Source organism: Solanum dulcamara, chromosome 11 (assembly GCF_947179165.1).
Source record: "Solanum dulcamara chromosome 11, daSolDulc1.2, whole genome shotgun sequence".
Taxonomy (NCBI): domain Eukaryota; kingdom Viridiplantae; phylum Streptophyta; class Magnoliopsida; order Solanales; family Solanaceae; genus Solanum; species Solanum dulcamara.
In genome coordinates this window covers 61,448,356-61,503,528 of record NC_077247.1, presented here as the reverse complement: position 1 = coordinate 61,503,528, position 55,173 = coordinate 61,448,356, and the positions used below count along the sequence as shown (strand labels likewise).

Genomic DNA, 55,173 nt, shown 5'->3' with positions numbered 1-55,173 from the left:
TCTAAGATCATGGACATAGGTCGGTTAGTCTTGCAATCTGCTGGGCTTTCATCTCGGTAGATGTATTATTATATATTTTTCTAAAGAATATTCATTTACTTCTTTTTTTTCTGTCAATCACAGCGATGCAAAAAATTCAGACTCATAAAGGAGAAGAGTCGGTGGAGGTCATCTGGAAAGTTTGGGCCACAGGGAGGATATAGTTTCTTTTTCATTTTCAGGGTACTCGGTAAGAGCTATATATAACCACTTACAATTCAATTGATTTGAAAACATACGCCAGAGCGGTTGGGAGAGGAGTCAGATCAAGTCAATGGCCATGCTCCCCTTTATACTAAGAGAGTGTGGTTGGATCTGACTCTATCATATGATTAATAAGTGGTTTATTTCTATTTGTGTATACGTCTTGGTGGACAAAGTTACATTGTACCTGTATCGATGGAAGATAACGGTATCTTGTGTGTAATAGTTGAAATGCACCCAAAATTAGACCGGGCGCTACTATTATTAAGATAAGTTTTAAATCATCTAAAAGGAGCAGGAGCTTGCGGCAATGTGCAAGCCAATGTGCAATGAGGACTGTCAACATTATCATAATGCAAAGGTGAGAAATATCATATCTTTACTGTAAATAAACTGATTCACTATTTTATAAACTGAACAGAAGCTAGCACCGGTTTATAAGTTTATTTCCATAAATGATGGAAAATGTATACTCACCATTAATCAAGCAACCACATTTTTATGGTTCTTTTTGTATTGTACACTAGATATGAACTGATAAACTTAAAAATAAAATAAAATTGAGCAACTCATTGGATACGTCGAATATGTAAATAATTTTATAATGCCGACAAATGAATTTATTTATTTCAAAACTCGTCTATATTCCCCACATAAGGAGAATTAGGCCATACTGTTGCAGAAATACATATGGTCCAGAGTGATAATAACAAGAAAATTTCCATCAAATTCAAAATTGAAGGAGATAAAAATTGAAAGAATGTGAACCAACTGTTGAAGTACAACCACAAGTAGCATTAGATTAAAGATAGGACCTTATCTTTTCTCATCCACAACCTTTTCCCTTTATCTTTCATTTACCATCCTCCATTCATCTTTTTCTTTCTTCGGTACATAGATTTTTTTGTTTGAATTTGAGGTAGTCATACATTTTTGTATTTAATAATATTGACACATGTCACTCTACCACTTTTAATCGTGACATGTGGCGGGCATTGATTGGATATGCTGGGATATATGGCAATTTGTTGAAAGAAATTAATGGTAATCTCAATTGATTTAGATTGTTAGTTGAAGCTAATTGAAGGATTTCAAAAAACAATCTTTGGATATATATATCACAAGCAACTAAAATTCACAAACAGATACATAATTCCATCTTCCACTAATTCTGTTACGTTTATTACAATTAATCCTTGGATATATTGGAAGGGATACGATTACAAGGGAAAAACTAGAGTCTAAATTTCTCTCTAGAAAGAAAAGGATCAACAACTTTTGAATAAGTGCAGGAGGACGGGGAAGGATGCAAGTCTGGTGTATCAATTATCATACCCACGGTAAATGTTAGGCATGTAGCACAGTGTGAAGCAATAACTGTTGTGCTTTCAACAGTAATTTCGTTCTGATTCCCAAATTAGTAGTACCGCAAATGTGCAATTATAACAGAATATTCCGACACTAGATCTGAATTTGGCACTAAATTGAGATTATGGCCATTGCATATGCATGTCCAAATTATGAAAATGACCATACGACATCCAAATAAAAGAAAGAATGCAAATGTAGGTGGGAATATAATTTGTACTGCCCTACATAAAGAATACGTTGCCTCATTCATTCAGTGGCGGAACCAAAAATTTTACTAAATAGATTCAAATTATAAGAAGTAAACACGTGAAGAAGAAGCTAAAGGAAATTCAACAACATTTACTATATATACATAAAAAGAGATTTTTATTTTCATATATACAGTTTAATTTTCCAACAAAAGACGGATCCCTCTTGAGGGCCCTTAGCTCTGCCCCGGCCCCATTATCCCATTTCTTTCCTCCACATCCCTTGATTTGTTTTTCTGAAGAAAAAAAAAGAAAAGAAATTTTAGTTTCTTGAAATCTAAGGTTCTTGGCTTCTTAGCCATATGGTTTTAAGGCAAAAGTAAGTGCAGCATTGAATCTCCAACGTACAAACCTCATCTACAATGGATTGAAGCTCTCATTTGCTTAGCTATCACTTTCAACACAGTATTGGATTGGTTATATGTAAGACTCCCAAGCAGCAATAATCAAGGACCCATCCACTAGCTATATTAATACTAGTGAGTAAGTGATCTAGTATAAAGGCAAGCAAAAGCTAAAGGAAGCTAGCTCATTGAGATATGTCAACTGCTTCCATTAACAATTGCCTAACTATCTCCCCTGCTCAAGCTTCCCTTAAGAAACCTACTCGCCCCGTTGCATTCGCAAGGCTTGGCAACTCTTCTTCTCCTTCTCCTTCTCTTCCAAGTCTCATCAGAAACGAGCCCGTCTTCGCCGCCCCTACTCCCATCATCAACCCCATTGTGGTACGAATTTAACTTACACCAGTGTATTTTAACTTGTTATAATAAGTTATTTACATTTGACATTATGTTTTTTAAGCAAGACATTTTTTTTGTTTATCGTATTGGTAACGACTGTGTCCATGCATGCTAGTTCACGTGAACATTCAATATTAACACAGTTCTAAAATTAAGTTTCTAGCCACTCTAATTAATGTTGTCATTTTTTGGCCATGAATCTCCTGAAGTTAGGTGGGTTGATGTCGCGCTCTGAAGTGTATGCGTCTATTGCGTGTACTCCATGACATATACAGTATTTTTTTCATTCTAAAATAAGTGTCACTTTAGTTCATTTCACGCTCATTAAAAAAAAATATATATTTTATTGAGTTAATCCTATTTATTAGACGTTGAACATTAGTTCTTTCATACAAGTGTATAGTTGAAGAAACATACGCTACTAAATTTTGTTTCAAAATTTTAAGTGACACTAATTTTGAGAAAATGATTATTATTTTTTGCGATATTTATTTTTTGACTTTGGGAGTAACAAATGAAACTTGAAAATGAACCAAAATAGAGGTGGCAATTATGTAGAGGTTCTCGCAAAATGAAAATTGAATAGGTAAGGTCGTATTGTGAATTCTGTGAATAATGTTTTTGCTCTCTATTTTAATTTTTTTTAAAATAATTCTATAACTTATTTCACAAATTCAGTAATCCAATGGCTATCCTGGTAAGTTGGTCCATCTTACAAGTGATAACTACCTTAGAGTTTGTAGGACGGTATCTATTTATTAGGTTGTTTTTGTCTTAATTTCTAGTTTTGGTATCGACCTAAATCGAAGATAACCGACCTTCTTAGTTCTAGTTACTCCAATATATTAATTATCCTATTTCATATATACTCCATCACTTTTAATTTGGTTACTATTTCTGTGGGTGAAATTAATCTCTCAGTTATCAGTTTAAAATTTAAATTTTTTTTGGAAGAAAAATATATGGTCAAATAAACGTTAACATATATATATATACCACTTCCAAAATGCTAATGAGAATGAGAACATGCAGAGAGAAGAAATGGCAAAAGAATCCTACGAGCAGGCCATTGCTGCACTCGAGAAACTTCTCAGGTTTGTACTCTCTATCCTCTACAATCATGAGTAATTTTTTTCTTGATAAAGTGGGGCCCAAAGAATATAGATACATATATATGTAGTTACGTACACAAAAAAATGTTAAAATTTATGAAAATGCAGAGAAAACATAATCATGCAATGTTGCTTTGTAAAATTCAATCTCCCAAAAAAAGGACACGTTACTTGGTTTTAATTTCTCCAGATCTGTATTAATTTATCATTCATCATTTATTTTTTCCCATGATGTTGGAGAAGATAAAAGAGCTAGCGCGATGTGCTCAAATTACAAATCCATATTTTTCTACTTGAAATATTGGTTCAATAAAAATAAAGGTAAAAAATATTTTATGCAATTACAGCGAGAAAGCAGAACTTGGACCAGTTGCTGCAGCAAGAGTTGACCAGATTACTGCTGAATTGAAATCATCAGATGGCAGCAAGCCCTTCGACCCTGTTGAGCACATGAAAGCTGGTTTTATTCATTTCAAGACTGAGAAATATGAGTGAGCAAATTCATCACTTTCTTCAAATTAAAATTTCTGCATATTTAATTTTGTAACATTAGTGCCTGATAATATTTTCTTTCTTTCTATTTATGTACTAACAGTACGAACCCAGCCTTATATGGTGAACTAGCAAAGGGACAGAGCCCTAAGGTACAAATTCCTGCTACTACTTGTAAATTTGTTATCTTATTTTACTCTACTGTTTCTGATGAGGCTATTTTGCCCTACATGTGTAACAGTTCATGGTTTTCGCATGCTCTGACTCGCGAGTGTGCCCATCCCATGTCCTCAACTTCCAACCCGGTGAGGCATTCATGGTTCGTAACATCGCCAACATGGTCCCTGCTTATGACAAGGTCAGTTACAAATCAATCAATTACGATTCAATCCAAAGTACATACTAGCTAGTCTATTATTTGGTTCTGGAATTGATGAATTTCTAAAATAAATATGGGGTTGAATTTGGACAGGTCAGATACTCTGGAGTGGGAGCAGCCATCGAGTACGCTGTTCTCCATCTTAAGGTGGAGAACATCGTGGTCATTGGCCACAGTGCCTGCGGAGGTATCAAAGGTCTCATGTCTCTACCTGAAGATGGTAGTGAATCAACGTACGTCTCTCTATAACCTTTTCTACAATTATACATTCGAAACACTTTTTATTATTATCGTTAACAGATCGTTGATTAAAAATCTAATAACGCAGTGCCTTTATTGAGGATTGGGTCAAAATTTGTTTACCTGCCAAGGCCAAAGTTCTGGCCGATCACGAGGGTAAAGAATTTGGAGATCAATGCACAGCTTGTGAGAAGGTAAAATTTAAATTAAACATTTTGAATATCAGTTAAGTAACAATATTTTATAATTGATCACGATGAAAAATGGGGGGGAAAATATTGCAGGAATCTGTGAACGTTTCACTTGGAAATCTGCTTACGTATCCATTCGTGAGAGAAGGATTGGTGAAGAAAACATTGGCATTGAAGGGAGGTTACTACGATTTCGTGAAGGGAGGATTTGAGCTGTGGGGACTTGAGTTCGGTCTTTCTCCTCCTCTTTCCGTATGAACTTAATTCAATTACCATTTGCCCCTCACAATTTCCTTCCTCTTTTTTTTTCCCCTGACAGTACTTTTGCTTTGCTTATGTAATTGCCTTGCAAAATCAACTGTGTATGTTGTTGTATGTATTATGTATGTATCAACCAAATATGAAAGAGAACTCGTTTTTATATTTCTGAATAAATAAAATGGAGAGTACTTTTGGTTTGAAAAGTCGTAGCATGGTATATATAAATATGTTTGTGGTGGGCTTTGGTAGGTAAAAGATGTGGCAAGTATACTGCACTGGAAGCTCATGTAGAGACAGAGATCGTCCAGCAACGAGAGGATTCCCGGATTTAATCTGTTATCTGAACTAATATTTCTTGCTCATGTAGACCAAAAATTGGCCATAATAATAATCTACAAACACTCCTTTCGGCTACATATATACTACTTTTTCACTCCAGTTTAACTTCCATAATGCTACCACCATTTGTTAGTTTCAGATAACAATCCATCACAAGGCGGAAAACTTGTCTTTGTTTGCAAACAAAAGTGAATCCTTTCACTCTTATTTTGGGTTCGACTCTGAAATAGAAGAGTTCGAATTAATTGAAGCTAGGGAGTTCCTGAGTACCAAATGATAATATAAAAAAGTAAATTAACAAAACTAACGCATAATTTTAAAAAATGACAAGAAAAGAAAAGAAAAGAGGATTTGAAGCAAACTTTCAAAAAAATATCTAGTCTAGTAAATAAAAAGAGCTGGCATAGGTCGACACTACTAAAACAAGCCATAGCAGCAAAAATAAGCAAGGAGTTTAATTTCTATCTCTTTGGTACTGCGTCAGCATGGAAGATCAATTACAGTTCTGATATGAAGTGTTAGAGCCTGTTTGGATGCGATTATAAACATTTTGGCTTTGAAATCAGCGCTTAAAAGCTATTTTGGCTTAAAAGAGACGCAAGGTAGTTGTTGCTCAAGCAACTGTGGACCGTTGAAAAAGTTGTGTGCATCAAAGAAATGGAAGGGCTCTCCCTCTCTATCTTGAACCTAGCTCGCCCAGCTTGGATGAATAACGTGTGCAATGTGTGGAGTGAGATTATTACCATACCAGGCACCTAAAACAATCCAAACAGACCTTTACATTAGCTAAGGTATTCAAAAATGAATCATAAAAAATAATTTAATTAAGATCTCTGGATACACTTGAGCTGTTTAATTAATACATAATTTTCTTTTCCATGTTCTCGTTTTTGGTGATAGACTGATAGTAATATAAATAAGTTGCAAAATCTCAACACATTATGTAAGAATGGATCAATTTAGACTTTAACTCAGCTTAGTTGATTTGATTTTAAGTATGTTTGGCCGTGTTATTTAGTTGAACTTTCCACCAGAAAATAATAAAGTAGATAGTAATTGATAATTTATGTAGGGTACTCAATAACTGCAAATCTAGAATTTTACCTTTTCTCACATTAAGTTAACTAAATCACTCACTATATAACAATAAAATTATACAACTATTATTTGTCACATTGTATTAGCAAGTTAATAACTGAACTTATGTATGAATTGCCTGAAGAAGTACAAATGATCAAAATATCAAATTCTTGACGTCGGGCTATGACACTTGCACTAGTGTTTTGTCATTCTGTATATTTTACGTCAGATAATAAAAGAAATTTCACATAAAATTATTGTTATCCATATTTTAAATAAAATTGAATAATGCAATCTAAAAAGGAGTTGGATTTGGATATTTCTGGGAAAAGAACACAAATAGCCAATCCGGCTATCTTTTAACTGCCGACTGGCGGTACCTTTTTTGCTAAGTGCCGTTCGATATCCTCGAATCAAAATCAATCACGACTATCATTTGCGGTCTATTTTCGTTCTCTTCCCTATCTGAGAAGAGGGATCAAAGAAAGGTAGCTTGCTTCTCTCCTGAACGCATGGCGACTTATGTAGTGGTCGCTCCAAATAGTTTTTGGGAAAAATTTAAAAATTACTCCAAATTTTTATATTTTATAAAAACATCAATTATTTATTAATTTCTACTAATATTTATCTATCAACTTACTCCATTAATGTAGCCAACCAACAATATTAAATAACATCTCTATCTACTTCCTTCGAAAAATAATAATTTGAGTGACAAGATTGAAAAAAACGAATAACTTATTTTTAATGCGATTAATGTATTGTTCTTACACATATTGTTCTTTTATTGGTGTTGATTGTTATCAATTATGTTATAATTTTTTTTAATAAAACATATTTATTATAAAATAATAATATAAATTTATGAATATTTTTAATAATTTTTAAAACTTATGAGTATAAAATAATATTTTTAAAATAATCAAATATTCATAAAAAACATTTATGTCAAACACATCACCAAAACTTCCTTCAAAAATAAATTGTTATGACTTGCTAACCAAAGAAAAACGTTTACACCCACTCGTTGCTTGGCTCCACATAAGGGTAAATATATAGTAGATTAGAAATGCATTTTGGGGCTTCTAAAATTTATAAAATCGGTCCAATTGGCTATTATTTTGATAATGTATGACTCGGGTTATTTTGAATTTATCACTGATATATATTTAAATATTTAATTTAATATTATTTATAAAATCTTTTATTCGTCTAATATAAATTTTAAATTTTAGATAATTAATTTTTATTTTTAAAATTTAATATAATTTTATAATTAAATTATGCGATCAAATAATATATTTATAATTATACTATAACAAACAAACATATCAATACAATTAATAAATTGTGTAATAATTCTAATTATTAAGGGGCTTTCCAAAGACTTTTAGTGAAAATTATATCTCATAATGTATTTTAAAAGGCAAAATGTCAAAAATTAGAATGTGCTCATGCTGTCTAGATTGTGCCATTGTGGTCAGACCAGTCCATGGGCCTGACTGACTTTGTTGCAACGAATTGAATGAAATCATAGTGATTCGTTGATCAAAGGAGTAGGGCCATTAAGGTGCAGCGTTACTCCAGTGGTGATAGCATACACATGAGCAATAGTCACGTTGAGAATGTAGATCACACAATATTAGAAAGAGCACCCGAACCGGAATAACCAATTAAATCGGGTCTTCCTCTCTGCTCTAAGCAGCTGTCTTCTTAACAATGGCTGCTTCTTCACACTCCCTAGCTTCTTCTGCTTTCTTCTCCACAACTCCGGCATGCAAATTTTCTGGCTCAGATCGATTTCCACTTGCTAAGTCTCTACTCTGCCGGAAAATACCTGGTTTCGCCGGCAGTGTGGTCTCTGCTCCGCGTATTTGCTCTAGCTATGCCCCTTCCGATGACCAGTCCAACTACGGAAGGAAGTTTCTGGATAGTATTTTTGTGGCATGCACTTCCGTTGCCTTGTCTTTCTCTCTATATATTGCCGACGTTGACCCTGCCTCAGCTTTTGTAGTCACTTCACCCAGGAAATTGCAGACGGATGAACTTGCTACTGTTCGCCTCTTCCAGGAGAATACACCTTCCGTTGTCTATATTACTAATCTTGCTTCCAGGTGATCTATCAATGAGGATCATCTTTTTCTTATATGTTAATTAATGAGCATTTAAGTTTGTAGATATAGTGCTTGATGAAAGTCTGCTAGATGTATTTCCTGTTATTGTAATTGACGTCCACCGTTGTTTTTCCAGTTTGGCTAATTTAGATTCCGTTTGTGATATTATAGGCAGGATATGTTCACACTGGATATATTTGAGGTGCCTCAAGGGTCTGGGTCAGGCTTCGTCTGGGATAAAAATGGAAATATTGTTACTAATTATCATGTGATTCGAGCTGCCTCTGATCTCAGGTGAGTTAATTGGCAACTGCAACGCATTTTCTGTTTTAAACAAGTTTCTATTTCATTTTGTATCTGCCTAAATGCTTTCAGTGTCAAGTTCGTCGCCAAAGTTGTTATGTTATTTCAATATATAATCTATCTGATTGCTCTTATGCTAGCATAATTTTACAACTTTGATTGTCTTAGCTAATCATGGAGAATTAGGAAACCTGCAATTTTTTCCATGATATGTATTTGGTTGGATTGGCACGTCTCTTAGTTGCATAATTTCTGTTTTACACTCTAATTTCTAGAACTAATATAATCTTTGTCTTGCTCAGAGTGACTCTTGCTGATCAGACTACTTATGATGCAAAAGTTGTTGGATTTGACCAAGATAAAGATGTTGCTGTGTTGCATATCGATGCACCAAAAGACAAGTTGCGACCTATACCAATTGGCGTATCCGCAGACTTGCTCGTTGGTCAAAAAGTATTTGCTATTGGAAATCCAGTATGTACCGAAATACAAACCTGCTTGAGAATTCTATTCATGTAATGATAGCACTTTTATCTGGTCTGTTGCCCCTTCTCTAAACCTACTTTGAGCCATTTTATGTTCAGTCTTTGCTTTAAGGAAAACAATTGTCTTGCAGTCGTTCATGAGCATTACAACAATTAGAAAGTGTAACTTTTCATACAGAATGCTCATGCATTTTTGTTATTACTAAAATTTGTGCAAGGAAAGGAAAAAACCAGCTGATCGAGAGTACAACTTATTTCAGTCTTCTGTTTCAAATGTTTGCTCATTAGCCCACCTTCTTCTTCACCTAAAGAATCAGTATCTGAAAGTTGGCTATTACTTCCAAACATTTACCAGCCTGCTAATATTTTTAACTGCTTCTTTTCCCCCAAGTTTAGAGCATAACCATTTTTCCCCCATAGTCTAGTTCTCCAACTTCTACCAAAATTTGGTGCTGACCTACATTTAAAATCAAAGTACTCGTTAAGGGCCCTATAATAAATCTTGACTTAATCAAGTACTCGTTAGGGGCCCTAGAATAAATCTTGACTTACACTTTGGAACTCTCTTGTTTCAAAAATCAATGGGTGCATGTTTCTTGTATTTAGGTAGCCCTCCCCCTTCACACCTCTTTTTCCACTTTATTCGTATAATTTACCATAGAAACATGAATATTTTACTTCTCTTTTAAGTTTCATCTGGAAACACATGATGACTGGTCTTTAATGTAAATATTGTTGCAGTTTGGACTTGATCATACACTCACCACTGGTGTTATCAGGTATTTAGACATTTCATTTTATGGTGCACAAGCTCGTAATTTTCAGATATTCCAGTGAAATGGTGTTAAACTGCTAATTATATTGAGTGAAGATAGGAGATAATATAAACGAATCTGGCCCACTCAAAGGCTTGGTGAAAGGCTTGTGCCATCAATGACTAACGAAGAGAAGGAAGTTTACAGGAGGAAATCAAATAAAATGACATTATCTTCTTTCCTTTGTTTAAAACGGAGATGAAGTAGAGAATTTTGTTTAATCGTCTCCATTGTATTTCAACTGAAAGACTAGCTTTGTGATGTTGTTTTTCTTGATCTCTTATTCTTTTCTTTGCTTTGTGAACCACAGTAGAAAATAATATCTTTGGAGTGTGTTCAATGCTCATCTTTCTGTAAGGTGATCCGCCTATTGTCTTCTTTTTCTAAAATATGGGAGAAAGTAGATTGTTATAGGACAGATCGGCTGGGTGTCACTGTTTAGTGCGTTGCATCCATAAAATCCAAGAAGCAAACATATATATTAACTACATCTCACGGTAAATGGATACATATGCAAAAGTAAGATGCGTTTGGAGATAGATTAACTTTATGCTATGTATCATACATTTTCTTTGATATTACTGATTAATTTATATGTTTCTAGTGGCCTTAGGAGAGAAATCAATTCTGCAGCTACTGGCCGCCCAATCCAAGATGTTATTCAGACAGACGCAGCAATCAATCCTGGTAACAGTGGAGGGCCACTTCTAGATAGTTCTGGAAACCTTATTGGAATAAATACTGCTATATATTCTCCTTCCGGTGCATCATCGGGTGTTGGATTTTCAATTCCAGTTGATACTGTAAGTTACTGTTTGTCTTTCAGAATTTTATTCTATGCAACACTAAATGAAACTTTGAGGTCGAGTATTACTCTTCTACATACTTCCCCAAACAATATGAGTAATTACATCCAGTGGTTCAGAAAGTAACCCTTGCTTGCTTCTACTAAGAGGTGGTAGTCTCTCTCCTGAAGATTTTGATTTTTGCCTATTCAGGTCAGTGGCATTGTTGATCAGTTGGTGCAGTTTGGGAAAGTCACAAGGCCAATTTTGGGCATAAAGTTTGCACCTGATCAGTCTGTTGAGCAACTGGGAGTCACTGGAGTACTTGTCCTGGATGCTCCTCCAAATGGTCCTGCAGGCAAAGCAGTATGTTATTACGTGTATCTTTTCCCTTGACATTCCTTAGCAGTTTCTCCTTCCTTTTATATACTACAACCATCAGCAGTTTCCTCCAGTTATTTCACTCAAGCAATTTTCTTTCATGTGATTGTTTATACAAGCCAGTTTCAATTTGTGACTAACATGATGATCAACTGATATGAGATGGTTAAATCGTGAATGTGCAGGGTCTTCTACCTACTAAACGTGATTCCTACGGAAGACTTATTTTAGGTGATATAATCACATCTATAAATGGAAAGAAGGTCTCTAACGGCACAGACTTGTACAGAATTCTTGACCAATGCAAAGTGGGAGAAAAGGTAATTCATGCATCTATTACGAAATTGTGCATCTTTATTGTTGGCTTGGATTTCATATTGAGTATAGAGCATTTCTCAAGCATATACCAACTCATAACACTTTGAGATAAAAATTATATTCGGAATTGCACCTTTGCTTGCGTAGAATTTTATTAGTTGATCTTCCTTTTTATTTCTACAACTTCATCAAGTGATTTTTAAGAATATCAATAGTTAGTATTTGACCTTGATATTGAGAGTAGTAAGGTTTCTCTATAAATCCATACGACTCCTGCTACATATTTTATTTTTTTCCTTGGTTTGTATATGGACACCTATATTTTCATTAACATGTCCATTAGCTCTTCTCAATTCCAGTTTTTGAGAGAGAATCTGAAAGTATTCAGCATAGGAAGGTAGTGAAAAGAATTACATTTTTGGGAATAGTATTAAGCTTTTAGCTTACGGTTGTTGTTATGCACGCACAGGTGATTGTGGAAGTGCTGCGAGGGGATCAGAAAGAGAAGATCCCTGTAATTCTGGAACCAAAGCCTGAAGAAACATAGTGCCTCGAGTAGATAAGAGTATATGTTGATAAGCATTTCTTGGCGAACATGCCCATATTATTAGTGTATCAATTGTTGAATGGTTGTGTATATACAAAAACTACACTTAAACTAGGATGCAAGCAATATAGTTGAAAGTTCAACACTGCTGCCTAAATATTTCTACTATTAGATGGGCGCTTTCAGGCGTGCCCAATTCTCAAAGGGAAAGTCTTATTCTCAAATTCTATAATGTTAGGTAAGATGGGTGTCCACATAAGTCAGGATGATAGAACTACATCAAACTGGTGAAATTCTCCATCCTAAATCAGATGAAAATGACGAACTAGAAAATTATTTGGTTAAACTGTAAGCATGAACTGATTTGCCTTGTAAGTTGAAATGATAGCGAAGATCCAGCATTATTTTATTTACATTCAAGATACAAAAGATCAAATTGATAAGGAAACCTTATCTACTCAGACAATGAAATTTTGAAAATTTTAGTCTAACACTAATATATTAACATTCAAGACATGGCAAGAACAAATTGATAAAGAAACTTTATCCATTTTGATAACGAAAATTGAAAACTTTAGTCTACCATTATTCATTAGCATTCAAGTTACACCAAGAACCACCGAGGGCTCATTCTTAGTTAGAGGTCTCAGGTACACAGACTATTCGGGGTCACTAACACACGATGAAAAACAAAATAAAAAAGATACAGAAATAACAAATTGATAAAGAAACGACTCAAACATAGAGATTGAGAACTATAGTGTACCATTATATACTATTAACATTCAAGATACACTTGAGAACAAATTGATAGAGAAACTTTATCCACTCTGACAATGAAAAATGAAAATGAAAGCTTTACATAATTTCTACAACAAATCGTATACCTAAAGCAGGAGGATCTCAATTCCTCGTTTGCCCAACCAAGGCAATTTTATTTTCCTAGTTTGTCTTATCCAAATATACAAAAAAGAACAACAAAGACCTTATATTATTTTATCTTTCTAGTACATTAATCTCTTGATCCTTGAGGAAAATTTGAGACATGTTACCAAGAAGTGTTTCCAGGGATCTTGATTTCCTGCTCCTCACTCTCCCTGATTCTCTTAATAACTCAGTTAATCTCCTCTTCTCATCATCCACATCAGGATTTGCTGTCCCCAGTTTCTCCTCCCTCATTCCAACGACGAATTCTAAGATTTCAATTGCATCATCCGTCCTGCAAACAGTTAATGACGATTATATTGTTATAATGAAGAAAAAGAAAACAGAAAACAAACGTAATAACAGTAATATGACAATCAAAGACAGCAATTACCTGCCCATTGCATCATAAGTTCCAGCAAGATTGCTATAGATTCCTAATGTATCTGCGTGATACGGTCCACATTCAGTCTCTAAAATTATCCTTGCTTCTTCAAACAAGTCCGCGGCCTCGTTGATTGCATAAAGTTGTACACAGGCGAGTCCCATTTGGTTTAAAGTAATACCAAAAATTGCAGACTTCTTCTCTCCAATTTCCCTGAATTTCGATACTGCATTTTTCAGAGAATTGTACGAGTCCATATACTCCCCTAGAATATAGTACAAGACCCCAATCTGGGCTTCAATTCCTGCAATAGTACTCTGTTGTCCTGGTGCATTTCCATATACTTTTATGGCTTTCTGAAGCAACTTGAGCGCCTGATCAGGCTCGTTCATTGACTCATAGATCACAGATACATCGACCAGACCACTTGCAACCTCTTCTGGATGGCTTCCTGGGACGGCCTTAGTATAAATCCGAAGTGCATTTTCACAGTAAGATTTGGATTCCCTAAATTTTCCTATTTTATTGTACAAATCAGCCAAACGTACATAGACTGATGCAACTGAGGGATGGTTCTCTCCTTTGGTAGACTTGAACATAGTAAGAGCTTTTTGGTAAGCACATATAGCCTCATCATATCGTGCCATAGATAAATATGCATCGCCGATGTTGCAGTCAATGGAAGCTACTTCTGCTTCCTGGCCACTAGCTGCCATGGCCATGCCTGCTAAAACATAATGCTCAAGAGCAGCCTCGTAGTCTCCCTTCGAATCGAAGATAAGCCCCAAGAGCCTCCTGTCAGCCGCTTCTTCAGGAGAGGCCGATGAATTGTTCTCCTTATGAATGTCAAGTGCCATCTGACAAAGCTTCTCAGCCTCATCAAATTGCATAGCTTGAACATGTGCTTCAGCCACATACCTACAAGTCTCGCCAAATCTCGTGTCTTTCTCTCCAAGAACTTGCCTTTGAATTTCCAGGCCAGCATTATAGCACAGTATCGAATTCTCTAACTGACCGAGCATTGCATATGTATCACCTAATTGCATGCACCCTGCAAATTTCGCGAGTGCATGATTTTGTCCCACATCCAAGTCAGGAATTTCAATTGATCGCTCCAATGGTGGAATTGCCTCGTTGTACTTCCCTAATCGACAATTTAACGCTGCTACAACGTGCAAACACATAACAAACTCTAAACTGTTCTTTTCCTTTGAAGAATTCTCAAACGATTTCATGGCTCGAAGGGCTAGTTCAAGAGCCTTTTGAACATTTTCCCCAGTTGTTGAAATCATGCCCCTTGCTTGTTTAAGTAAATATGGTCCTAAGTACCCTGCCTTTAATGAATCTTCAGTTCCATTCTGCAAAGAAGAATTCTTCTCATTCTTCATGGACATAGCTGCATTTAGCCTTTTCGAATTCCCAAACTTTTTCGGAGAAGGCTTTTCGTTAAAAGACTTGCTCCTTGATCTTGGTGGCTTGTTAGATATTGGAGAATCAGTTTGCAAAGGAGAAAATTTCTTTCCCTTTGCAGACCAAACAGATTTGGGACTTGCAGGATATGTTTTAATTTTTCCCAACTTCTCATCATTGTGTACTTTTTCATGCTCAGAAACCTCTTTCTTAATATCCAATTCACCGAAATCTACCCCTGCAAGGTACCTCAACTCAGAGTCAATTCTCGATACCTCACCATACGATAGAAAGCTCCTCCTCGAGGGCGAGTAATCTGAGCTCTGCATTTCATACACATTATTGTATAGTTGCTCAATAGAAGTATCAATACCTCCATTTATATCCAGATCAATCGACTCAGTTTCGCGACTATGCGTACTCAAGGGACTTCTCGGAGACCCCTGATCGAAAATTTCTCTATGAGGTAGAAAATGACCATTAGGTTCCTTGTGATTCCCATCAAAAATTGACCCATCCATGGCAAATTCCGGCATTGAATCTGTGTTTCTTCTACAGTCAAAAAAAAAGGAAGGGAAAATTAATTACTATAATTTTTTCCTTCAAAGTAACAGAACATCATGCATTAACTTTATAGGCAATGAATCACGAAGCATTAAATAATACTTCAAAGTGCAATATTTAAATAGGAACTTATTCAAATTATAATGCAATTAAATAACTCTACCTTTACTTGTTATTTACTCCTTTCCCCTGTTTCAAACGTAAGAATGTTCAAAGGCATTTCGAGATCATATCCACAATCCTTAATATACTCTCCATAAATTAATTAATTATACAAAAGGAAAATGCATCATTAAAGATAACACTTAATTCGAACACGAAACGAAATTACAATTATATTTTCAAATAAGAAGGGCGAGGCATACTGTGGGCATTAATGAAACAGGAAGAAGAAGCACAAAAAAACATCGTACCTTATGAGAAAAATGCAGATAGAAACTTGAGAGACGAAGAAAAAGAACGTTACTGTTATATATATGGAATTAACGAGTTTATGTGTATATATAAAATTTATTGGTCGATGATGGTGGTGGTTAGAGAACAAGGAAAGGAAGTAGGTACAGAAGAATTTGACAAATTTTGATGATGGGAATTAGGATGGAATGTTGAGATTGAAAATATGGAAAAAAAAAAAAAAAGTGGGGTTGCACAGAGGTTGGAACGTAGAGGCATGAAGATGACTTATCATCTGCCAAATTTTTCCCCTTCAACCGCCCAGTTTCCTTCCTTATTTTCGCCCCCTTCTTCTTCTTCTCTCTCTTATGTATTTTTTTTTTGTAAAAAAATAAATAAATGGGATTTTTTAAAAATATTTTACAACTTATGCTTCGCTGTGACTCTGCCTTACATGGCGCCATTAACGGTTTTTCAACGCCATCGATTTCACGAACGCGCAATAGACAGATTGTGGAAAAGATATTTATACAATCACTTATATAGGTTAATATTTAATAAATTTTACCTAAATCATATAGTGATTTTTTCTAATTATATTTTATTTTTACTTTTTTAAAAAAATTATTCGAAATCCTTCTTTTTGATGGAATTCAAATACATCACGTACGTTCTGATGATATATCCGACGTCCTGATAATATTTGACGTTCTGATACATCACGTAATGTGATGTATCTGACTGATACGTCGCGTACAGTGATGTATCAGAGAATATGAAAGAGTAAAAAATTTTGTAATATTTTTAAATAGTAGGAAATTTTAGAGAATATAATAAAATAAATTGTGTATTTAGATAATTTTTCCTATATTTATGGTTTACATTATATGGTAAGCTGATAAAAACGATAACTAAATACTATAAGTTTTTAAGTTATATACGTCATTATGTTAACTATTGAAATTGGTAACCTATTTTGCTTTTAAAATTACAAATTTTATATTTTAGAAAGAATTACGACAACAACTACAGCATCAACAAAGGTGGATTCAGAATTTTTGAGATTTTGGATGTCACATTCTACAAATAATAGCATGATTTCAATATTTACATAGGGGAACTCAAATAGCCCGTTTGGCCCCAAAAGTGCTTTCTAACAGAAAAATAATGAAGTAATATTAAACCAAGTTTTTAGGACAAAATAAATATTTTTGACGAGTAGTAAAAACAGTTCTTCAGAATCTTTACAAAATAGACTTTTCTTAAGAAAGTACTTTTGATTTAAAAAAATACATTTTTTTATTATCAACAATTTGAACGAAAAGTGGATATGATTGATAAATATTAAGAATCATTTTCAACATAAATTAAGAAACATTTTTAAAAATTTGGCCAAATACTAATTGTGGTTCAAAAGTGTTTTTTAATTTTTTTTTGGTCAAACACAAATTGGCTTGTTGGTTTAAATAATTTCATTTTAAAAGCCTGTTTCAACAACTATAAAAAGGTTTATCATCAGTTTTGGCAATGGACATATTTGGCTTGTTGGTTTGTTCTTTTTACATTAAAGAACGTCTTGGGTTCAAACCTGTTCAACCACAATTTTTTGTAAAATAATAAAAAGGCATTTTATTTGTAAGAAAAATGTACATGAAAAGGTTCGAACATGTAACTCTGGGGAGTAAAACATGAAGCTATACCACTGCCACTATGCCATTTGGTATTAAGACCTATGAATATAGAGTTTCAATCGAGATGATCGGGTGCCGTGGCACCTCCACACTACTACGTAGATCTGTTTCTGATAACATATTCAGTAAAATTTCACAAAATGGGGTCTGAAAATGATAGAGTCTACGCAAATTTTATCGTGGAGGTAAATATGTTGTTTTCGAAAGACAATTAGTTTAAGTGTATAAACCCCTAGTAAAAAAAAAGGAAAGAATAAAAAAACATAGTGATTAAGAAGAAAAATAGTGTAAAGTCACAAAAAAAAATAAATAATAACAACAAATATTTTAGAAAGAATTACTTATAAATATCCCTTGGAGTGATCGATAGTGTAAGCGTTTCTCATTATGTATAGTATTAAGTTATATTGATAGTGCCAAATAGACATAAATACAGAGTGAAATATTTTACTATGATAACAAGTTAATTGTTTTATTTATCATAATTAAACAAATGACTTGATTATATTACTATATTTTTTATTTACACAAGATTTAAACTATTGTGCATAATGGGAGAAGAATTGAGAATTCCCCAGAAGTTAATCACATGGAGCAAACATTGAAGGGGAAATTCATTAATCGTTTCACAGCCTGTCACGTGTCACGTTCAATGGTAAAGTATTACGTGGCATCAGATAAGTGGTCCCATTAAGTCTACGATGGAAAAAGGGACCACTTAGGCGATAAACAATTTTTCTCATATGGCGGCCTGTTTATTGTAAAGCCCATTTGATCTGTTTCCCATTGTGTTTTTAATTTTGGAAGAATTTATTTTTTTTTGGTTGATTATTTTTAGAGAATTATGAATTTGTTTCAAACAAAACAAACTTTTGAATAGAGAAAAGTGTTTTTTGAGAAGAAAGAAGAATAAACAACTACTTTAAGGGAATTTATAGAAGAAAAAATTGTCTATTTATTCATGAACTTTATAATATGAAGCTAATATATCTTTTATTTAAAAATTAGCTCGTATATATTCTTATCGTTATAGAAATAACACATATATGTTTTTTTTAATTAACAGACTACTTTTTATTGAATTAGAAATTCATTTTTTTGGCTTTAATTTGAGAAAATGCCATGTGGCTTTAAAATAATTCCACCCAATAACTCTTCACCATACCCATCCAACCAAATTGAAAACAAAAAAACCCACCCGATCAAATAAATCGAATCCATTTCATTCTATCTCCATGCTCAAGTAAGATAAATTGAAAACTCTGCTAGGGTTCCGGTGAACTCTAAACTAGCGTCAATCAGTCTCAAAATTGTTGAAAATCTCAGGTAAGTTTCAATTACTTTCTTCCATTTTCCTTTTTAAGGATCATTGGTGTTATGGGTTATACGATAAAATGTGATAAAAGTGTTACTGATTTTGTTCTTGATATTCTTTGGTGAAAGTGATATTCCTTTGATGTTATGTGTTTTATTTTGTCCATGGAATATCTCTTATCTTACTTTAATACATGATTTTGTTTCTTTGTATGTAAAGATGAAATCTTTGTTGGTCCCGAAATGGTTGTTGTCTTTTTGTGTGGAATCACAAAAGTTGGAACCAATCAAGATATTAACAAATCTTGTAACAGTTTACTAAAACTAAAAATGGCTTTAGGAAATTTCACTCAATCAAAAATGACTTTGCAGAATATTGTAGCCGCCAACAGTGATGATGCCTTCTACAGATATTGCCAAAGCTCTAGCAAGGCCAGCATCTTACACTACAAAACATTTTGGTTGTGAGCTTGGAGCTCAGTCTAAATTTCATGAAAAAACTGGAACTTTCCTTGTCAATGAAGCTCATGATACTGCCAAGCTTGCTGATCTTCTTGAGATTTTCATCAAGAAATATATTCAGTGCTATTGGGTGTGGAAACACTGAAACTGAGATCCTTATCACTAAAATTCAGGTGATCCAACTGAAGTGTGTTGCTTCCTATTTATTTCTGATGTAGATATGAGAGACAAGTTGACAACCTTTATGCTTAAAAACCCACCTGAGTCTAAGAAGGGTGCCAAGGACAAGAAAGCAATGAGAAGAGCTGAAAAGGAGCGTCTAAAGGAGGGTTAAGTTGTTGATGAAGAGCTGAAGAAGTTGAAGAAAGAAACAAAGAAAAAGTTTTCTTCCAAGGCAGCCAGTGTAAATCTTTTTTGAAAAATTTAAGTGCTAGTTTCCAAGTTCATATTATGCAGCTAAACTTTCTCATCTGAGTTGCAGTTTTGTGACTTATGCGTGATTAACTTTTGGTTCATTGTAATGGTTTATGACAATTTTTGATTCATCTTATTAGGTCTTAGGTAATGATTTTGTCAACTTTTGTATCATTTAGTTATGAAATGAACATGTTTGAAACATTCAAAAAATGATATAGTATCGTCCACATCACTATAATCACAATCAGTAGCAGCTTCAACATCCCCAGAATATGATTCAGTATGATATATGATATTTTGAGCAGAAACTCTCAATTCATGGGCATCTACGGCATAAAAATTTATTACCTTGAAATCTTTAGAAAATAAGCATTGAAGAGGTTCTAATTCCATCATTATCTTCAATTATATAGTACGTACCAGATGGACCAGTGACCAACAATTGTTGAACTTCCCTAAATCCAAATTTGGAAGTAAAAACTTCACACAAATCATCATAACGAACTAAACAAGTATTATCATACCAGGTGTGTTGAAATTTTATATTGTACACCAGCTCTGGGGAAATTACCCAATTGCCCCCATAGTTGAAAACAATATCCACTTCTTCAATAATCCTTCAAAACGACACCAGCAGAACAAACAAATAACTTAGACATAAGGACCACTTTAGCATTTAACACCAACCACTAACTGAGAAATGAAGAAGACACAGCAATCATTTTGGGACCAACAAAGATTCCATCTTTACATACAAAGAGATAAAATCATGTATTAAAGTAAGATAATAGACCTTCCATGGACAGAATATCAAGGGAAAAAAGCACGTAACACCAAAGAATATAAGGAGAAAAATTTTACTTGGACACATTTGCATTGCCTTTGTTCTTTATTTATTATTTACTAATTCCTTTTTTTTTAATTTGTTGGGCCAATTCCTCTAAGATAATAGACCTTCCTTGAACAGAATATCAAGGGAAAAAAGCACGTAACACCGAAGAATATAAGGAAAAAAATTTTACTTGGACACATTTGCATTGCCTTTGTTCTTTATTTATTATTTTCTAATTCCTTTTTTTTTTTTTAATTTGTTGGGCAGATTCTTGTAAGGATTGGATATACCATTGTGTGTACAATGATATAACCAACGTTACAGTGTTTAATTTTTCTTTTCTTTTTATATTAAATTCTTTCTCAGTTTTAATATATCAATATTTCCAAAAGACAACAATAAAGTTTTTTTTTAATTATTTTGTATATTATTTTAATCAGAAATCACATGCCATTTCTTGTATTTACAACTTAAACACGTAGGAATCGGCGTGGTATCGTATATACTGAATTACTATATTATATCAAAAATTTTTAATACCATAATTTTAGTATTATAGTATTTGGTATGATATATGGTATATATTTTAATTTTTTTTAATATTCGGTATAGTATTTGATATTTAAAAATAACATACCGAAATACCGAATATGATACCGAATTATATAGTTACATAAATAACATATATATATTATTAAAATACTAACAAATATGCAACCTAGTATTAGTATAAACTAAATGTTTAGAAGTTAAAACTTTGACTACTCTATTTTGATTGAAATGTATTTTAAATGTAATTGATTAACAAAAGGATTTGTTTATACTTTCTTTTGAATATATGTTTCTACATGTGTAATGTTTTAGTATGACATAATTGACATCATTTTTTGAATCGTCGAAGTCATAATATTTTATTAGTCGAAGTTAATAAACTATAATTACCGATTTAGCATATCGTAAAATATGAGAAAAATCAGTGTAACCATAAGGACGGCTAGACAGTCATGCTCCGACCAAACGAGTGTTTTCTATTAAATCCAAAAGGGTCTTCAATAATATCTGTAAAATGTTGACAATATCAAAAAAAAAAAAATTGACTATATCAAAAAGTTGTAAGTTCAATGAATGGAGAAATTCATTTTTCTTCTTACTTAAATTTGATGTTATTTTCCTAGGGTTAAAGAAGAAAAATCTTGATATATGGTCACAGATTATCTTGTACAATGGACCATCTTTTCCATTTTAAGTCTTGTCTACCTGAAATTGAGGGAATGATTGCAAATTAAACCAATTTTCTTTGTAGTTTCCAGAATTAATTAAAATCATATGTTAAACAGAAATAACAAAAGCAGTTCACTGGAATATCATTATAAATCCCCACGGATACCTTTGAAAAAATAATAATATTTGGTCCTCACAAACTATCCACGTCATCGGACAAATTTAATCATTAAACTAAAAACTATTGGTTAAAATATTCTCTATCAAATATTCTTTGTAAATCTATATTTAATTTGTGTTGTATTAATCAGACCATATTCTGATGGTATAACCTCCTGCTGGGTGGCTGGTGAAGCTTATGGACCTACACATACTATTCCAAATACAAAGCACACGACTTAACTTTCGTCCTTATTAATATAAAAATAACCCGTGAATATTAAAGTTGAATAATTGAACATAACAAAACTCTATCTAAAATTAAAAAAATAAATAGTACTACTAAATGAATGTACCCAAAAAAATTTGCCGGCTGTCTCATTGTGGGATAGTTATTTAATAAATGATCAATCTTTTCTTTTTAAGGACGTTTTTAGAATACAGACTATAGTCCAAATAGTTTTACTTAACAAACTGAAAATTTTATAAGAAAATCTTTGATTACAGTTTCACATTTTGTAAGCATAAAAAAAAATATTAGACAACACTGAAATATTATGTGAATTGCATATAAGATTAAGCAATATACATTCCATTTGAGTCTATATTCGCCGGAAGAGTAGTAAGGGCCCAAGGTTCATTTAAACCTTTTCGGCAAAAAAATATATTACTTATACATCGTGAAAATTATTTTTTTATTTATTTCTTCGTAGTATGAATTTGTTTGATGAAATTCCTGATTCTGTCCTGTTTAATAATGACAAACATTACCATTCAAGTTTTTCGGCGTTGGATCTAAGGACGGTAGGTAGTAGCTAGCTGGCGACATAGGGCCCTATATATGCTCGTTTCTGATTACTCAACTATTCGCCCTTTTATTTCTTTTTTTGGTTTATTACTACTCTTTTCGTTTAATTTTATTTATTAACTATATTAAAATTAGATATTTTAGTTTTATTTATTTAATTTAATTTATCACATAATATATATTTTCTGAACATGTAATAAAATCAGGAATGAGATTATTCGGAAGAAGATGGGAATGATCTTTATGACAGATAAGATGAAGGAAGCGGGATTTAGATTGTTTGGGAATGTACAAAGGAGGTGCGCCGACGCCCCAGTGAGGAGGTGTGAGAAGTTGAATTTAGGCCAAAAATATATTATCGAGGACATGGCTTTAGATAAGAAATAGTGGAGGTTGTGTATTAAGGTAGAAGTCTATTAGTGGTAGAGTTTAGTCTTTCCTTGTGACATTTTAGGGCATGCCATACAACTAGCCGTGCCATTATTGTTGTGTTGTTATTATTTTTCGATTATCATATTATTTTATTGTTGTTATTATTTTTCTTGTAGATTTTACATTACTTTTTCTTTTTAGCTGTTATGCTTTCTCAATTGTTTTCTTCCTCCTTTACTTGAGTTCGATACACTTAAGTCGAGGATCTTTCGAAAACAGTCTCTCTATCTCTATGAAATAGTGATAAAATCTGCGTACACTCTACCCTCTTTATATCTTATTTTATGAAATTTCACTCAATATATTATTATTGTTATCACTTGATTTCTAATTTAATTTAGTGGTAATACTTTGTCTAAATTGAAGTAAAAATGGACAGAGGGAGTATCAAATTTAGTAGTAATACGTTGTCTGAATTGTGTTCAGGGATATCAAACAAGGGAGTATATAGTTGTACAGACTTGGCTAAAGAACAAATTAATCAGAGATATTGTATCCAAAAACACTTTGGAAGTCAGTCGAGATATAATAAGAAAAATTGTGCTAATCCCGAGACAAATAATAATACTGTGCATTTCTAAATTATGATAGTCAAGATAATTTTCTTTTTGGGATTTAGTAATAATTATAGTAAGCCTTTGTATAAAGCACATGATCCAACTTAATCCCAAAAATTAATAAACGAAAGGAGGATTATTTAAATTCATATAAGTAAATTAAACTAGTTTATTCCTCAATTAATATGAGACTCTAACCCATATAAGTAGACAACTAGTTTATTTCTCAATCAATATAGGACTCTAATCCACTCTAACTTCCTTTAACGGTCAGCCTCAATTAGAGCGTGGACTAATAGGCCCAAACATGAATGAAGTTGTTCTGATATCATTTAAGAATATAATAGTATTTGAATCCAACTCAACATCAAAATCTAGCTCATTGGAAACGATTGTTTAAGTCCATATAAGCAAACCACTTATCCATCCTCAATAAACGTGGGACTCTAACCAGTCTAACAATTTTCAATTAGAAATATATTATTACAATTTTTTGTCATCCTCCTAAATTAAATATCTCAAAGAAATATTATAATGGAGTAGCTGTTTTATCAGCAACCAGCGCATGTTTTGACATTAAAAATGGCCAGAGCCCACTCAAGGAAATTGATTGTAAATGATGGAAGAACGATCTGCGCCTAATTCAATGGAAGATATGTTTCTAATTATTATAAAAAGATTATGATATGAAATGAGGCAATTTTGAAAGGACAAATTAAATGTCCTTTCTGGAATTGCTTTTGTTGGTGTCCCCCCGGCCCGTATCTTTTTCAATTATTATTATTAAAACCTTCTACATCCATCATAATAAATCGAGCGGAATGCAATACTATATTCTCTCCATTTGGCAGAAACATGAAATTTTAAAAAGAAAAAAATAACTATAAATTATCTTAGTTAAAATAAAATAAGATAATACCACATGAAATGAAATAATTACCTTCTATAAACAATAAGTAATTGGAATAATTATTTGGGATGCGTACACTTATAAGTGGGTAGTCACAGTTTAGCTACAAACACATTTTGGGAAAATTATACGGATAAGTGAACATATATTAATTAATAAGCTAATATAGCTATAATTTGAATTAATTATGGCTTGCGGCAAATATTTAGTTGAAATTATAGTTTGATTTTTGTGTAATTCGCGCGATTATACAGTTGAGTTTTGTATAATTCGCGCGATTTATATAAAACGTTGTGCGTGAATCGAATTGTATAGCAAAATATACAAACACTAGAAATTGTATAGCGAATTATACAAACGTTGTGCATGAATTGTATAGTGAAATATACAAACGTTATACAAAAAATGCGAATTGTATAGCGAATTATACAAATGTATACAAATGCTGCGCGAATTATACAAACACTGCTATAACTATAACTACGAATTGTAATTAGCAAACTATAAATATGAAACATAATTAAAATATTTTTGAGTACCTAAATGCGAAAATTCCCCATTTTTTTTATGTTTTTGTTTTGTAAACTCCATAGTTAGAAGAGAGACACATAATAGGCAGTAATTGGGCTTGCGGTCCATTGTCTTAACTAGGCCCTCATACGTATCTTAACAAGAAGGAGGGCAGATATTGGGAGTTGGGATCATGGGATGTAAAAGGGATTAGAGAAAATGTTTGTAACAGTCAATTATCAGAAGCCTAAAAGAGGCATCACCCTAAAAATTGAACTGAATAGAACATACATTGATTCAGTAATGAATGGATTTGTTTATGTGCAAACGGAAAAAAAGGAAAAAATTATCAAAATACACATCTTATTTTACCATAATCTCTAAAATTCCCTTTTATTTAAAAAAAATCAAAAATCCCTTCTCTGATACATCACTAATTCACTTCCATCTCGCTGATATATCACTATCCCACTCTTGGATACATCTCTTCAGATTATTTTTTTTAAAAAAAGTATATTAATTTATAACAAATTAAATATTTAATAAGGAATAATTTATGTGTAGTAATTTCTACATAACTATATCCTACATAACTAATACTTGTATAACTATATCTATATAATTAATACCTGCATAACTTACTCCTACATATCTAATATATGAAAAACTTATTCCTATATAACTAATATCTGCATAACTTTAACCAGTAACGAAACGGTCCTAAGGGTTCAGGATCATTCCAATTAAGGGTCTAGCTATCTACCTATATCCTAATTCCCTATCCACATCCACATGCATGAAGTACACTTTAATATTTTAACCTCTTTGACCCATTTTAGTATATATGAGGTCTCAAGAATCTTATACGTTCAAACTTTGTGAAATGAAGCACTCATCTTTTGCTGTTGGAGCTTTGGCTCATATGAGGAAAAAGAGGAGATACCATGCATGTCTAAGAAAGTTTCATTCTTACGGCTTTTTGACTATGCCTAATAATTAAAGATTTAAAGGGTCCTTCGAATATTCATATTCTTTATTCAACTTACCTTTCTTGCTTTCTTATTAATCCAATTAAATGATCGACGTTTTGCTTAATTTAATTTGTTTCTGAGTCCATGGCAATTGGCACATACTGATCTATCGGTACTCATTTATATAGATAGTGTGAAAGAATTTTACATTGTAACTGTATATATTTAAATTCTTTTCTAATGGATAGTTAATATATTTTTTTCGTTTTAATTTGTTTTTCTTACTTTTCTTTTTACTCTATTTCAAAAAGAATGTATTTTTCCTTTTTTTTCTTCTTTTTAGCAACTCTTTAGGTTCAAGTACTTTTCATATGACATATTTAATACCACAAAATTAAAAAATACTTGTTACATTCTACGTATATCTTTACTCATATGTGACTTTGTTTATTAAATTATATCATCAACATGTGGGACGAAATTCTTTTTATTTTATTTTATAATGAGTTCAAGGATGTGAGACTCAAAAATTCGATCGAACACAAACCTATGAATGAGATAACAAAATTAAAGAAAATTAGAAATAGATAAGGAATAAATATAAGACAGGAATTATATTATACATGAAAATCCCCAATTGTACTCAAACGTCACTATCTTGAAGAGAAGAATTGTGTAGCCTATTTAAATTGGAGAAAAGAATTAGCCAATAAGAATTGGACAATATGTCGAAATTAAAAATGTCAAGGTACTATTTGACGCTTTGACTGGCCTCTGCTCCAAGCCTGCCTTTAATTAAGTTTAGTTTTAACTTCTATTTAGTTACTATTTCCTCTGTTATTATGTGATGGTATTTAATTGTGCACGAAATTTAAGAATAAAGAAAGATCTGTAAATTTATAATTTAAAATATGTCATAAATATTATTTGCGTGATTATAAATCAACCATATATCTTATTAAAAGCATGTTTAGATTGGCCGGAAAAAATGGCTTTTACGTGTTTGGATTATGTGTTTGGAACTTTGGATGAAAGTGCTATAGTTGAAAAAAAGATGTTAGATGTGTTTGGTACATATGTGTTGTTAAAAACTTTTTTTTTTTTACAAAATATCTAAAATACTCTTAAAGTTGTTAAACATTATAAAATGCAAATTATTACAAAGCACATGAAAGATTTGAGATGTTTTTTCAATTATATTTATAAATAATAATGACTAAATTTCTTTTTTGCCGTAGATTTTTTATTTGTCAAAAACTTTCAAAAATTAAAAAATAACTTAAAACTGATCAACCAATCCAAATGGAGTCTAAGTATAAATGAAAAGTTAAAAATAGGTAACGTAGAAGTTGATAGTCCCTTGAGGTTTGAGTAAGAAAGACAAAAGGTTTTGGAGAAGGGAGGAATGAAATGGTCCAAACTAGTGAGTCTTGGAATAAATTAAAATATTCTTTGAAGGGGACTCTACAATATGGCTTCATGGGTATCACAAAATACGAATGTATTTGGAAAAAAAGGATGGGAGTTTTGGTCAAAGATAGGATCGTTGAAGAACAAGTGTCCAAGTCAACACTCTATAAAAATATTCTACACAGATTTTTGGAAGCACTAGCTAGTTGCAGCTACCAAGCGTGGCTAATTAAACTCACCAAGCAGGTCTTGCTGAAAGTTTAGGTAGCTAATTAATTTTTTTTAAAAAAAAATTATTGGGGTAAGAGAAGAAGAAGCGGGAGAAGAGATTATAAGGTGAAAATTAAACTCTTCCTATGATGAAAGTTCAAATATCTAGCCAGTTGAGCTATTAAGATCAATGCCGACTCTACAAGATTTTTTTTAAAAAAAAAACTTAAATTTTTGTGTGTGGGATGGGGTGGGGTGGGGTGGGGGAGCACTTTTTTCAAAAAAAATAAAAAATAATAAGTACTATTCGTAGAAAAATTAAAATTTTCATATAAAAGAAAAGAATTATTTGAAGGAGTTTGACATATTTAGACTATTATGTGTCAAGAAAGATTAAATGGATTAATTATATTATCAATTAAAAAAATCGATTATAAAATATTAGCAATAACTTTGCATCCCAAGAAATTAGAAAGTAGATTTTATTAAAAATATATATATTATTTTTAAAACAGAATTTAAAGCCTCCTTTGATTATAACTTTAAACCAATAATATGATTAAGCTGCCCTTGACTAAGATCCACAATTATCTTGACTCAATTCTAAGCTTAACTAAATTTTAGGCAGGCCATTTCCTAAATTCACCCATTTGAAGTGCTCAATCCATATTATATTGTCTGATCACTTTATAAACCTTAAAATGTGAGAAAATACACTTCTTAATGGACAAAAAAGAGCACATTAATCCCGGAGCCGTGGATGATTGAGACAGCTAGCTCTAAGATCTTTTTCGCAGTTTCCCTTTAATAAGTTGTACTCATTGATTTTGCTGAGAAATGATTGGGAGAAGGATAGTGCTCTAAGTCCTGTCGAGTAAGAAGTGTAGAGATTTTAGTTGGTTGTTGACCAACGGAAAGCATGGGAGTTGTTGGGCGTAAAAGTTTCGTCTTTATACGATATTTTTAGTTAGATGAAAAGAGGGCTCTGAAATCGATAGGAAAGAAAGATGCTGACCATTCTAAACATGGCTTCAAAGTTATTCTTTCTAAGCGCGGATTCAGTTGATTAACTGTGTCACCTTCCTTCTACTAGTTGAACTGTGCCACCTTGCTTCTACTTTTATTGTAGATAGCTAATATGAGTAGGAAATATTTTCAAGAAATTAATGGAATTTTCCAATAGTAATAAACTAATTGATTTAGTACGTTTAGCTTGGAACTATTAAACTTTACCCGATGACCTAAGAATAGACCAGTCTTCCCTTAGAATTTCTTCTCTAATATCTATATCTATCTTTTGTCTTAACCACATCAAAGAGGAATTGAACCTCTTCTACTGCAACTATAGAGGCAGCAAGGAATTGGGTACAAGACTGCAACAACCATGTTTGTTTGCTTCCTTGGCTAATTCAGGCTATCAATTTTCTCCACAACAACTCCAAGGCTGTTGGAAACTATAGCTCCATATATTTCAACTCTTTTCAGCCCCCGTAGTTGATAATCATGATACTGATGCAATGGCATATTTCATCTGGATTTACTTGGTACGACAAGACTAAAAAGAGCAAAGATGAAAAGAATTTTCCCATCCCATGCGAGATAGAAGTTTCGTATACTTGTTCTTCTTCAATGTAGCTATGTCTGGTACGTAGCATAGTTGGAATAGGACTAGTGTACTTTTCTTTTCTTTTTTCTCATGGAAGGGGAGAGTCTCCCTCATTTATGCTTTCATAGTTGAATTGTACCGGGAGGAGTCCTCTCACAGGTTTAATGCTTTCTAGTTATAGTTAGTATCTTCTCTGTATCGGGGATGAGTTAGCCGACCTTTAATAGGTTAGCCGACTTATGAACCACCATAGGATCGGAGGTAAGGTTTATGTCCCCCTCCTTGTATTTTTACTTTGATTATTTATGTTAAGGCTTGGGGGTGTTGCTTAACCCCTGACTGTGCACGAGAGGTGGGAGCCTCGTGTAGGGTCTGTTCCCATAAAAAAAAAAAAAAAAAAAAAAAAAAAAAAAAAAAAAAAAAAAAACCTCTTCTACTTTTTTGAAAACTCTAATCCATTTGATGAAAAAAAGTATATGTACATTTCCTATTGGTGCTATATTGCCTCTCAATCCACGTAATGCACCTATGTGCGTGCGTGCGCGCTTTGATTCGGGGACATACATACTGCATTCATTTTAAAATAAGTTAATTATTGTGCATTTTTTTTACTTTTTTTATCCAATAATAGTTGTTCATTATTGATTTGACATATATCTTAAGAAATAAAAAAATAATATTACTATATTATTCTTTGAATATATTAAATTTTACTTTAGAAAATGTGTTAGATATTGAATAGTATCTAACATCAAGGGTAAAATGGACATCAATAGATAAATAATTCATTAATTTTTTAATCTGGACAAATATTATTGGACATTTATTTTTAATATAGTGGACAAATAAAGATGGATAGATAAAGTACATTTGAAAATAAGTGAATTGTTCAAAATTCAAGAGAGATATTAGAAATTTCTTCCATTTTTGTCCCTCATTGAATTGCTTATATTTTCAAGAATAATTTGAGAATAGCTAAAAAGGTAAAAGTAGAAAGTGGTGTTCAATTTATGTCATAAACCTTTTTTAATGGATATACATTGCCTCAACAATTCATTTATTTTGAAATGGAGAGAGTATACTAATACCGTAATACGCTCTCTTTCATTCACTTCTATATATCCATTCTAAATTTTGCACACACTCTAAAAATAATAATTAATATAGATATTTTATTATAATACTCATATATTTTTTTTGTTAATAATTAAAAGTAATAAATAAAAAGAAAAATTAATTTTTAAAATAGTAGACAAATAAAAATAAACAAGAATAGATATATAGTACTTTCGATTAAAACAAGAAATATTCTGGACCAAGTGTGGACCTGACCCATAACATCTGGATTAACACATATGTTTAATTTTCACTTTCTATTTGTTACATATATATAGATAACCTATCTGGATCAGACAGAAAGACTTTAACCTACATAATGATTTTTAACATATCTTACTTAATAACCAAGATCGACTACTTTCAAAAGGACTTAATTTCATCTTTAAAAAAACATAGCCCTCTGCATTAAAGTTTTCACTATGGCCAGAATTTGGGGAAGGCTCGATTACAAAAGTCTGTTATACGCAGCCTACTTTGTATTTCTGTCAAAAACCGTTTGCAAGGCTTGAGTCTATGGTTACATGGCAACAACTTTATCAGTTACTCCAAGATTCATTTTTGACAGACTTTTATAAATAGCACGATACCTTCACCCTTCTTCCTCAAATCTTCTAACCTATCTTTTCTCTAAACTAAACTCTAGAACCTGAAGCATCATCTACCACTACTCTTAACTGCTATAATGGATCATAGATATGAGCCTTCTGAGACTCTCAGGTACTCATTTGTTATGCTTCCTTCTTCTTTTTTACGTTATTTTTTAGATTTTATTCCTATTTTCAAAAAAAATCGCAAATATAATCATTGGAAAATTACACTTCGAACAACGTTAGATTTGGGTCGAATGTTTGCTCATATATGTATATGCTCAGCTCAATCTTACGTACAAAACACTAAACTGTCATCAAATATTTGCAATAACTTACAAAAAATTTTAGACCATTATCTAATGTTTTCTCAAAAAATTGAGAAAAATAAGCAAAAAATTATTTAACTGGTAGTTGGATTCATGAACAAGTAGAATTTATTCATGGGACTGCAGGCGGTGGCGTAGCCACATATAGGTATAGGTAGCACGTCGGACATCCTTTGTCAAAAAAACTATACTATATATATAGAAAATTATACAAATTATATAGGTCAAAAATTATTTATCATACATATATATTAAATTTTGGATATTCCTAACAAAATTTCTGACTTTGACACGGACTGCAGGAACAAGTGTGCAGCATGCTATCGGCAGTTCAACAAAAAGGAGCACTTAGTGGAACACATGAGAACATCTTATCATTCAGTTCATGAGCCCATGTGTGGTGTTTGCAAAAAGCACTGCCGCTCTTTTGAATCTTTAAGAGAGCACCTTATCGGTATGGCACCTAATTACCAAATGAGAAAAAAATAATTTTTGAGTTTAAGTTATATATACCGTCAATTTTTATTTATTTGGTCATTAATGTACATTTGCAGGGCCACTTCCAAAGGCAGAATGTGAAAGAATTTTCAAGGAGCGAGGATGTGATATTTGTTTGTCAATCCTTGAAACTCGAAGTTCTCTTCGGGCTCACAGAGAATCATGCATCTCACGTCCTAATAATAATGTACCCAATTAATTTTAACACTTGTCTTCGTCTCATCTAAAAATTTAAATAATTAGAGTAAGACACTTTTTTTTCATCGAGCGACATGTAGAATTTTTTTCCAAACGACTTAAATATGTGATAGGGTATTATAAGTGACAAAGTGACCTTATTATCACGATCCACTGAGATTCAACCCTTTTGTCGTTCTGATTCATAAAATAATTATTTCTTCAATATGCCCCTCACATATATATATTTTACAAGTGCCAAATACATGATTTTTTTTTATAATAAGACTCGAAAGCAAAATCTATATCTGATACCATATCGAATTGTGTGACTATCTTATTGCAGGGTTTGTTGTATCGCATGGCTAATTTGGGGATTCAAGATGAACTAAGAATTGATAACAGCAGAGGAAGAGTGGTTGCCCTTGCCTGTAAAATGGTTGGTGGTGGCAGTGATGGATCTTTAGATCTTTGTGCAAGGGTTTGTCTCATTGATGAACATGAAAGAATGCTTTTTCATTCATATATCAAGCCAAATATTCCTGTCACTAACTACAGGTGATGAATTTAAGTTAATAATGAAAAAAAATCATCACACAATTAATAAATTTTAATCTTTATTATAACATGTTAATTAATTACTATGTTATCAATCGGAGTAATAATACTTATTGTTGTAAATATTTTTTACATTGCAAGTACATAAAATTTTAACTCAAATATAATCACAATTCACCCCAAGTTTGCTTTCATAAAGATTTATAAAGCATGTTCACTTGTTTTTGGTCTATTTGCGGCCCATTGTTAAGTCTTACGAGACCATGATAAGAAGAAGAATGTAACATGATGGTGTAAAAAATTTCTTATATTAACGGTGTATATTTACTTAAACTCTGACAAGAAATATATATTTGTTTATAGGTATGAAATGACGGGCATAAGGCCAGAATATTTGAGGGATGCGATGCCATTAAGGATTGTGTCAAGAAAAATTCAAGAATTCCTTTGCAATGGTGAACCTATTTGGCAAATCCGTTCTAAAGGTGGAAGGTCTAGGATTCTTGTTGGCCATGGTTTGGATCATGATCTTAAATGTTTAGAGATGGATTATCCACCAATAAAGATGAGGTAAATTAATTATTTGATTCTATATATAATCTAAGAAACCAAAACTAAGATTATGCAGTTTATAAGAAATTACAAAATTATTTTTCGTTACAATAAAATAACTAAACTTTACCCACCGTATATAAGCACACCAAATTACCCACAAAAGTGACTCTAATAGTGGATAAAATTTTGTGACTTTATGTAAAGTTCAGATACTTAAATGTGACTTTACTCTATATGAAGGGGGAAAAAAGCACATGAAACTAACTCGTGCTCATAGTTGTTATATACTAATACTATAGATGAACAATCTATCAAAAACAAACAAATATGAAAAAATTACAGTTCAATGTCTTTGGGTCATCTAATTTACAAAATCTATTCAATAGTTTATACTTTATACTAAATATATATACATTTATACATATAATTTATATATCTATACACAACATATACAACTACGTCGGCCGTGATATTAAACTAGATGACCGAAAGGTACATTTCCTTGTAACATTTATTTATTTTTCTTACTTTGTGAAGGGATACTGCAAAATACCCACCACTAATGAAAACAAGCAAGCTCAGCAACTCCCTCAAGTATTTGACCAAAGCTTACCTCGGGTAAATATATATTAATAGTGCATTAAACTTTATGCTTACAAATTTTCTTGAGTACCCCAACTATTATTAATTTAATTTGTTGCAAGTTTTATAAAAATCTAAAAATTAATGGACAATGATAATGAAAATTGTGTGTAGGTATGATATTCAAATTGGAGTACAAGATCCCTATGAAGACTGTGTGGCCACAATGAAACTTTACATGAGAATGAAATTTTCACAATTTCACAAAAAAGAGAATTATCCTCTTGCTACTGATCCACAAAATAAAAATAACTTTGCATCTTGGAGGCAAAATGAGCTTGAGAGGATGACTCCTGAGCAACTGTTGGATTTCTCAAGATCTGATTATTATTGTTGGTGTTTGGACTCACAAGATTATTAATATTATAGGAGACAGATATATATAATGCAACAATATTGGATATCATGTGTTATGAATTCTTATTAATAGATATATGGAGAATTCAAATGAAGAAATTTGGTATATTTGTATGCCTACTTTTGCTATTGTAAGATTTAATTATAGTTGAAATAAAAATGATTTTAATTAGTTTAATTATCTCAGCGAGTACTTTTTTTGTCAATGCGTAACAGTAATTACTCAAATTGTCCAGTCTGGGATAATTGGACTGTCTAAACCCAATGTTGTATGGTATGAGACGTCCTAATATATGCTCCAAAATAAGCTAAAGTCAGTTATATGTTGACTGGATAAACTAAAGTATACGTAGCAAGTATTAATAGCTCAAGGTATAATATATGCTTAATTCTCTTATAGCACAAGTGTGATATCAGCATGCTACTCCCACCGTTTTAAAAAAAAAATGATGGTCAATGTTCAAAACAAAAGAAGATTAATGCATTTAATAGTAGTTAGTTTGTGATATTTGGCTTCTAATAATGTCGTGTCTGATAGTCTTTTTTTCCCTTTATTTTTCAAACAATGGAAGACACTTATTTTAGAGCAAAAGATTATAAACGTTTTAGTTTAATTTGTTCTCTTTTAGCTTCTCTTCTTTTTTAATTATTTAACTCATCAATCTGATCTGAAAAATCAGTTTCATGAATCACAATTACCAAGTTTTAATCGTCAATTTTAATTTTAGTCGATAGAATATAACTTTAAAGAGTAATACTAAAGTTATTGAATCATACAAATCAAAATCTAAAAATGAAAATTCAAATCAAATCAAATTTATTTCGGTGTGATATTGAATATTGATATAACATACATCCTTGGTCGTACATAATTAAAAATTGCTTTTGTCCCAGCGAAGATGTGTCGCATAAAATTTCATTTTCATGGGTAAATTCTTCAAGGCAGCCAAATAGATCTAAAATATTTTTATTGAATATTTTGTTTAAGAAAATCTTTGCTGCCCTACCAAACACACTTCATAAATGTAACAACAGAGAGAGTTCAACATCATCTGAAATAGTAGTAGACTATAGAAAAAAATAACCAATATTGGGTTGTGGTGCAGTCGAAGGGTACATGTAAGCTCGAATTTTATGAAGTCTGTCTCAAATACATGTTATAGTAGTTTGAGAAAGTCTTTGGGGGATATCTGCCAAGTACCAACTCAACTCGTAAACAGAAAACACACTACAAAAAGAGTGAATTAATGGCCTGCTGAGATGCTGTTTCAGTATGTATATGATGAAAGCTTATCAATGTTTGAAAACCACATTGTCGATCGTAATTGCATTTGTGCACTGCATAAACTTAAAAGGAACAAGTTCAACAATTTGCTGTTAAATAACAGCAAGAATGTTTCAGTCGCCAAGAAGCAATTTACAGGTCACTGTTCTTTCTTAATTCATCACCGCTTCCACGATATGGAGCAAGTTTGAATCATTATGGCCAAATAAGCGCCACTTGAGTTAATTCAGAGAGAGAGTGTGTGTATGTGAAAATTTAGACAATTACTACCAGATTACGCTGTATAGAAACTACAAAGAAAAACAAGCACCAAACTCTCTTCTCCATAAGAAGAAAACTCGACATGGTATTTCATGAAGATGCGATTCTCCAAAGGCATGGGTCTATGTATTCCCAAGGTCTTAGGAGAACCTGACCAAAAATATGGCTAATCAATTCAATAGCCGATAACTTGTTCACAAGTTGCATTGCATCTGGTTTTGATCTCACTAACAAGAACAGAAAACTGTGTAACGCATATATAGCATCATCCTAAAGCTTGTTCAAGGAGAGCATTACAACACAATTATCTTTTCTGAGCAACCTGAACTGATTTTACATATCATACAATTATATTAAATTTTTAAGGATGACAAACAAATAGACCCAAGCATTGCGTATGACTATGTTGATCTGGAGTAGCATAGTACATAGCCAGATACAAGGGAGCTGAAGGCAAAAGCCGCAAATGCAAGGAAGGACATTGCTACAGAGGCGGTTGCCATATCAGGAAACTTGTCCTTCCCCCAATTTGACTGCCAATCGTCAATGCGAGTGGCAGCAGAAGATGATGCTGATATCAGAAGATATGTTACCACCTGTCGTATAGAAAAAACAGTAAATATAACAGAAGTTACAAGTATCAATGCAAGCTTCACAAGTTTAGGCATGAAATCAGGAGTTGCCTTTAGTTTCTAGTCTAATCACCAAGAAAATGAAGCTCCATATGGACCAGGTACCAGCTTGGCTAAACAAGTATAAAATGTGCTCTGGTTCCTTATTCAACCTTAGAAAAATTAATATTTCCTGTAGATATGACCTAAAATTGTTTCTTTAGTTGGCCTTGAATTAAAAGTTAGCCAGGTCCCTAAAATGTGGATATTTAATATCAGCTTTAAAATAACAGCTTATTATCTATCAATACAATATGTCTTGGCTACAAAGTATGAGATTATATAATATAGATTCCAATCCCATAAGTTTCTGTAGTTGGCGCTCAAAGAATCGTCGCTGGTATATCCTCGGATCTCTTTCCTGGAACCACTTGGTGACGGGGCTTTGTGGGATGGAGACAGTAAGGTTGTATATTAAGGGCAATAACTTTCACGGAGGAGAAGATACTTTACACAAAGGAATGCAAACAGACTGACATCTGCAAACTACAACTGAAGTATGCATTCTTCAAAGTCAATTTCATGGCTAATTAACAAACATCAGAGTCCACTAGTCTATATATAAAAAATAATCTATGCCAGCATTTTAGAAACTGTGATAGTTTATTGCTTCTTTTTGAAGATCAAAATAATTGCATGCACATATCGCTTTTGTGAATGCACAGGTGCAGGAAAGTTTGTCAGATTTTATTTTTTTTATGACAAGGAAAACCCGCAGCCACTATCCTTTGGGTGCGCACAGGTTAAAACCCCCGCTCCTATACAATAGCTCGCAAAGCACACAGGAGAAGTAAGAAATAACCTTTTTAACTATTAAATATTGGTTCTTAGAATCAAATTAACTAAACCTGAAGTATACATCAAGTATCAATAAGAACTATCATCTTCCGTATCCTCTTTGCAATCTCTACTTTACATAAGTATTATTTTACTTTTGTGTCTTCCATAGGGGAGTTCTAGTCATTTTACTAGCCTTTCAGAATTTAGAGGGTACACAAAACAAAGCCTATAGAGAATGTTCATATGTACAACTACAAGATATCCGTGGAAGGAAGTTGATCACAGGACTACTTCTGCTAGTGCGGGGTATGCAAACAAGCTTAGTAACTCTTAGATTTAGAAAGGGCTGGCATTTATCTGATAACAAATCTATTTGTTTGATTTTTTAGGAGGTCAATATTGGTTATTGGAAGAAAATTTCCCTCGAGATAAATGGAGAAAAAAGAACTTGCTGCTGTGAAAGGCATAAAGCCGAGGGTAGGTCAAATACAGAGCCCAAAAGGAGATGCCACAAAAAAGAAAGGTGATTCTACAGTTGGATGGTCCTGTTAGTATTTTCCAGCCAATGAAAGTTAGAAATTACTAGGCACCCAGGTCCCAGATGATCATAAAGGAAAAATTCCTCCAATCCTGCAGGAATATCTTTGAGTGAACTCTATGACAAATAAACATTTTTTATTTATCATAAAAAGAGAAGAAGTCAGAAGTTCTTAAAGCTTAAAAAAGTTATGGAAGTTAGTCTTGCACACACTTAACCATGAAACATGCATGTATAAAGACATAAATCTTGTATTTATTATTTTGGTGTAAACACCATGTATTCATGTGATTGAATGAACCAACTTGCCTGATCAAGGGCAAAATCAAACATGTAGCGCAAATGGTGCTGCACGATGCTCTTGCCAGTGGCAGATTGGTAGGCTAAATCGAATGCCTGAGCTCCTGAATACACAAATCCTATGACGTTCACTGACATACAGTACCTGCCAATGTAATTCACCTACCAATATTATCATTCATAACTAACACATTTATTCATTGCTGTGAAAGAGTGAAACTTAATGCACAGCAGAATTAATTTAGTCAATGTAAAGAGAACAAGTGACAAACCTGAACTCCTTGTAACGTTCGAAAGAGTCCAGAGCCCAACCTTTATTCCTATCAGCTGCCATAACAGAAAAGGAAACCAAACAAAACAAAAACCCAAAAATCCTAAAACCTAAAGCTGCTTTCTTTACCGTCTCATCCCTCTTCACTTTTCTTATAATCGACAACTGTGGCCTTACTGTCCGCCGACGGTTGCCACCGTCGACACCTTCCTTAACACTATCTGTACCATTTCCGACAAACAGATCCGCTTTCACCAAAGCCAGTGGCTCCTCCTTGATAAACCTCTTCACCACCGCTTCCGGTATCGGAGGTTTTTCCGGCGGACTCCCCGTCGGAGCTTCAGAAGGCTTATTATCCTCCAGAGTGAAAGACTCATGAGGAAGAGAAATTTGATCGGAGGAAATTGATGACCTAGGCGGAGATTCCACCGGCGGGGAAGATACCTTAGTAGAATCTCCATTAACATTAGCAGTAGTAGAATCATCTTTTTGGCACTCACTAAAATCATCTGAATCGGCGGAAATTGATGACCTCGGGTGAGATGAATCTTTATTCACAGGACCATGAGGAGTAGCAGTAGTAGAATTAGGAATAGTAGCTTTATCTGTTTGGGACTTAGTGGAATCATCTGAATCGGAAGCACTATGAAAACGAGCTGGAGAAGAGAAAGTAATAGCTTTATCTGTTTCAGAATTGGTAGAATCTGAATCAGAGAGGGAGAGATGCTGCTGTTCATTCTCCATAACCGTTTGCAGAGTCTGCTTTGTATGATTCAATTCCATGATGAACAAACAGAACAGTGATGCTACAAAAATGGGATTGGGGGCTTTGAAAATGGATTGAAACGGAAAATAGTATAATGAATGGAAGTTGAAAGATGAGGTCTCGGCGATAATGATAGTTTTGGCGGTTTCAACTTTTGTCTTCCACGTCTGAAATTTGGGAAAGCTCTTTATTAAGGACTACTACTAAATACGGATACACTATTCAAATGTATACTACTCTCTCAGTCAAAAACAACATGACATAAGGCAATTTTACCTAATTTTCCAAACAAAATTATACTCCCTCCCTCCTATTTTATGCTGTGTCCCTTGATTTAACAAGACATTTAAGAGAAAAAATTATTTTTTAGATATTTGTATGGATAATTATTTTATTAAAGATAAAAGAGAAATTTTAACAAGACAATTGTATAGAATAATACATAAATACAGAAGAAGCCCTGAAAAAAGAACAAAGATGTTCGAGCTTACAATATAATACTAATTAACAAAGATGTTCGAGCTGGTACTTGCCTTACTAATCCAAACTTTGTTTACTCAGAACATACTTCGTTAATTAGTACTAAAAGATTATGCGTTGACAGATTGACTTGTCACTATGAATCCTCCAGTTATTTAACAATTATTACGCGATTTCTAACTCCCTGTATATGTAAAGAACTAGTTTAAAATTAGTTGATTATCAAAGAAAAGTGGCAGCCTGTTAACAAATTGTTTTCACCAAAACGAAATTTATAATCACTAACCATCAGCTTCCAGATTCGTAAAGTATAGCCACTTAACATGCGTATCTGCAATTTCGCATTGATGTCTACAGAACTAACTAAACAGACGGATTTAAAGCTAGTTCAGCAGGTTCAGAAGTACCCATTTACTCTCAACTCGTACGTATACAAATGCAAAAACATTGTATATATAAAGGATTCCAACTCTTTTGGACCCAATGGCCCAAAATTCTGGATTCACCTATGTTTCTGAAAAGTTAGTGCTAATGAAAGTGGTGAAACATTCTCACAAGCATGAGAAGAATTTGCGAGCTTCATAATACCGATCCAACTCTACGTTGAAGAGTGGGTGAATCTGTTCCAACAGACATCTGGAATAAGGACCAAATACATCCCTGGGTAATGGTGGAGAATCAGCTTCGTCGGTCCAGCTATACTGAGCAATTGAAAGACCACTTAAACAGTAACACGTATGGTAGTAGTCTCTACCTTTCCCAGGTTTGTCTCTGAAACCACCTCCATCTATCTACATCCACAACATGATATCAGAATCTTGAAAAAGATATAAAAGCAAAAGAAACAGGAATAATACACTGCCAAAAGAATCTTACACTAATATCTTGGTGAGTCGCAGCATCTCATATAGAATATTTAAAACCCACTAACTAAACTTTCTTTTTCCCTTTGAAGAATGAATCAATAGTTCCCCATTATACACATGAAAATTGAATTCTAATTGTCAAATGGATGTAAACTAGAGCTTTTGAATCCGACACCAATTAAGAGGATGATTAGTTCATGACTTCACGTTCCAAAACAAATTCAAAAAGAACATTATATCGAATACACATGCCTTATAAAGGCTCTTGAATTTATGTGTTAAAGGAGAAATAATGATGCTCAGTAGACAAATGATATTCAAGCTGTTCTAGCAAAAAAAGATGTGGTTTAATGATGCTCCATAATCAGATAACAATTCCATCTTCAGATGAAACTAGGAAAGAAATCCGACATAAATAATTCTTTCCTTAACTATATAGGACCTAGAAAGCTCAAACAAAGCAGTTTCTCATATGCAGATCAGTTATGTTACGAATTTAATAAACAAAATCCAAGCTTCTTATACAATTATAATTTTCTTGAGGTGTTTTCTTTATCCCTTATTTTCCAGATTGTGCTGCGCCGCATATGCATTCAGTCGTACACCAAAGCAAAAGACATGCAAGAGTGAGCATGGATCTTCAGAATATATTTTCTCAAAATTTAAGCACCTGGGAGCAAAGAAGAACATATTGCTGCAGATACATGCTGTCAAAGAGAGGCCGCATAGCTATGGGCCGGTTGATAAACTCATATCCAATATCTGCTATCTTTGGGCTATCAGAAGCATTTTCTTGTCCTGCACCAAAAAACAATGAAAAGGATGTGATTAGAAAGTAATTGTGATTAGGGCTAAAAGAAAGGCTTGGGCAGGCAAAAAGAAAAAGAGAGGTAGATAACCTAATCTATCTTTTGAAAAATATTAGGAGCTGTCAGAGTTTCAAACATTCAATGAAATGCTCTACAAAACAATCTTGGTACACCGTCAAATGGATAATTGAATCAGGGTAAGGGACATACAACCCATTTGATTATCTTACTAGTACACACACATTGTTTGAAGCATGAAACATATAGTACCCAGTTAAGGTGAAGTCCAGCTGATAGCACTATAGGAGTATAGGATACTAATTACCTGCCCATTTGGAGATATCAAGTTCATACACAATCCAAGTGCAAATTATGTGACAAGAGAAGTGGTTTAAGATGGAATATATTCTTTTCACCCTTCATTTATTAAATTCCACCCACTGGATTCCCTAACAACATGATATCCTTTTTAAAATTCAGACTCAAGGACTAAGTTGAATAGCACTGCAACAAACGGTAGACCAGTGAATCGTACAGGAGTACTTTTTTTTTTTGGCCTTTTGAACTATTGTTCCTCAAATTGTTATACCTTCTTGTCCAAGAGGGCAATTCTCCTGAACATGGGAGGATGACCCTTTCAAATTCTCTTTTTCATCAGATAACTCTGACTCTGAAGAATCATCAGCACTTTCTGTATCGAGGTCATTTGACAGCCCTAGTTGTTCATGGACTACCAAATTTAGTCTTTGTACAAGAAAAACTACCGCGCCCTGGTCAATCAAAGTCATCTTTAGCTCAGTAAAAATTAAACTGGAAATGGAAGAGTTCAGGACATAACGGTAAAACTGGTAGTCACCTGCCAAAAGGAATAGCAGCCATCGACTAATTTATTTGTCCTGCCTTGAAATCCACCTTCGACTCCTTGTCTAAATACCACCCAATCCTTAAGATACATAATCGCAATACATCATACCCATCAATACCATCAGATGAAACAAATATAAGTAATATCACTTCGCCAACAACTCGATAGAGCTAAACTTGGGTATAGTTATAAAAAAAAGCAACTGAAGGAAACTACTAAGAGGAGTAAAGAAACTGAGAGAAAGTCATATAGAGGTACTACTATATGAAAGAGAGTTAGAAGGAAAAGGAACTAATATATTGGTTTATAATCAACCCCAACCATCCCTGGAATGCAGCAGCAGAACCTGGTAAAGTAATCCCCTGCAGCTGCTACAAAATGGACCAGTCAAGTAAATAAAAGGTGAAACCAATGTCAAAACCAAAATTGAAGTCCAGAAGGCCAGTCCCGGGTTCCTAGATGTCCTCCTATCTACCATATAAAAAGGCAGCACGGTGCACTAAGCTCATGCTATGCGCTGGGGAAGGGCCGGACCACAAGGTAATAAAATGCATTCAAAAGTTTCATACTCCAACATCCCCAATAAGGGACAACCACCACAATGCTGCATGTTATTCCTCATCTGTTTATCATCAATTCACCTTTTTCCATATGCAAACTTTTCCAGTGCATCAAAGTTCTTTCCTTTTTATTTTCACTTTTGATTCCTGAATATCCAATAAACAGTTGTATCTGTAAAAATAAAAGAGCCTACCATTGTAAAACCAACGATTTTTTTATTTTATTTTTGGATTATGGCTTATCACCTTAAGTACTAGAACAATCTCCTGTACTAGTCACAGCACTAAAATACTTCTCCATTTCTTCAATTGCCAGCTGAGATTCAGCTCATCTCTATGTTCTCTTCGTTTTCCTTTTCTTTTTATGAGAATTAACAAAAAAGCAGTGTGGAACATTTGTGAAGACGAACTAAAATGCAACTATTATACAAGATACTTTTCTAGTTTCAGTTTCATTTGATCAGTCATGAAGCCCTGTAACAAACAAAAAAATGGTAATATCCCATTTCATGACAGTGACAGGAATGCCAATCCTGTAACCCTGATGGAAAAAAAAAGAGCTCACACACATGATTATCTTAGCAACATTCATCAGTCCCCAACAGAGTCCTAAAGCAACTTACAATTAATCTTGGCAAGTCCAATCGATTCACTTCGTTGATAAGAATCATTGCAGCCAACCCACAGAAAGTATACCTAGAAAATGAGTTAAATGCAAAGGACTTCGGTAACATCATATGCTGAGAAGTTATAGTTCTATGGCAACTAACATTGAGAGAAATATAAGAAAAAGAGTAAAACAAGATTAAGAAGATGAGAATATCTCCCAGGTGAGACTTACCCACCATGAGCTTCAGCACCTGGTTCACCAGCAATTCCACCTTCATAAGTCTGACAACTGAAGCAAAAATGGGAGAACAGCTTAGGAAAGGCTTGTCCAAGAAAAAACACATTCTTATAATGAATCAAACAAAAATTGAGGGGCATTAAGGAAAAGAAAGAGTTACCACCTACTTCTTACCTTGTATTTCTGACACTAAGACTAAATTCTTATTTATCCTAGCTAAATAATTCTCATGATGCGACTGGAATTTAATCAAAAACTTGAGAGAACAAGAATGAGAACAAACTAGAATAAAAGAATATTTCCTTCATCAATTTTTATTCAACAAGGACTTCAACTTTCTCAGATGGCAATAATTAGGAAACATCACTTATTTCTCATATTTTAATCCCTGACAAATGGGAGCTGTCATCAACTCAGAGTCATGAATATGCAAACATATCATCGTTCTGAAATGATACTTGGAATTTGCTTTCCTTACCAATGGGATTGAATCTCAATGGAAACCTTCAATGCAACTAAAGCACCAATTTCTGTCATGCCTTTAGTACATATAATTAACTAGTCACCATGCACTGACGACTAATCAGTAAATATCAATCAAATCAACTAGCATCAATTCCAAACTAGTAGGTGACAGTAATATGAATACTCCCGATCCATTACTTCGGGTCATCCAATACTCAATATTTTGTCTTTAAGATATATTAGTTCTTAAAATCTCAATCTGCTCTGCCATTAACATATCTCTTACCAAACAAAAGGACTTCTGGCAAACACGACCTAATGTAAGTTTAACAACAACTAATCCTTTTCTTTTCCTTAATCTCAACTAATTGATATAGTGGTTTTTGGGTGCTTGTAGGTCTTTAAACAGTTTCTCTACATGTGATTTAGAATTTACCTCATTGCCTATATAGCACCTTCAATTATTTCAGTATCGTACCTAGACTGGTATATTTGAAGGTTTATGTAAACATGATTAAACCATCTCGACCAATCTTCACTCATGATCCTCTATGTGTGCTATCTTGTTGCATCTTTTGTTAGAGGTGATCATTTCCAATCTGATTTTCAAGCGTGTATGACCACATATCCATATTAACATCTATAATTCATCACAATTAGCTCGTGAATATGTTGGGTTCTAGAGAAAACAATCATTCACATATTATCGCTAGTATCACAACCATTGTTGATATAACTTGCCTTCCATTCTGATAGTTATCTCCTCTAACACTCCCAAATTTCTGCCATGCTCTTTTAATTCTATATGTTACATCATCATCTATCGTGTCATTCTCTTGGAAGACAACTACAACAGTAAATATATATATATATATATATATATATATATATATTCAATAAATTACAAGGCAATAAATATGAAATAAGGTATGCATAAAGAGAAAGTTGAATGAGCTGTAGTAGATGAGTGTGCAGCTCAAACCAACCGTTTAAACCAACCTTTGGATGTAATTTCCAACACCATGAATCAGCTCGTCATCCACAATGTTTAATATATTTGCAACCTAAAAAAACTAATGTATCAATTAACAGCTCATTATCCCAGAGACAATTAAGAAGAAAAAGACCAAACTTGAGCATAACATGCGAGAATGTGTATGTAATAAAGTATAAAATATCTATACGATTTGCAAGAGAGGCGTACATCAGAAGGCTTTGATTGCCTCGTAAATGAAACTTGGGACATGTTTGAATCTAATTTATTTTCAAAAGTGAAGTCATGGTTCAGTAAATTGACCCTCGATAAGCACAAGAAGACATTTCGCGGTAGTTCTTAACTAGATCCAATTTTCTTTGGTAGAGGAGTAGACGAGGTATCAGTATGGTGAGGATTCATCATGAATTGACGAGCCTAGCGGTCAGCCCACCGCAACTCTCTTTCTTTACCAGGCTTGGGACTGACAATGTGAGCAAGCTCACACGTTCAAAATTGAGGGATTGAGTTAGAATTTTTATGACTCAAATAGACTTCATATAGCTGACCTCAACTTTCTTGGGATTGACGCATAGCTGTTGTAGGAGTAGATGAGGTATGATTTAATTGTTTGCTAGGGGAAAGTGCGAATTTCACAGAAACTTTTCACATCTGTAGCTTGCATGATTCATCAATAAAAAATTTATATTTACTCTAAAGCCTATCTCAAGAGTTTTCCATCCAAGTGCAGTAAATATAATGAAGATATCACCAGAATTCAGATCACGAGGAGATCACACTTACAGAAATGGCAGTATAGCAGGCACGAACATCTACTTCTCCACCATCATGCATCCTGCAGAAAATATTTGAAATCTGAACTTAGCACGATAGAAAGTGGCAAGTCACCATTGATGAAATTTGAATATTGAAACAAAATCTAGAGACAAGTGATCTCTCAGATGTTGTTCGTTAAATACACTTGGATATACAAACTCAAGAATACACACACAAATTTTATATATTTACAGATCAGGGTAAAAGTGTCAACTACAGTGCTAGTTCATCCAAAAGTCCAGTTCCCCTCAGAAGGGAAAACATAACAAAATTAGCAGGTAGGATTAATCAGGAGAATCAGTAGCAATGGAAGAACATTAGCGCATACAACAGAGAGATGGCAATTTTAAAATGGATAAATGAAGTTACAAATAGAAAGAAAAGCACCTAGATTTTTTTTTTTCCGAAACTGATAGAAGATAAATACAGCAGACTAGGAATGAGATACAGGGGAAGACATGATTTGGGGAGCTGATCAAATAATGTAAACAAGTAGAAAGCTTCATACCTGAATCCACCACTTGCGTCTTTCATTCGCAGCAAAAATGTATATAATTTTTCTCTGAGGCATATTACTAGATCAATGTCAAGAGAAGTGAACGATAGATAAGACACCAATAAGAACATAGAATAGCTTGTGCACCTATTAATTGATGACAGAGCTTTAGGGCCGGACAAAGTTATGAGTGAATTGACCGCAGCATACGTAGTTGCAAGATGAGGCATCTGAACAAAGCAATACAACACAAAGATTACTTCAAAGAACCTTAATGATAGGAAGCACAAGAACTGTTTAAAATAAACAGGTTGACCAGAATAAAGAGAGCTTGTAACTGTAAATTTATGATTCTAAAAGAAACAGAAGAAGAGTTTCAAGCTAACTTACAAAAGAATGAGGAGCCAGGTCAATAGTTAAATGCATATTTATTGATTCAGATGACTATTTCCCTCTATTAGAATTATCTTATTATTATAAATCCTCCAACAGAATTATATAGAGTTAACAAATTTACAATATTCAAATCAACCATCATCACAAAATGAAGCAGCATACTGCATATCAAAAACAAATGAAGACATCACAAAACTAAACTCAATGTGAAAATAAGCATGAAGCAGCTGACACAAATCTGACTTAATGGCACCAAGAGTGGAGTGGGAGAATTTGACTTGCCTGACCAGGTCCGCCGCCATAGCCACCATCTTTATCCTGTGAGGAAGGTAAACCGTAAACAACACATGAAACAAAATCTTACCGCATTTTATTGTGCGAGAAGTCCAAAAACAAATTAGCTAGAATTGCGGGCAAGAAAAAAAGGACAGTTACACCAGTATTCTGGAAAGGTGGATTAAAAAAAAAGGGCAGCCCGGTGCACTTAAGCTCCCGCTATGCGCAGGGTCCGGGGAAGGAGAAAGGTGGATGATAAAACAAATCATAAATAACAGCCAAGAAAGATACAGATACATTAAATTATCTTTTAAGCAAATATGATAATAACAATTATTTGGGATAACATTCTCATGATCATGTATATCACATTTCTATGACTAGTTCACAAGAACCACGATAAAGTCCTTGGTGTAAAAGCCTCTTGAAGTTTGTTATAAAGTTTACCATATCTTTCAGAAGTCCACAGAGACTTTTGAATTTTGTACGGTAGTGGAAGCCTATTGAAGTTTTCAGCCCTAAGCAAGATGTACAGAGGCATTTAGAATATAGCATGTACTTTAGTAGTAATTTCCTCTTCCTCTTAAGTTTTTTTTTTTTTTTGATAAAGGTAACAGCTCTTCCTCTTAATTTTAGTTCATCCAGAAGCTTCATCCAGCCATCTAAGCTAGTGTCTGGCTATTGAATCAGATTTTGAAAATTTATCTTCATATATTTGTTTGGCCATAGATTTTGAAAATTTCTTCAAAAAATTGAAGTTTCAAAACTGGTCCACACCAGCAGAAATTTCACTTTTACTCACAAAAGTAAAAAAAAAATCCAAGTAAAATACATGTCCAAACATAACTTCAAGTTCCAAAAACTGGTCCAGACCATTTTTGGGAGAAATTTCACTTTTACTCAAAAAATTCAATTTTTTTTCAAGTAAAATGCATGTCCAAACACAACTTCAAGCTCCAAAAATCAAACTTCAAAAACTCAACTTTTCAAGTTTTAACTTCAAAATTTGTGGCCAAACGGGAGCTTCTCTCCCTAAATTTCAAAGCCACTTTTCTCTCCACAAGAAATTCCTTCTGCTAAATACGTAAAAAAAAGCCTGATGTTATATGTATCATGCTCTTGTAGCACAGAATGGTCCTCGGAAAAAAAAAGGTGATTCATTACACATAAATTTTCCTCAGTGGAAGTGATCCTATTGATTTGCTCTGCACCCATCCCCAAAACAAATACACTAGATCACTACACAAATTATTCTTTTTAAAAGAAAGACATAGATACTTCTGAAAAGAGCAAACAAACAGCAAACACAGAAGCAATATAACCAGACATATGTTATAGCTAAACTCAAAATTTTGCAAAAGAAAATTATAATAAAGATAGCTCAGGCCTCCATAGGATAACTATATTTACTTCAACTGGTTTAGTCAGTATGCTCCCCACGGATCCAAGAGGCTATGCCAAAAACTAGCTATAATTCACAAGTCCATTTTCACTCAAGATTGATAGTTGTAAAACAGGTGATCAGCATCTCCTCCAATAATTTATTATGCTATGCTATCTTGAGAAACATAATCATCTAAGCCAGTTGACTTTCATCTGGAACAACCCAAACTGTACTCTTGATTGGCAGATAAATTTAATAGTTTAAACTTTAAACAGAAGAATCCAAAATGAACAAACCTGACAACGGGTCAGAAAGTCAATTGCATCATTTTCCAGTTTGGCATCAATAGATTCTCCCAACAAAGCGATTGAATGAAGTGTCCAGTAGCAAAGCCATGGTCGACTACAAAGAGAAACTTAAGTAAGGCAAAGAAATAGTTGATGATAACAAAATAACCTTTGGTTCCATTGGACTAGAATAGATGCCAAGATCCCACCTTGATGAACACATTGTCCAAACATATACATTATGTTGGTGAGATATGGGAAAGGGGACCGAAGGGCATGATCTAACGAAGCGGGAATGGATATTGGGAATGGGAGACCACAAAATTCTTCCCATTAAGTTTTATTATTGAACCCATTATATTTATAAATTCTATGGGTTCATATCTACTATTTGTTGTATTCCAGGTAACTTTTACACATTAATTTATACCCCACACTGAAAGTATTGGGTTCAGATGAACCTGATACATCAAAGTTGCATAATCCATGGTGGATAGCACATGTGCTAGTGAGAGATAGCATGTCCCAATCAATTAGTTGAGGTATGAGCAAATCGGTTGGACACCATTGTGATCCCCCACAAGAAAATGAAAAAGAAGAAAACCTTACTGTGTCCTACACAAAAACCTTACTTCGTCCTACACTAACAAGAGTAGTCAAAATGAACTTATAGACAATCCAACTAGGTTGTATATAACTAAACATAGGTGAGAGCTCAATTAATTCAACATGGTACCTGCTACCTCCCACTAGCACAGTAGTGGATAACTCTATCCATCAATGCTTGGACAGATAGGAACTTGGGAAGAAATCATCTAGCTTTTTCCCTTTGAATTTGAGGTCTCGTGATTCTCAACCCAGTTCATTGACCACTAGATTACACCCTTGGTGGATGATTGGTAAGAGCTTTATTTGACGGTTACGTATTAATCCATATTAGCTTGTTTAGCTCGTTCCTCCCGTTACCATAAATTCTTCTTTTAGTGAAAGCTCAATCTCAACTCTCTCACTAAGACTGGATCTTACATACAACGTCCTTTCTATAAAGCCATTCAATCAATCAATTAGACTAGATCCCAAATTAGTTGAGATCAGCTATATGAAGCTATATGAACTGAGTTACTACTTCATTCAAGTCAATTCCATTCCAACACTAAATATTTTTTTCTTTTAAAGCACATTAAATTCGTAATACGAAATAAGTTCAGTTATTTTGATTTTGTTTTCCTATTATCCACCAGTTAAGATTAGAATCTCCAACATTGCAAGTGAACTCGTCCATGTAAACTCCACACAGTCATGAGTGCTGAGAAAGGATCATAGAGGGAGGGAGCTTACTTGGCATCCAAAACGGAGAACGACGGACCAAGTATTCTGAGACCTCGGCTAAGATAATCGAAGTGCTTGTCACGTTCCAGCTCTATGCTTTATCATAAGAAAGAAAAAAAAATCAACACAAAATAGGTCCATCAATAAAGGAATTAGAACCCTAGAAATTGAAAAAGGTTGAGAGCTAACATGACGGACTGTGAGTTGGAGGGAATGCTGTAAAAATAATCATATATCTCCCGGACTTGACGCTCCACCATCCATTGGTCTTCCAGCGTCTTCGTCACTCTCCTCGACTCCATTTTTTCCACTCCAACCGATTACTACTCTGAGTTTAAGTTATCGTCAGCGCCAAATCAACACTCGTTTACTCTTTATGCGATAACTGTTTTGTTCCTCTCTTTGGTTTTCTTTTCTTTTCTTTTCCTTTCTTGCTCACTTTTTTTTCCATAATGAAAGTTGGATTCCACCTTTTGTCTTCCTTGGGCTGATTCCTTACTTGTGGGCTAAATATTTCTAGTTTCCGAGTTATCTGGTCCATCATGTTACGAGACCGGCCCTACCCAAATCATACAATGCCTAATTAATGGGGATAATTACGCCACATTATCATTTGAAAAAAGTAATTATCAAAAAAATAGTCATTTACTGTATAGGCATGTATAGTCGATGTATATGTCATGTATAGTTAAGCTATATTCAGTTTTTGTATGTATCATAATGTATATTCAATGTATAACTTATGTATAAGTAATTTATATTGTATAGTCAATGTATAATTCTATGATTTTTGGCAAGTTATATTGTATAGTCACAATATATTTCCTATGATTTTGGCTATTTTTTTATGAAAATAAAATATAGTTATATTTGTTGTATATAGTTTATTGTATATATTTGAAATTGTCCTAATTAATATTGGATGAAGTGCACAAATAGCTGATATTCAAAAAAGTTTTTTTTTTTGAAAAAAGGACAATCTCAAATACGTACGGAAAAAGTTGTTAATTTATAAAAAATATGACCAAGAAAATAATAATTAGCTACGGTTTACTTTTATTTTTTATTATCTACGATTTGACTGTGACTAAATAACTAACTTTTTTAATGACTAACAATTAAGTAATATATATGTAATGTATCAATGATGTATAGATAGAGTATAAACATGTGAGGATATTGTATAAATGGTGTATGAACATGTATATATGAGGTATAAATAATTATTTAGTGTATATATGTAATGTACTGATAATGTATAAATAGTTATGTAGTGTGTATGTAATGTATCGATAATGTATAAATAGTTATATAGTGTATATATAATGTATTGATATTGTATAAATCGTGTACAAACATGTAACAATATCGTATAATTGGTATATAAATCTGTATATATAATATACAAATAATTATGTAGTGTACAGAATATATCGATATTTGTATAAATGCGTATAATCGTGTATCACATTATATAAATAATTATGTAATATGTCGATATTTATTTGATTGTCATTCATTCGCATCTTAATAAATAAAAAAAATAAAAAATATATATATTTATTTTTCCACAAAAAGTGAGACAATTAGTAAAGGAAAAGGGATTTTTTATATATAAAAAAAAGAGCAACAAAAAAATACAAACAAAAAAAATTATTTAATAGCGTTAACCGTGGCTAATGTATTAATTACATCAAATATGACCCTTTTATCCGAATTGGGCTATTTTGGATAATTTTATAAAGTTGGGCCAAAAAAAATGTTAAACAAATGTTATGAGATGTCACATGGTGTAATTTTGACTGATATTTGGGCATAATTATTAATTAGAGATATATAACTGTAATTTGGGTATTTTTTATTCATAGAACCGGTTTTATAGAGAAGACAGCCGGGCGGATTTTTGAGGAGAGTGAGAGAAGAGAATGAATACAGATTGTAACAAATTGTATCAACGAATATAACAATTTGTATTCAATACATACCGGCCGATACAATTGTATCACTTATTTTTATTCGTTCTTGTATCGCTTGTAATCATTCACGATACAAAAGATGCAGAATTACGTGTTGTATTCGATACATACAAGTTGATATAGGTTAATACAAGATTATACGTTGATACAACAATTAGAGTGGTACAATTGATAAAAAATGATACAAGTATCTTCTTTGTTCTTTTTATGTATTCATTTCCTGTATTTGGTATAATACAATTGATACAAACACACAAAATAAATATCTCAATGGAAGATCAATCACATCTAGGATTTTTTTAGAGAAAAGAAAAAGGAAAAGACACATTTATCAACCGCTAAAATGTATATCGAAAAGAAGAAACAAAATCTACAAAAAGGGAACAAATATACTTTGATACAAACACACAAAACATAATACAAAAAAAACACTAAAAAGAAAAAGGAGGGAGCAAATAAAGCTAGAAAAATGAGAAATGTGGCAAGAGAGGGGGGGGGGGAGGAGGGGCTAGAGAGAGTGTGAGAGAGAAGGGAGATGTGCTAGAAAAAGTGAAGTGTAGTTGTAAATTATAGTTTTTTAAAAGTGTAATTATGTATGTAGTAAATATATAGCACTAGTGGCGGAGTCAGAATTTCTATGAAGGGGGGTCGAAATATAAAGAAGTAAACACGTGAAAATTACAAGATGAAAAAATAAAGCAAGATGGGAGGAAAAGAATAATCTTAACCTGCTAAATTTAACTTGCCTTATCATGTCGTGTTTAGAATCTTCTTACTTTTACCCTGCTCCATCAAGTTTTTAATAGCGTTCTACTTCATTTTGAACTTTATTTAAATTTTTAATTAGTGTCCATTTAATCATCTGTTACTTTAAAAATCACTAAGATTCTTTAATAAGATGTAAGAAATGAGTTACGAATATTATAATATATATTCAGGAGATAAACAAATGATATCGCCAATTTTTTTAGTTCATTTAATTCAATTCACTAGGTTAATCATTTGTAAAAAACAAATAATGAATAAATCAAATAAGTTTAATTTAGTTTTCATTTTTTTTAGAATCGAATTGAAAAAATAAGAAAGAAATACTATAAAAATAAGAAAAACATCAATTAAATAGATTTTGTTAAAAGAATATTCAAGAATTTTAAATTTTTTCATTTGAATAATTTTAATTTACTTTATTTTATATAATATTTTTCTAACTCAATTCAAATTTAATGATAATTCATCATTTTAAAAAAAATTTCTACGTGTTAGTTCATGGGAAGAGAGTTATGTATAAGCAAAATATGTCTAATAAATTTAAACAAAAATAAATTAAAAAAAAAAAGAAATATCATAGAGAGAAAAACAAAAACAATAAAAATTTATATTGGATCGAAAAACAATGAGGCCTGTTATTTGATTGAGATGCTGAGCCCAAGACTTGAGCTCATCTTAGTCTCTCCCAAAGGCCGAAGCACAAAAAAAAAATGCAAATATATTGCATGCAATGGGAATAAAACTTGAATTATTTCAATTAATAATGAACCCCTTAGTCATTGAGCCACTCCTCTATTTGTTTTTAAGGGGATTTATTTTAATATATATACTTATAAAATCAGAAATTGACTTTATATATATTGTGTAATTTTTCGTCGAAGGGGTTGGGATGACCCCCTGAACTTCACGTAGCTCCGCCCCTATATAGCACATGCTTGTTATATCATATAAAATTTATATTAATGATGTCTTATAATTTTAAATTTGATTATTATTACTTTAAGCAATTCCTTATTTAATACTATTAAAGATGATGTGTGAAATAAATAATAAAATTCTTTTAACTTGATATATGAGCCAAGTAAAATGAAAGGAAGGGGGTCGATAGCAACTTGCCAAATTTGCAATCCATTTCTACGTTGACGTGTTCTAGATTAACTAAGAGCTTTCAGATTCAATTATGGAATGCATTATCCTAATCTAGCACGCCTCTTTCAACAGCTTCCACTATCCGACTAAATTCAAAGCAAATTCCAAATATGAATTTATTATTTGAACAGAACAACGAAAATCTGATTTGTCATCTGCAAGTTCAGTGTACAAACTACAACATAATTATGCCAAATAACACAATTATTGCCCAATTCCAAATTGAATTATTTAGCCATCTTTGTTATATCATCACGGGCCACTTGGTGTCGGCCGTTCGGCCTACTTCTGATCAAAAAGTATGCAGTTCTTGTCTTCCTCGTGTAAAACGAGAATTAGTAAGCACTTTCTTTCGTTTCATTTTATGAGTAAGAACCCATTGAATGGGCTTTAAATTTGTCAAAATTAATTTAAAGTACCGTTTTAGCTTATGGACGTATTTGCTGATACTAATTTTAAGCATAAAGTTTTTAAAGTCGGTCAAAAATAAAAAGTTAGTATTCCTAATTTTTTTTTCTAAGTGCTTAAAGTCATTTTCTTTGATCATGAAAATTACTTTTATATCCCTTATATTTTAACTAAATTCCCAATTACCCTTTTTATTTCTTTAACCCTAAAATTAACATCATTTGCCTCATTTAAGCACTTTTATCAAAACACTCAACTGCTTATTTATAAAAACAACTTTCAGAATTTCAAAGTTCTAAAAGCACTTCATACATAAAAGTTATTTTTTTTAAGTTCATCCAAACGGACTCTAAGTCTGATTAACACAAAATTTTAGAGGATAATGAATTTCTTTTGAATGTTGTGATTATAAATTAAGAATATGTATAATATATTAAAATATTTATAATTTATATAGTTTTAAACATGCCATGTGAAATATTGAAATTATCGAATTCAATCGGTATTTCAAAAGAAGAAGAAGTAAGACGCATAAATGAAAAGAAATGGAATACTCTCTTTTATAGTCCATGTTATATGAGATCACTTGTCCATATACATAATTTAAATGTTGTGAGAGTAACAATGTAATTAGTTAAGCTAGTTTAGATTACTTCTATAAAAAGAACACAAGAAAAA

The 55,173-nt window shown here is 32.9% G+C and overlaps 6 protein-coding genes across 10 annotated transcripts; 3 read left to right on the top strand and 3 right to left on the bottom strand.

The window, feature by feature from the left end:
• The first annotated feature begins 2,137 nt into the window (after nt 1-2,137).
• Nucleotides 2,138-5,693, top strand: LOC129872836 (carbonic anhydrase, chloroplastic). The gene is made up of 9 exons (XM_055947751.1): nt 2,138-2,587; nt 3,635-3,696; nt 4,062-4,205; nt 4,310-4,358; nt 4,448-4,564; nt 4,679-4,818; nt 4,914-5,019; nt 5,110-5,268; nt 5,527-5,693. Exons 1-9 carry the CDS (start codon nt 2,402-2,404, stop codon nt 5,566-5,568), a joined length of 1,005 nt encoding a protein of 334 aa, XP_055803726.1. The 5' UTR covers nt 2,138-2,401; the 3' UTR covers nt 5,569-5,693.
• Nucleotides 5,694-8,327: 2,634 nt separating this feature from the next.
• LOC129873320 (protease Do-like 1, chloroplastic) lies at nt 8,328-12,589 on the top strand. Its single transcript, XM_055948394.1, has 8 exons — nt 8,328-8,810; nt 8,982-9,104; nt 9,416-9,587; nt 10,340-10,377; nt 11,018-11,216; nt 11,412-11,564; nt 11,765-11,899; nt 12,367-12,589. The coding sequence occupies exons 1-8, from the start codon at nt 8,416-8,418 to the stop codon at nt 12,442-12,444; spliced, it is 1,293 nt and encodes a 430-aa protein (XP_055804369.1). The 5' UTR covers nt 8,328-8,415; the 3' UTR covers nt 12,445-12,589.
• A 662-nt stretch (nt 12,590-13,251) lies between these two features.
• Nucleotides 13,252-16,589, bottom strand: LOC129874737 (protein KINESIN LIGHT CHAIN-RELATED 2-like). 2 transcript variants are annotated; one of them, XM_055950079.1, is made up of 3 exons: nt 16,141-16,589; nt 13,763-15,715; nt 13,252-13,663 (listed from the first exon to the last, which is right to left on the bottom strand). In XM_055950079.1, exons 2-3 carry the CDS (start codon nt 15,697-15,699, stop codon nt 13,441-13,443), a joined length of 2,160 nt encoding a protein of 719 aa, XP_055806054.1. In that variant the 5' UTR covers nt 15,700-15,715; nt 16,141-16,589; the 3' UTR covers nt 13,252-13,440. The 2 variants fall into 2 exon arrangements, with proteins under 2 accessions (XP_055806054.1, XP_055806055.1); XM_055950080.1 differs by having other exon boundaries at nt 13,763-15,712.
• Nucleotides 16,590-31,380: 14,791 nt separating this feature from the next.
• On the top strand, nt 31,381-34,538 carry LOC129874499 (RNA exonuclease 4-like). Its single transcript, XM_055949792.1, has 7 exons — nt 31,381-31,466; nt 31,968-32,119; nt 32,220-32,350; nt 32,687-32,898; nt 33,262-33,468; nt 33,991-34,071; nt 34,210-34,538. Exons 1-7 carry the CDS (start codon nt 31,432-31,434, stop codon nt 34,454-34,456), a joined length of 1,065 nt encoding a protein of 354 aa, XP_055805767.1. The 5' UTR covers nt 31,381-31,431; the 3' UTR covers nt 34,457-34,538.
• Nucleotides 34,539-36,172: 1,634 nt separating this feature from the next.
• Nucleotides 36,173-40,175, bottom strand: LOC129874639 (CASP-like protein 4A3). The gene is made up of 4 exons (XM_055949962.1): nt 40,091-40,175; nt 38,560-39,491; nt 38,297-38,432; nt 36,173-36,594 (listed from the first exon to the last, which is right to left on the bottom strand). Exons 1-4 carry the CDS (start codon nt 40,127-40,129, stop codon nt 36,400-36,402), a joined length of 1,302 nt encoding a protein of 433 aa, XP_055805937.1. The 5' UTR covers nt 40,130-40,175; the 3' UTR covers nt 36,173-36,399.
• LOC129874637 (protein farnesyltransferase subunit beta) lies at nt 40,129-50,666 on the bottom strand. Of its 4 annotated transcripts, XM_055949960.1 has the most exons (14): nt 50,384-50,666; nt 50,204-50,290; nt 48,875-48,980; nt 47,201-47,236; nt 46,670-46,752; nt 46,535-46,588; nt 45,994-46,045; nt 45,216-45,280; nt 43,746-43,802; nt 43,528-43,600; nt 42,336-42,422; nt 42,069-42,249; nt 41,341-41,468; nt 40,129-40,595 (listed from the first exon to the last, which is right to left on the bottom strand). In XM_055949960.1, the coding sequence occupies exons 1-14, from the start codon at nt 50,494-50,496 to the stop codon at nt 40,356-40,358; spliced, it is 1,362 nt and encodes a 453-aa protein (XP_055805935.1). In that variant the 5' UTR covers nt 50,497-50,666; the 3' UTR covers nt 40,129-40,355. The 4 variants fall into 4 exon arrangements, with proteins under 4 accessions (XP_055805935.1, XP_055805933.1, XP_055805936.1 ...); XM_055949958.1 differs by having other exon boundaries at nt 46,535-46,752; XM_055949961.1 differs by having other exon boundaries at nt 40,129-40,591; nt 46,535-46,752.
• Nucleotides 50,667-55,173: the final 4,507 nt, after the last annotated feature.

Bases quoted from the DNA above. Each gene is read 5' to 3' on its own strand.
- LOC129872836 (XM_055947751.1), top strand. From the start codon at position 2,402: ATGTCAACTGCTTCCATTAACAATTGCCTAACTATCTCCCCTGCTCAA. The intron at 3,697-4,061 runs GTTTGTACTCTC...ATGCAATTACAG, and splicing joins GCACTCGAGAAACTTCTCAG to CGAGAAAGCAGAACTTGGAC. The intron at 4,819-4,913 runs GTACGTCTCTCT...CTAATAACGCAG, and splicing joins GAAGATGGTAGTGAATCAAC to TGCCTTTATTGAGGATTGGG.
- LOC129873320 (XM_055948394.1), top strand. From the start codon at position 8,416: ATGGCTGCTTCTTCACACTCCCTAGCTTCTTCTGCTTTCTTCTCCACA. The intron at 9,105-9,415 runs GTGAGTTAATTG...TGTCTTGCTCAG, and splicing joins CGAGCTGCCTCTGATCTCAG to AGTGACTCTTGCTGATCAGA. The intron at 11,565-11,764 runs GTATGTTATTAC...GTGAATGTGCAG, and splicing joins ATGGTCCTGCAGGCAAAGCA to GGTCTTCTACCTACTAAACG.
- LOC129874737 (XM_055950079.1), bottom strand. From the start codon at position 15,699: ATGCCGGAATTTGCCATGGATGGGTCAATTTTTGATGGGAATCACAAG. The intron at 13,664-13,762 runs GTAATTGCTGTC...AACTGTTTGCAG, and splicing joins ACTTATGATGCAATGGGCAG to GACGGATGATGCAATTGAAA.
- LOC129874499 (XM_055949792.1), top strand. From the start codon at position 31,432: ATGGATCATAGATATGAGCCTTCTGAGACTCTCAG. The intron at 32,120-32,219 runs GTATGGCACCTA...GTACATTTGCAG, and splicing joins TTTAAGAGAGCACCTTATCG to GGCCACTTCCAAAGGCAGAA. The intron at 32,351-32,686 runs GTACCCAATTAA...ATCTTATTGCAG, and splicing joins TCTCACGTCCTAATAATAAT to GGTTTGTTGTATCGCATGGC.
- LOC129874639 (XM_055949962.1), bottom strand. From the start codon at position 40,129: ATGTTAAGTGGCTATACTTTACGAATCTGGAAGCTGATG. The intron at 39,492-40,090 runs GTTAGTGATTAT...CCCAAATTTCAG, and splicing joins TACGAATCTGGAAGCTGATG to ACGTGGAAGACAAAAGTTGA. The intron at 36,595-38,296 runs GCAAGTTGGTTC...TCTATACGACAG, and splicing joins TTGATTTTGCCCTTGATCAG to GTGGTAACATATCTTCTGAT.
- LOC129874637 (XM_055949958.1), bottom strand. From the start codon at position 50,496: ATGGAGTCGAGGAGAGTGACGAAGACGCTGGAAGACCAATGGATGGTG. The intron at 45,281-45,993 runs GTAAGTGTGATC...TAGTTTTTTTAG, and splicing joins CCTGCTATACTGCCATTTCT to GTTGCAAATATATTAAACAT. The intron at 42,423-43,527 runs GTAAGTTGCTTT...ATGTATCTTAAG, and splicing joins TGGACTTGCCAAGATTAATT to GATTGGGTGGTATTTAGACA.